The 52686-nt window shown below is 42.2% G+C and overlaps 2 protein-coding genes, 1 long non-coding RNA gene, 4 other non-coding genes and 1 pseudogene across 15 annotated transcripts; 5 read left to right on the top strand and 3 right to left on the bottom strand.

Annotated features, from left to right (window-relative positions):
* Positions 1-1087: 1087 nt before the first annotated feature.
* Positions 1088-9958, bottom strand: LOC104051819 (pantetheinase-like; annotated as a pseudogene).
* A 1405-nt stretch (positions 9959-11363) lies between these two features.
* SLC18B1 (solute carrier family 18 member B1) lies at positions 11364-29359 on the bottom strand. Of its 5 annotated transcripts, none has more exons than XM_064447264.1 (14): positions 29289-29359; positions 28540-28679; positions 27343-27438; positions 25544-25617; positions 24505-24652; positions 21418-21574; positions 19792-19928; positions 17973-18074; positions 16915-17006; positions 15979-16074; positions 15106-15180; positions 13574-13667; positions 13405-13451; positions 11364-11908 (listed from the first exon to the last, which is right to left on the bottom strand). In XM_064447264.1, the coding sequence occupies exons 2-14, from the start codon at positions 28669-28671 to the stop codon at positions 11836-11838; spliced, it is 1323 nt and encodes a 440-aa protein (XP_064303334.1). In that variant the 5' UTR covers positions 28672-28679; positions 29289-29359; the 3' UTR covers positions 11364-11835. The 5 variants fall into 5 exon arrangements, with proteins under 5 accessions (XP_064303334.1, XP_064303333.1, XP_064303330.1 ...); XM_064447263.1 differs by having other exon boundaries at positions 29225-29300; XM_064447260.1 differs by lacking the exon at positions 29289-29359 and adding an exon at positions 28942-29101.
* An 818-nt stretch (positions 29360-30177) lies between these two features.
* On the bottom strand, positions 30178-32670 carry LOC135312593 (uncharacterized). 3 transcript variants are annotated; one of them, XR_010372203.1, is made up of 3 exons: positions 32554-32670; positions 31842-31972; positions 30178-31716 (listed from the first exon to the last, which is right to left on the bottom strand). It is a non-coding gene; the product is annotated as an uncharacterized LOC135312593 (long non-coding RNA). The 3 variants fall into 3 exon arrangements; XR_010372202.1 differs by having other exon boundaries at positions 31919-31972; XR_010372201.1 differs by having other exon boundaries at positions 30178-31972.
* Positions 32671-34573: 1903 nt separating this feature from the next.
* Positions 34574-38606, top strand: RPS12 (ribosomal protein S12). 3 transcript variants are annotated; one of them, XM_064447257.1, is made up of 6 exons: positions 34574-34648; positions 34787-34838; positions 35242-35358; positions 37064-37166; positions 37671-37772; positions 38520-38606. In XM_064447257.1, exons 2-6 carry the CDS (start codon positions 34825-34827, stop codon positions 38580-38582), a joined length of 399 nt encoding a protein of 132 aa, XP_064303327.1. In that variant the 5' UTR covers positions 34574-34648; positions 34787-34824; the 3' UTR covers positions 38583-38606. The 3 variants fall into 3 exon arrangements, with proteins under 3 accessions (XP_064303327.1, XP_064303328.1, XP_064303329.1); XM_064447258.1 differs by having other exon boundaries at positions 34616-34648; positions 34790-34838; XM_064447259.1 differs by lacking the exon at positions 34787-34838 and having other exon boundaries at positions 34624-34648.
* On the top strand, positions 36093-36167 carry LOC135312929 (small nucleolar RNA SNORD101). Its single transcript, XR_010372543.1, has one exon. It is a non-coding gene; the product is annotated as a small nucleolar RNA SNORD101 (small nucleolar RNA).
* LOC135312941 (small nucleolar RNA SNORD100) lies at positions 37517-37603 on the top strand. The gene has a single exon (XR_010372557.1). It is a non-coding gene; the product is annotated as a small nucleolar RNA SNORD100 (small nucleolar RNA).
* LOC135312939 (small nucleolar RNA SNORA33) lies at positions 38053-38187 on the top strand. Its single transcript, XR_010372555.1, has one exon. It is a non-coding gene; the product is annotated as a small nucleolar RNA SNORA33 (small nucleolar RNA).
* Positions 38607-38946: 340 nt separating the features above from the next.
* On the top strand, positions 38947-39031 carry LOC135312940 (small nucleolar RNA SNORD100). The gene has a single exon (XR_010372556.1). It is a non-coding gene; the product is annotated as a small nucleolar RNA SNORD100 (small nucleolar RNA).
* The last annotated feature ends 13655 nt before the right edge of the window (positions 39032-52686 follow it).

Genomic DNA, 52686 nt, shown 5'->3' with positions numbered 1-52686 from the left:
GAGGAAATGAGAAGCCAATCATTTTTAGCAAGAGCACACAGTCATGTTGCGTAGCTGTAACAGGACGCCATGTCTTAGGTTGCAGATGAAGTGTAGAGATACAGCACTTTTTCTCCACGAACGAGTGTTTTCCAATATTTCTGTTATTTGAGTTGTAGAGAGTTACCATTTAATACATTTAGAGACTAAAAATCTTGTTTTTACAATATTCACTTTGTTCAAAAACAATGTATTTTACATCCTGCAAGTCTGTTTTTCATTATATTGGTCAGATTAAATGTGAACAGTGTTTTTACTTCAAAACAAACCTGTGGAACAAAAAACAGAATTACCAGTACATAGAAATCTTAGTCACGCCACCCAAAGTAATCCAGTCCACTTGCTTAGAGGGTACTGTCTGCAGATCCTGCACCTGCACACATGCCGAAGCGTTCAATCTATTTATTCAAGCTGTTCGTCAGCCTTTCCCAACACCTGCCTGCACAGTCTTGACCCTCCCTCACAGCAGCATGAGTAACTATTTCACAGGAAGACAGATACTCACCTGCAAAATTGCTCATTTTGAGAATTTTTGATATGGTCCCACCTGACTGCTTGAAAAAGGTGACACAGTTATCGATAGTTTCGTGGAAAATAATTTTTTCATACCCTAAAACTGTGGCCAGAAAGATTCAGGTAGACTCATCCAACTCTAAGTTAGGGCATGGCATAATAACATATTACACTGTGTACTCAGTTGAAGTTATTGAAGCAATGGTGTTTGCAGTCTTGTTTTCAAAGTAATTGGTAACTTAAACCTTCAACCATTGGCCTTCAAAGGTTCTGTTAATCTCCAGTTTAGAAAAGAGATGGGGCAGAACAGTGTTGTGGGAATGACTTCTAAAACCCCACCAAAAATTTCAAAGAATTAAAGATGAGTTGTTAATGGGCCACAACCCACTGCTGTATGCCTGAACCCTACACCACTGAGGTCAGAGGAATTTATTTTCTATTGTCTATAGTGAGATCAAGGTCAAGCCTACGACAATCAAAAGCTATCATACAAAAATACATAAAGAACTGCCCAGCAGAGTAATTTATTTTTGCTGCAAAATCAAGTCAACAAATCAATGCACAATGACTATGCTGTTAGATAAGGCAAATTGAGAAATAGAATGCCGTTAAAATTATGGGTCTTAACATTAATTAACATTAAATAACATTATGATTAACTATGATTGATTAGCATTACAGAAAAAAAGCAGATGAGATCTTAAAGGGCCTGCAGTGAAGTCATGGTGAAGCTTGCTCTGTGTGTGGAGGGTCCTTTTCATACAACCTCCCAAAGAATGGTAGTGGGAGTACTCAAAACTGGCTTCAACGTACTAGTCTGACTTATCAGACGTCCTTCATTTAGCACCTAGCTACGGAAAAGTAAAATAAACATCAGCAAAGCAATAGAATTGTATGACAGACACAAAATGATGTCTTCATTAATGTCGACCTAGTTGAGAGGTGTCTTGAAAAAAGAGAAAGCAAAGCATGTCTGTCTGTTAATCACTTGGAGATACCACAAAGTCTGAGAAAAACTACACTTCCTCTGTCTTAAGCAAGATGTTTTTCTAGGATATTTGGGGAAGAAGGGAGTCGGGGAAATGGACCTGCTGTATGAATGCAGCCAGGGAAATCAGGCAGAAATAAAGCTGCCTTGAACTCAAGCCAGTTACTGAAATAGAGGACACTGATAACTCCCAAGTTGCTCCTGTGTCTTGTGGTGGCTTTTTGACCATTTCTGTTAAAAGTCTGACAACTCACAATGGTGTCCCATTACCTCAAACTCCCCGGGGGCCAGCTGCACCCCACTGTACAAGACTTCTGGAAAGACGTAGTTAGTGCCAAAGGTGCCGCTGAGAGAGAACATCTCAAACTTGGTCTGTGCAGTCTCCACCGGCTGCCCGCACGTGTTCGGGTCTGTGCTCTTGCACTTGAGCAGTGTGCATATCTGCGGGGAGGAGGGTACGGAAAGGCAAAATACCGCTAAGCTTTCAACAATCAAGACTGTAAGATTGATTGTAAGGAAAGCTGTCATGATGAAGAAATTATCCAATACATCTACTTATTTATTTAGGCAAGAAGACCATGAGTGCTCTTGGCACTTGAAACTTTGTAAAAAGACAATTCTTTGCCAGCACCACAGCAAAGCACTGTTGCTGTGTGTACACACATGTGTTTATAAGTTAAGTGTGCATTCATGCATAACACATATGCATGTAGTCACAGGTATGGAATAGTTTATGACCTAGGTAAGTTACTTCAGCTCTGGCTGAGATTCCTAAAAAACTGAAGCCATACTTATTTGGCCACTCTAGTGGGAACACTCTAAAGATATAGCATATTTAAAAAAGCCTAACAGTGAAATTTAAAAGAACCAATACACTGACAAGCCATGTGAATACAAAGGCTATATCCATATTGTTTCTTGATTTTGTGAGATGACTGCATGTTAGAGAATTATATCAGAATGATGGTGCAATCCACTGAGCAGAAAAGAGCTCTCTGTTGTGACAAGAGCATCCCTATGAAGATAGGGAGAACTCTGTTATCTTCTCTCCCTTTTGTACACATATATGGAAACCTTCTTGAAGTGTTACAGCATGGGGTCATCTCAGGGTCTTCACTTTCATCATTTATAACATAGACAGAAGAGCAGGATCAACACCCCTAATGAAGTCAAAATGCATCATGAAGAAAACAAATGTTTTCAGAGGGGCCTAAAGAATGCCTCCTCTTAAAACCCCTCAGTCAAAAATGAGACAAATGCAAATGGGCTGCAAGGAGAGTATTGCAGACTTCCCACCATCCAAATAAGAACAGGAAGCCTTTTCCTGCAAATATATCTCTCCTTCAAAAACGTGTAGCCCATCAAAGGCACCCAGAACATAAATGTCATCTTTCTGCTTCTCTATCATCTTGTAACTCGGTAACAGAGGTCCTGCTGGCAAATGGCACAGGTTCCCTTGGGTTCACTGAGCTCCATGAAGAAGAAGAGATCATGGAAAACAACCCCACTGAAATAGTGATCATTTGATGGAAGCTGTTCAGTACTGCTGGCATACAATTTCGAGTTAACAGCAGCAGGATAGTCAGGAGACAGACATGGGCGTGAATGCAGTTCTGTCACCAAAAAAAACAAAAGTGAGCATTTTCCATTTCTGTATTATAATAATATGCTTTCAGACCATCTAGGGCATAAATACCACTCCCTGCAAACACATAACACCAGAAAGCTTAGCTTTTAATCTGAAAGCAAGTGTATGGTACAAGTAAGCAGTCATCACTAATTAATTTGTGCCAAATTTTATTCTAATGTTTACCAGATTGTTTTGAAACTAAATTAAGCCTTCACAGACTACAACCCTAACCTAATGCTTTTTGCAATCAATGGAAAAAAGGCCAAACTCTGATCTTTCAGGTATCATAAGTGACAAGATTAGTATGCTAATTATATGCCATTACAGATTATTTAAGTAGCTGAAGCTATACATTCCTCATTGAGTTTAGCTGCATCAGAAATCAGTATTTTTGATTAAAATGAATGGTAACATTATCAAGTAAAAAAAAATTCTATAAGGAAAATATATTACCAAAAGTCACATCTTTATGCAAACTCTACACAAATACATACATCTTTAAAGCCCAGAGTAAAATCTACTCTGACTGTTGTATGACATAGGGTCATCAATGACTGAGAACTAAAGGAATGGCCCATATCTGCTTTTATTTGGAAGGCAAAGTTGAAGCCTACATTTTAGCAACACCAATAAGTTTTCTCTCACTTCTGCGAGCACATGCCCACAAAACCTGTGCTTGACTTCTAGCATCTGCTCAGGAAAAATACACAATGAAAACAGAGTCTGCAAAGAAAACCTGACACAAGGTATCCAGCCCAGAAGTAACGTTTGCAGGACTCTCAAGAACATTTCTTAGAGTTAGGTTTCCACCTAGTGGAGAAAAAATACTTTGGGCCTTCACATGACCAAAACATCGATAAATACCAGGGTCAGAAGATGAAGAATCACATGCATAAACTCTCAGGACTGACCATTTAGCAAATAACTAAAGGTGTTCCAGTCAACTTAAGCATTTCTGAGTTCTTACATAACACATTTTGACTTTTTTTTTTATCCGTACATATTCTCTTCTCCTAATCCTGTTGACACGCGCATGCATGCCTAAAGCTGACAGGAATTTCTGCTCAGGTCAACTGCACTACATAGATAAAATGTTGCCCACGGGAACAAGATCAACCACAGCAATATCACATTACCTGTCATACCTAAAGTGGATTTGCACGTATTTGCTGCAAGAAAGTTGACACCCATTCCCATAGCCCATGCTGAGTGAAACTGGACTGCCAAAAACAGCGAAAGAGTGTTACCCCAAGCAGTTGGGAACAGAATGGTGTCAACCTGAAGTGTTCTTGCCAAGACCACAGCTGGTCATGATAGAGTATGTCTGCACAAATGAAAACGCCAAAGTAGCCAAAAGATGTATTGAAAATAACAAATTCTGGATCCTTGGGGAAATCAAACTGTTTCTCTGTCATGAAAAGGTTGCACTGTTCATGGAAATGAAAGGAGGGAGGAAAAAAATATTAGAAAATAAATCAAAGTACTTAAATCACACTAGTATTGACTCTAACGCTTATTCACTTAAATAAAAGTAATGGAGAATGTTTTGTGAACATGCTATATATTAATTTCAAAAAGGAGAATTCCTACCACTGCAAGAGGGGATTTGTATTTAATTAGCAAGAGTTTAGGACATTAATGTTTTAATATCTGATGTGTCACTTCTTATTGAGAAGCAGTAAAAATAGAGGGATTACTGAGTTTTAATTAATTTCTTTTAATTACTTGCTATTAAATTCAGACTAGCAGGAATGAAGGTATCTTAGGAGAGTGGCTTTCACCTGTCCTCTGACACCTGCTCTGTAATGGCTCTATGTACGAATACATTTAAGCCTGGGAAGCAGCTTCTGTTTCACATCTTTAATCACCTGAGGATCATGCACTTCCTGAACTTTGTAAAATCCTGTTACCTTGTGATAACAAACCACCAGTTTCCCTTGAGTCAAAGGCAACGTTGGTATTGTGCTAATAGTGACCATTACTCGGGCACCTTAGATCACTGGAATTACAGGGCTTCTTTTCTCCCATATTTGCAACCACATAGATGGAGTTATTCCTCATCAGACAGCTTGGTCTTCCCAGCACTGGTGAGGGTTCAAACCTAAACAGCAGGGAAGGAAGACAGGAAACAAAACATCAAAACCAGTCAATCCATAAAAATGCCAACACTAAGACTACAGATCACAAGAATGAAAGGTTTAAATTAGTCATATGAAACTGTCATTTTCTGTATTCAACAGAAGGCAGTAGTTCTGTGCTGCAAAGCTTAGCGTGCCGAAACTCAGCTTCACCTCATGTTAAATAAGTGAGCAACACAGGGGTTTTCTCACCCTGAAAATGAATCTTTGCACCTTCGAGCCTCTCTTCTGCTGCTGGTGTGTGGTACCGCGTTGGTGTTACACCGACACGTGGGCTAATCTCAGCTTTCTGCTTCAGCTCTTGATTCAGCTGCTGTGCTGAGGTAGCTTACAATTTGTTTCTTCTATGGTGCGTTTAATTTTCTTTCACCAAATATTGCAGCTTCAAAAATGGTGCAATTTAGTAAGGAAAATAACAGCATAAAAAGGCTATGTCATGATTCAAAAACTTGAAATTGCACAGTGTATTCTTTCAGTAGTAGCTGTTATTTTATTCACAAATATTCCTAATATTCCTGCATCATAAACCTTTTCTACAACACATATGGAATACATTACTGAAATGTAGATTCTGTAAGGTTTTGTTTTTCTTTTAAATAAATCTCAGCCTTTATGAGTATACTAACTGAAATCAAAAGAATTACAGTCAGACAAAAACAACAGAGGAAATGATGAAGGAAGTTAAGTTGTCTGAAGCTATTTATGGAAACTACATGATGTCTAACTTGCTTCCATTTCACAGATTCACAGATTCACAGATCTGTAGGTGTTGGAAGGGACCTCTGGAGATCATCTCATCCAACCCCCCTGCTTGGGCAGGTACACCTACACCTAGATCAGGGTGCACAGGACCTGTTCAATATCTTCATTGATAATCTAGATGAGGGGGCTGAGCGCACCCTCAGTAAGTTTGCAGATAACACCAAGCTGGGTGGGAGCGTCGATCTGCTGGATGGCAGGAAGACCCTACAGAGGGACCTGGACAGGCTGGATCGTTGGGCCAGAGCCAACGGTATGAGTTTCAACAAGGCCAAGTGCCGAGTCCTGCACTTGGCTCAAAACAACCCCATGCAATGCTACAGGCTTGGGAGGAGTGGCTGGAGAGCTGCCTGGAGGAAAAGGACCTGGGGGCGTTGGTTGGCAGCTGGCTGAACATGAGCCAGCAGTGTGCCCAGGTGGCCAAGGCAGCCAATGGCATCCTGGCTTGTATCAGGAATAGTGTGGCCAACAGGAGCAGGGCAGTGATCGTGCCCCTGTACTCAGCACTGGTGAGGCCATACCTTGAGTACTGTATTCAGTTTTGGGCCCCTCACTACAAGAAGGACATTGAGGTGCTGGAGTGTGTCCAGAGAAGGGCAACAAAGTTGGTGAAGGGTCTGGAGAACAAGTCTTATGAGGAGTGGCTGAGGGAGCTGGGGTTGTTTAGTCTGGAGGAGGCTGAGGGAAGACCTTATTGCTCTCTACAACTACCTGAAAGGAGGTTGTAGCGAGGCAGGGGTGGGTCTCTTCTCCCTAGTAACAAGCGATAGGATGAGAGGAAATGGCCTCAAGCTGCGCCAGGGGAAGTTTAGGTTGGATATTAGGAAAAACTCCTTCACCGAAAGGGTTGTCAGGCATTGGAACAGGCTGCCCAGGGAGGTGGTGGAGTCTCCATCCCTGGAGATATTTAAAAGAAGGGTAGATGTGGTGCTTGAGGATATGATTTAGTGGTGGACTTGGCAGTGATAGGTTAGCGGTTGGACTTGATGATCTTAAGGGTCTTTTCCAACCTTAATGACTCTATGATTCTATGATTCTATGACTCCAGGGAAGGAGACTCCACAACGTCTCTGGGCAGCCTGTGACACTGCTCTGTCACCGTCACAGTAAACAAGTTTTTTCTCATATTGAGGTGGAACTTCCTGTGTTCCAACTTGTGCCCATTGCCCTTGTCCTGTCGTTGGGCACCACTGAAAACATTCCCATCCCATCCTCTTGATACCTGCCCTTCAGATACTTATAAGTATTGATAAGATCCCACCTCAGCCTTCTCCAGGCTGAACAAACCCAGGTCTCTCAGCCTTTCCTCATAAGGGAGGTGTTCCAGACCCATGATCATCTTGGTAGCTCTCCGCTGGACGTGTTCAAGCAGTTCCCTCTCCTTCTTAAACTGGGAGGCCCAAAACTGGACAGAGTACTCCAAATGTGGTCTCACTAGGGTAGAGTAGAGGGGGAGGATAACCTCCCTTGACCTGCTGGCCACACTCATTTTAATGCAGCCAGGATACCGTTGGCCTTCCTGGCCACAAGGGCACAGTGATGGCTCAGGGTCAACTTGCAGTCCACCAGCACTCCCAGGTCCTTCTCAACAGAGCAGCTTTCCAGCAGGTCAACCCCCAGCCTGTACTGGTGCACAGGGTTGTTCCTCCTGAGGTGCAGGACTTTACACTTCCTTTGTTGAATTTCATGAGGTTCCCCTGGGCCCAGCTCTCCAGCCTGTCCAGGTCTCCTTGGATGGCAGCACAGCCTTTTGGTGTATCAGCCACTCCTCCCAGCTTGGTATCATCAGCGAAATTCCTGAGGGTACACTCTGTCCCTTCGTCTGGGTCACTGATGAATATGTTGAACAGGACTGGACCCAGCACAGACCCCTAGGGAACACCACTAGTTACGGGCCTCCAACCAGACTCTGCACCATTGATCACAACTCTCTGAGTTCTGTTGTTGAGCCAGTTCTCTATCCAGCTCACTGTCCTCGCATCCAACCCACACTTCTTAAGCTTGTCTGTGAGGATGTTATGGGAGACAGTGTTGAATGCCTTGCTAAAGTCAAGATAAACAGCATCCACTGCTCTCCCTTCATCGACCCAGCCAGTCACACCATCATAGAAGGGTATCAGGTTGGTCAAGCATGATCTTCCCTTGGTGAATCCATGTTGACTACTTCTGACAACCTTCTTTTCCTCTATATGCCTGGAGATGACCTCCAGAATGAACTGTTCCATCACCTTGCCAGGGGTGGAGGTGATGCTGACTAGCCTGTAGTTTCCTGGGTCCTCCTTCTTCCCTTTTTGAAGACTCGAGTGACATTTGCTTTCCTCCAGTCCTCGGGCACCTCTCCTGTCCTCCATGACCTTTCAAAGATGATGAAGAGTGGCTTGGAAAAAACATCTGCCAGCCTCTTCAGCACTCGTGGGTGAATCCCATCGCTGCCCATGGATTTGCGAGGATCCAGTTTGCCTAGGTGATCTCTGACCCAATCTTCCCCAACTAAGGGCAAGTCTTGCTTTCTCCAGATTTTTTCCCTCACCTCTGAGGGCTGGGATGCCTGAGGGCCAGCCTTAGCAGTGAAGACTGAAGCAAAGAAGGCATTCAGTAACTCTGCCTTCTCTGCATCCTGTGTCATCAGGGCCCCTACCTTATTCATCAGCAGGCCCACTGTATCCCCAGTCTTCCTTTTACTGCTGATGTATTTGAAGAAGCCCTTCTTGTTATCCTTGACATCCCTCGCCAGATTTAGTTCCAACTGGGCCTTGGCTTTCCTCGTCGCATCTCTGCATACCCTGACAACATTCCTATATTCCTCCCAAGTGGCCAGTCCCTTTTTCCACATACTGTGAACCTCCCTCTTCCATCTGAGCATCTCTAGAAGCTCTTTGGTCATCCATGCAGTTGTTCTAAGACATTTAAGACTTTCAACAACCACTCCTAAAGGTAGCCATGTTTACCATCAAACTGTTCCCCCATGCACAGCAGGGACAATACCTTCCAGAATCAGTACATGCAATCTAGTCCACCCATGGGTCTGGGATATCCTCAAGATAAGGGTATATTGTTTCCCTTGTGAAGACCCAGCCGTAAATGCCCTCTTCAGGAGTCACAATGATATAGGCACCCTGGTACCAACATACAAATCCAAAGAACACCGTGAAGAAAACAAAGAAATAGTCAGTGTTTACCACTATGAATGTCTCTAACTCTGTCATAATACTTGCCTGGCTGCTTCTTTGATGGCATTTTCAAAACTGCCATATTTTTGTCCATCAGCATCAAGGTCTCCTCAGGAGAAACTATCACTTCAGTGCCTTCTGACAAGACCACCTCACACTCCTAGACAGCTGCGACGTAGCTGTCCAGGGCACAGGCCTCCAGAGCAGACAGCACCAAAAGCACGGCAGAGGCACAAGCTTGAGGAAGCCCCATGTCTGGAGTCGGGAAGTCGCCCAAGAGGGCGGCAGGGCCAAGCAAAGCCAGTGGGCTTTAAAAGGGAAAGTCTTGCACAAAACCTGGGAATTCCCCAGAGTGGCAGAAAGCTGACACCAGGAGATGCAGTCACCCTGCCAGGAAAGTCTCACAGCATCAAAGGCAAGAGAGCTGCCAGCATTGAGCAATTCTGCCTTACACCGACAGAGAAGTCACCGCTGTGCGGCAGCTGAAGAAACAACGTCGCTTGCCAGATGTGTGTGTGATGCGGGTGTGGCATTGCCGTAGTAACGCAGCTCACGGCAAGCCTGGGTCACAGCAGGAAAACAAGCCAGAGTTTGGGAAATCTCAGCAAAGACCAGCACGGACACATTCCTGGCCAAACTCGAGGGCACGGAGCGCAGGCAGGGCTGCAGGAGGCAGGCGGCCAGTCCCAAGCTCAGCGCTGCTGCACGGGCACTGCTGGTACCCCCCCAGCTCAGGGCTGCTCCGATCTAGCCAAGCATAATTTGTCTATACTTTGCACAGTCCTTACTTATCACAGCTTCACAGATTGCAGCAAATGGCTATTTAAACCTGCGACCACGTGAGACAGGCACAGCACTAGCCAGAGGGTTGCCGAGTTTTGCAGAGGAGATCCTGCTGCTCTGCTTTAACCATGGTTCCAGGATCCCTGTATAATAATGGCAGGAGAACATGCTTGTGAGTTGATTTGAACAAACCTGGAAACCAGGATTCCTCTTCAGATTTCTTTCACCTCCATTTTGATTGTGAAAGAATGAAGAGGGGAGAAGATGCATTGCCAGAAAGCTAGAGCGGTTAGTTAAGCCTGTCTAGTTTCCACTGGAGGTCTGGTGAAGTTCATGCATTGCAGGACAGCTCATTAATTGCAATGACACTTGTGCTCTTTCTGGTAATCCCAGCCACTTCAAGTCCTAACAGCGCAAGTCAGTTAAGTGAAGAAGTCATTCCACAAAGAGATAATTAAGTCTCATGCCTACACGTCTGCATCTTGTGCACCTTGTGCCTACCTCTAGTCTTCTCAGCAGCTTCCCACCTGCCTCACCATCAGCACCGGCAGAGTCAGGACTTCATAATAGGTCAGGGTGTACATTCCAGTTTCACTGAAGTCTAACACATGATACAAAAGGAAAGGGAGCTATTGCCTAGGAGGATGTTCCTAGGGAAGCCTGCCCTTTGATATCCCGATGCTTCACAGTTCAGCTGGCTACCAGAGCCATTCCTCTTTCTAGTGCCCCAAAAAGGCCTCTGGCAGAGAAAGAAGTATTTCTCATGTAAATTCCAGTAGCTACTCACAAGAGAAAGTGAGGGGAAATTGCTAGGATTAGACCATTTTTTTCTTATTCATGGAAAGATGGGTACCACAGAAAACCCCTTCTAGGACCCAGTTCTGGGCTCAAGGACAAGTTAAAAGACTTTTGCCACAACCAAGAGTCAGTTTCCCAGGCATGCCCTTGTCTTAGTTCCCCTTGAGTTTTTTCACCAAGCATCTGGAGAAGGTGAGGAGATTTTGGCTTTTCCCCCCATTATTAGAAAACAGTAGCCCTAGACTTTTGATAGATTTACTATTGCAGAGGCAATTAGTAAAAACATTCCAGCTGGCATTTATTAGTAAAACAGATCTCACACACATCTTCATACATACGACAAACATACATACATCTCTGTGTGTATGTATATACACACACACACGCGATGCCAAGTCTCCTCCAGGACTGAAGATCAGTTAGTTTTTTTCTAAGTCTTCTCTTCATTACCTTTGCCTCAGATTTTCAGGCACTTTCAAGATAATACAAGTACTGGTAGACACAAAGTCTTTTAGACTCTTGTTGTCTAAGAAAAATCACAAAACTTAGGAAAAAAAGTTGTTTATTGAAAACAATATTGTGCTTAATGCTTTGTCACTTCAAATTCTGTTTCAACATTATGTTATCAGTTAAAGTATTACAAGATAATGAACTTTCTTTAAAAAAAATACAGAAAATCATGGTAGCAAAATAGTAGCTTTACCCAAGAATAATGCACAGCAGGTTCAAGTATAGAAAGCAGACATCTGAAAACACACCTCTTCACATATAGTGGTGCACTGTATATGGAACACAAATGGGCTGACATCTGAGGGTTACTCATCACTTCAGCCAATAATGAGGTCTTCCAAAACAAAGGCAGTCAGTGTTTCAAAACAGTAATGCAGCTACAACTAAACCACAATTGGTTGTTCACTACAGGATCATGTATCCCAGCTCCAGGATAATGAAACACTGTTAAGACCACTGTTGTGGGTTAAACCACAACAGTAAACAAAGAATTGAAAGTATATCTGGCTATGTTTCACTGCCCATCAGATGAGTTCTTTCTTCATTATTACCCGGAGGATTTTGCAGGCTAGAACTGGAACTGTTTGCACAAGGAAAATAACAGGAGGGAAGAAACAGATTAGTAGTCTCTAGATACTTCTATTCATTACCAACATAATAGCAAAAAAGCCACACATTATGTGGAAAGAGCTACATGAATCACTGGATTTGGTTCCTTGCTATTGCATAGAATCACGTACTATTGCTTTTGCACCTATCGTTTCACAGAATCATAGAATGTTTTGGGTTGGAAGGGACCTTTAAAGGTCATCTAGTCCAACCCCCCTGCAGTGAGCAGGGACATCTTCAGCTAGATCAGGTTGCTCAGAGCCCTGTCCAACATCACCTTGAATGTTTCCAGGGATGGGGCATCTACCACCTCTCCAGGCAACCTGCACCAGTGTTTCACCACCTTCATTGTAAAAAAATTTCATTATATCCAGTCTAAATTTATCATACTTTAGCAAATAGGACAAGGGGTAATGGCTTTAAACTACAGGCCCTATTAAAAAGTCCATCCCCATCTTTCCTATAGCGCCCCTTTAAGCACTGGAAGGCTGCAATAAGGTCTCCCTGGAGCCTTCTCTTCTCTGGGCTGAACAACCCCAACTCTTTCAGTTTTTCTTCACAGGAGAGGTGTTCCAGCCCTTGGATCATTTTTGTGGCCTCCTCTGCACCTGCTCCAACAGGTCCATGTCTCCCCTGTGCTGAGGGCTCCAGAGCTGGATGCAGCATTCCAGGTGGGGTCTCACCAGAGCAGAGGGGCAGAATCACATCCCTTGAGCTGCTGGCCACACTTTTTTTGATGCAGCCCAGGTTGGCTTTTTGGGCTGTGAGCGCACTTGCCAGCTCACATACAGCTTTTCATCCACTAGTACCCTCAAGTCCTTCTCTGCAGGGCTGCTCTAAATCCCTTCACCCCCCAGCCTGTATTGATACCAGGAGTTGCCCTGACCCAGGTGCAGGTCCTTGCACTTGCCCCTGTTGAACCTCATAAGGTTCACATGGGCCCACTTCTCAAGCTTGTCTAGGTCCCTCTGGATGGCATCCCATCCTTTAGGCATGTAAACTGCACCACTCAGCTTGGTGTCACCTGCAACTTTGCTGAGGGTACACTCAATCCTGTTGTCTATGTCGTTGGTCAAGATATTAAACAGTGCTGGTCCCAATACGGGCCCCTGAGGGACACCACTTGTCACTGATCTTCATCTGAACATTGAGCCATTGACCGCTACTCTCTGGATGTGGCCATCTAGCCAATTCCAGCTCACAGACACCCTCCTGGAGTAACCATCAGTAAGGTTTGCTCATTAATGCCACAATCCTGTTGCTTGTATAGAATAGGCATTGCCTGGTTTAGGTCTCGGTTTAGGTCAGTAGGGATTTAGGAAAAAGCACACAAAGTATTTAAGCAATGTTTTTACTGCTCATCCTGTCATTCATTATTAGGTTGGTAGTGAAAAAATTGAAGCACAGCTTTCAAAGGTTTGCGTTACATGACTGCAAGTAAAATAAAGAATAAATATCTCAGCATACCTTCTCCTTGTTGCGTCAGTGATATAGAATATTCCAACTGCAATACCCTTTGAGGAAACAGTCAGTTACTATTATATTATATAATATATATAATAACAACAACAACCACCTTATGCAACAGCTTATAATTGCAATAGATATAAAAAGCAAAAAATGTGTAATTACTTACACTTAACAGTGCCCATCCTCCTTGGATGGCGGAGGCCCATTCAAACCCCAGCTTTTCATATAGAAATCCTCCCAGAGTGGGACCTGCAAACGCCCTGCAACAAATCATGACGACATATTGGCATCCCAAACAAAAAAAGACAAAGTTCTCTGAGAATATGATATGTCATGTTTTGTGGCCTCCCTCCACTGATTCTCTCCTTTGTCAAAGACACTGTCTACCACAGATTTCAATTTCCCATAACCCACAATAAGTATTAATTCTTTGTTTGACATGGCCCAAATAAACCTGTCTAGTTACCTCCTCAGCTGGAAACAGGACCCACATCAGAAAGCTGAATGCATTCTTTTTTGTATCTCGAATGGCTGAGAGGCCCCATTAAATGCCATGTTCTAACAGGACATCTACACCCCTCAATTCTATCATAGAAGAAATTTAAACTCTCATCCCTCAAAATGCAAGTCTTCCAAATTTCAAGACAAAGGACTGATGAATATAGGCAGGTGGGGAGGCATATTGGGACAGACATGGTCACTGCAAGGTTATGCTGTATGTAACTGCCCTGCACCTTCATGCCTAAGAATGCCATGAAAGGTTATGCAAGTGCTGTCACTTTATGAAAGGTCTTACATGATACAGTCTTTTACTACAGAAAGGGACAAAACTGCGTAAAACTAGACAGCCTTCCTGGAAGCAAGTCACATACTAAAATCGGGTTTGATAACAGCATAAAAGTGGGGTTTGGTAATTTTATACTAACTGTATCTGTACTGAATCCTACACCAAATAAACAGGACAGCTAGAACTTCAGCTACCTTCGAAAAAATGGTGCAAATTTGTACCACTGAAGCCCACCTGCAGCCACAGAGGACTACAAGGACAGATTAAAAAAATCCTGGAAGTGGCTGTCAATAGGGGGAGACTATCACTTCCCACTGAGTGACAACTCAGCCAGTACCACCTGCCACTCATTTCGGTGACAACCAGTGGGTAATAAACTCAGACACACTCTGCTAAGCTACGCAAAACAGACCTTAAATAACGGCTGTGGCTGAAAGAAGAAAAGATTCTACCCTAAGCTATCCCAGACAAAAGGAGGAAATGTGGAAAGTGAAAAAGGGAGAACATAATTTGTCAGGAGCAGATCCTTTCTAGCTTACTCCATATGGGTAGACTTAGCTCTGTAAAAAATTAGGGTTCACCTCTCTCTGTATTGAGCATTACATATTTCTGTGACAAGAAAAATGATGACACGGAAGTGCAAGGTAACATCCACTTAATCACTGCAGCCTTTTGATACGCAGGGCAATACACTTCAAGGAAGACAAGTTCAGACACCATTCCCTCTATTGGGTAAGAAGCTTTGTTTTAGCCTGTCCACCAGGCACCTGTTTAGCAAGAACCTTTTGAATCAAGGTCAACACAACAACTGCAGCGCAAGGCTTCTGGTTGTAATGCTACAGGCTTTCGTATGGCAACAGTGTAGACCAACTGAACGCTCATAGCTTACAAAAAGGTGACCGTATACCTACCCAAGGGACCACATGGCATTGAAAAGCCCAGACACCAATCCCAGCAGACTCAGACCTTCCTCGAATCCATTCTCACTGCAGAAAGACAGACCAGTTAGAGCAATATGTTATTGTGTCTCAGTCTATAGCCTTCCCCATAAAGTTTTTTTTTCCTCTTTTAATTTACACACAACATGAATAGTTAACAAGCAAACGCGTACAGTGGAATCATGTCTGTTTACCCAGTACTTTCTTCTTTGCTGCCCCTCTGGAGGATTGCAGTGCTACTTCTTATCTCTGACATCTTCCAAGTGAGATTCCTAACTCCACACCATCACTCATTCCCCGTGTTTCATAGGGCAAGTGTAACACACTGACAGGTGGTTTTTAAGAAGGAAAGACCTTGTTCCAAGAGGAACATATTAATAAAAGTAAATCAAGACCCTTCTAGTCACTGCTGCCAAGACACATCACAGACCTTGTACTGTGCACAAGTATGATTCCTGTAGGTGCAACTGTTAATGACAATGCAGGCTGAAAATCCAGTGAAAACTGCTTGCTATTAATCATCCTCAGAAGCTGAAATAAATCCTGTCTATATGGAACTACACACAGGTTGCCCCATACTATGAGACCCAAAGTCTGATGGCCTTCAGTGTGTTCATATTACTGATATACACATTTAAGAAATAATATTTGGAGTGTAATGACTGGGATGCTCAGTCAGAACAAACTAAGACGAGCAGTGGAAACATTTAAGGATTACTTGCTGCCTTTGTCTCAAAAAGTGGGGAAAAAGCCACAGCAAAACCCCCCTTCACATTCACTCCTGAACATTAGTTGTAGTTTCTTACTATCACTAACATGAAAGATGTATTGGACTGAGTTACTTACTATGCACAGTGCAGTATCTCTGGGAACACTGGGATAGCACTCATGCCAAGGGAAAAGCCAATCAAAACCAGCACTAGCAGAAACATCCATAGCTGACTGAAAGAGAGGCATTTCAAAGAAGTGAGCTGCTGAAGACTTTTCAAAAAGGACACCATTTGCTTTTTTATCAGCTCTCCATGACTCACCAGAAAACTGGGTTTCTTGAAGCCAAGAAGAACTCGACTTCAAATGAACACTGAGACTTGAAAATACAGCTCTATACTTAGAAAAAGACTTTGTAAGAGAATTTAAAAATCATGTGCTCAAGTTAAATACTTCCTTATCAAATGCAGTTCATTTTAAGAGGAGCACATAGAAAAGAGGTGGACAGATGAGCTTAACTTAGCAATACATATATCCAAGCTCCAGACTTGCTTTGTTGCACAAGTGAAGGATTTTCCAGGTACAATTTATAGCCTGATATATTATACCCCAATAGACTTAACTAAGGAAAAGAATATTGAAGATTTTACTGATTTCCTTTCCTCACCAGCTCAGTTTCAAATCTATTTAATCTTTTTTTTAAAAAAGTAGGAGTCTGGGAAGAAGGAGTTGACTAATTCTGTGCGTTACAGAATCACAGAATATCTATGATTGGGAGGGATCCATAAGGATCATGATAAGGATCAACTCCCTGCTCCTTGCGGGACTACCTAAAACTAAACCATAAGACTAAGAACATCAACCAGACACTCCTTGAACTCTGACAGGCTTGGTGCTGTGATCACTTCCCTGGGGAGCCTGTTTCAGAGCCTCGAGTTAAAAAAATACCCTACTTCTTGGTCAGAGGTGCTAACTATAGACCTATAGACTTGTGGACATACATGACTATGGTCATGATACCTATCACAAAAACATCACATAAGGGGACAGGTTCAAGAAGAGGCAGTTCTGTACCTTTCAATGTGCAGTACAGGAGCAGGTCCTAACATAAAAAAGCAGAGTGCTGTCATTAAGCCTCCAGATACCAGCAGCCACTTCCTGAGGTACTGTGAAAGAAAAGGAAGAGGTGTGTTATTAAAGATGTGAATTTGTAACGTGACTATTTTGTCTTTCCTAATAATCCTCTTCTAAATCTTCACCTCCTAAGAAGCACGGCTCCTGCGAAGACCATCATTACACACAAACTGGGAATTCACAATTTCTCTGCCAGTTCTGAACACCGTAGAGAACTACTGAATTCATGTTTCCTTGCCACCAATTCAGGCACTGGCAGCAGCTGCTTATACAGAGTAACAGCACTTCTCTGTTAGTGAAGTATTTTAGGTCTTACTTTTCCTTATTATAAGAAACATCCTATAGCATTGCATGTAATTTTCATGTACAAAGTCCATTATTACTTTGTGTTGGGGAAAAAACAGTGCCAGAAAACTGGCACAGTCCTTTGTGCACAGTATTCAAAGTCTAGGTTTCCTTGATCAATTAGCAGTGGCTGTCAACCAGGCAGTTTTAGGTCTATCACTGCCAAAGTCTCTTTCTATGGTGCAGTTAAGAGCTAGAGAACTGTAGTCAGTCAGTGTGCTGATCTAATTTGGATATTACAATCTTTAAGAGATAAAGTCAATACAGTTAACTAGAACATCTTTACTACTCTTCTCAAAAGCTGATAAATTACATGTAGACAAAAGCATGGAATAACTGGGACATGTTTTCACACTCTCCATTCCATACGGGCTGGAAATAGTTTGTGCTTAGTCCACTGGAAAAGGTCAACATATTTCAACTACAGCATACTTGTCCAACATCCTTCACTATTCTGGTCATTCTTGTGTTACCTGGACCTTGCAAGAGAAGCTTTCAAGTTGGCAGTGTTCAGTGCACGTGCAAGGTCCTGAAAGACAGATCCCTTTAGAGGACCAGGCCTACGTCCATTGCTTCAATATGGGAAGTCCTCCAGTTTAACTACATGCAGAGAGTGTTTTACTAACCCTGCACAAACAGCAGGTAGTACTCACTGGCAGTTTGTCACTTAGGAGTCCGAGGAGGGGAGAAGACAGGGAGTATGAGAGTGCCAAACCAAGGAATACCAAGCCAACATAACCAGCTGGGAGTTTGAACTATGGGAAGGAAGACAAATTAAAAAAAAAAAAAAACAAAAAACCAACAAACCATATGTGCTACATTCATTAAAGGACAATCCAAGAATTATATTTTAGGTTGAAATGCATGATTTTAAGTATTTTACTGATACCACAGAGAGGTTTTTCAAGTATTTGAAGTCATCAGCAGAGTTCCAGTTTCCTTCCACTTCCAAGCATGGAATGAAAATACCTGACACAACTGTACTCGGATAAAGCCTGAATAATCTCAGGAGGAAACACTATGCTATGTCCCTACACCAGCACACTGGATTCTAACATCAATATCTGCCACATTTGAAACAAACACTTCAGACACTTACATTTAGATGGATTTAGTCTTTACCTCTCCAATCTTCAGTTTTATTTCCACTTAGAAAAGCATAAATACTACAGTCATCCACTGCTGATCAGTGCATCTTAAAAAATAAGTAGTGCTATAAAACATACCTCTGGCTTTTCAACCACAGGATGATTTTTATGAGAATGAGCAAGAGGGTTTTTGCAAACACCCTGAGGTCTATGTCTTCCTAATGCAGTCACATTTCTTTATTGAAATAAAAAAATGTAGTGAACCAGAAGCATACTCAGAAAGCTCTCAAATAAGCGCTTTCACTACCAGTTAGACAGTATTCCAAGATGTTTCATGTGGCATGGAAGACATAAATATTCAGTATTTCCTTGCCATATGCAAGCACATAATAATTCTAATTCAGTGGTTAAAACACCTGCCAAGAAGGCTACAGCCCTTTCACAGAAAGTATCTGATAGCACAGAGCAGAGCAAAAGCAGAAGAGTCACACCAGTGTGCAATATTCTACAGTGGAATAATTACAGATCCCTCCTGGGTGGTGGAAGACATACATTCACATCTCCACTGATGGAAGAGGTTAGCACCAAGTCTCCTCCACCCTGGATGAGTGCTCTAAGTACTGGACGAGACAGACGAAAAGTAGGTGTACAACAACCTGTAAAATGCTATTCCCTGGAAAAACAATTAATAAACAAACCACTCAAAAAGCATTGCTTAACTTCACACAGGAACAAACTGTTTACTTCTAATTAATTACCTTAGACACCATGGGGAAAATAAATAAATAAAATTAAGTAAGAAGCAAATACATAAATATTAAAATAAATTAAAAGTAAATTAATAAAGCAGCATCTGTGTTTTTAATGAGTGACTGAAGAAGTCAGCTGGCAGGCTACATACGTACAATCAGTTTAATTTTGGCATTGCTGTAAGAGAAGGCAGGCCTGTGACATCATGTCCCCAAAAACCAAATGTCTACATCAAGAGACGTAACACTGTCAGTGACTGTTGCAGTTTTACAGAATTTGCATTCAGAAAGGAGGAGAAAGTCCCTTGTTTACAAAACCAGCTGCTATGCCCTGTTCAGAGAAGGTACTCTGCAGCTGAAAACCAATTAAGTGAAAAAAACCCACATTTTTGAAGGCCTTACATTTCCTCATTCTCAAAGTTACCAAGATCCAGCAGCAAAAGATGGTGTCAATAGAAACTTTGATTTGTCAGTACTGTGGAAATCAAGTTATTTGGAAATCATATTATTAAGAGTTAATTAAAGCAGTGTCGTTGGATGAGGCTTAATTTTGTTTAGGATATTTAAACCACATTTCAAACCAGTTATTTACTATGTAGCAAGTCAAGGCTTCCCTACATATTAACAGGACTTACCTTCTTTAGGATAAATAGAGACATTGTAGGATCCAAAAACCCCAAGCATGCACTTAAAGAAAATATAGTAAGACAGAGTAGTAAGACTTTTGGCAGAAGAACGAGCTTCCAAAAGGAGTCCTTGCTAGGGATCGAATCTGTTTCAAGAGAAAAGGGGGAAAATCACATTATTTTCAGCAGTGTAAGTTCACGATTGTTATTCTTGCTTTAGAAAAGAGATCAGTATTTCCCTTTTTGCAGTCCTATTACTCTTGATAACAACTGAAAGTCAATACTAAACTATTATGTATTATACTGTTTTATATTTAAATAAACCAAATTTGATGGGTGAAAAAAAGGAAAGTACACAATTTAGCTTCCAACTCTGCAAGTCCCCAACTTGAAAAAAACAAAAGCATGTACTATTCCCAATTATGTGAAAATATGGTTACTTCTCTGCTAGCCCTATACAATGAATATCTCATGGATACATCTCAACTTAAAACAACCTGCACACATGCATGAACCATTAATTTCCAATCAGAGAAACAAGCTTCAAAAGTCAAATAAAGTGATAACTATTTATCAGTTGAGATCTGTCCAAATTTTTAAGCAACTAGTCATTTGGGTCTCCTACATTTTCCATTTGTACTCCAGACAGGAAGACTCTTTGAGGTGTCATCGTTAGATATCACTTCTAAGTCAGGCTCCCTTCCTGATGCTGTTGGTGCTTTAATAGTTGAACGTCTCAAAGTATACAAAGAGCTAAAAGCTCATCCACTAGCATCCACCAGCTCAGAGCTAACATCTATTTAACAGAGTTTCAAATTGGCTAGTAATATCATGACTCCATACAATCTCAGAGCTCAGGGAGGTGGGGGGGGGGAGCCAACCACTTAAGTTTCTTCTAAAAGCCAATATATGTGAAGTTATTCTCCAAGGTTTTCATATTTAAGAGTAAAATAAATTTTAAAAATATTTTTCAAGTTACTAGTTTTTATTCTAGAAAAGACTAACAGAACTGTAACCCTGCAATTACGATCTTGTGTGAAGACTTATCTTTAAGTTAACTTTCTGTCCAAGCAGGACCATCTAAATTTTAATCAAATTTATATGACCCCCAACACTTCAGTTAAACACCTCCTTTATTAACTTGAACATTCTTCCATGTTAATCAAATCCTGGATCATTCAGCACAAATAAACCCTTTTTGTTCTCCCTGTAATTCTGGGGTTTTCCCCTCTGGTAACTGCTCAAACATGTCATGTTCTCTTGCTTTAGGCAAAACCTATCTGCAGCTATCCCTAGCTGCAATGACAAGCTGACGTAAAGAAGACACAACTGATTCTTTACAAGCCCTGAAGCTAAAGAGACAAAAGAAAACAGAAGTTTGCCTCAGTTCACTTCCACACAGAGTTCTCAGTGTCTGCAGAGATGGGCACAAGATGTTGGATTCATTCCAGACCATCTGCACACATTAATTTTAGTTTGCATTAAAACATGGGCCTGATCAAGATCACAAGTTAATTCAGCTGGAACTTTGTTCTCTGAGTTGTATCAGGCTCCAGAAACTGATATTTTTCTAAAACACAGTTATATACCTGAGAAATTAAGGTCAGCAAAGGAGACAGGAAGCAGGATGCTTACCACATTTTGGTAGTATGCACATATTCACAGGCACCAAGACCAACACTACGCATCCCAGTGTAATGAAAGGGACCTCATAACCAAATGATTGATACAAAAAGCCACCTAAAGGTGGGCCCAGCACCAGTCCGAGTCCTGTAAAAATTTCAAGGCTGCCCTAAAGGATGAAATAGAAAGCAAGCAAAAAAAAAAAAGTCAGAATGCTGAGAAACTCTAGTGTAACAATAAAAGCAATCCATTTTTCTGAGGAGCAGCACAACATAGGCTAGCAAAAAAGGTACTGCATCACCAAGGAGGATAACAGCTAGTAGCAACCTTCACAAACTGGGATAGCAAAAGGAAATTTACAGTCATCTGTGTGACAGCCATCACCTCTTTTGCTTCACTACGTGGAACCACCCGTACTGCAGCATTAGCCACTCTGCTGTCACCTCACACATCTCAGTCCTGACGCAAGACAAATGCTCTACTGATGGAAAGCGCTTGTAGGACAACTCAGGCTGAAGTGATCATCTCTCCCACCTGCAGTTACACTCCAGCCTGAAGGGGAGGACCCAAACAAGCCTACTGGGATGGCTCATTATCTCCTGGGAGGAGGTACACGTGCAAGTTACAGCTTTATCTCCGTAACTAGCCGTTTGGATTCACTGACTAGGGGTAGGAAATAACAGTGAAATTGCAATGGGGATAACTCAGATTATTTTGGCTACAATTTCATGCAAGATGCCAGATTATAAGATACTGATTTTCAAAAGGACAATAATACAGTTACACTTAAATCTTGTGTTATAACATCATAGCCAACACTGCCACCATCTGCCCGAATACTTGACTAATCAATGCTTAGACCACCCCCTTTTAACAAGTAACAGCTGGTAGTAATAACTGCTTACAGTTAAACTTTTGCTGACTTCTGGGACCCAGAGAGACAGTGTAGAGATTCATCCTTATCTTTGATTTTACTGATACAAGTCAGAGTGGTCAAATGGCCTGAGAGCAGGCACAGACAGCAATAGCTAGGTTCTTTACCCTAGGTCAGCCAAGGGTCCCAGCCTTTTCCCTTCTTAGGGGAGGAAATAACTAACAACAGCATATGACTAGCAAGCCCTCAAAATTAGTTCTAGACCGATTTGACACATCAGCGCATGGAATGCCCATGAGTTAACTTAACTGCATTCAAATAAAGCTTTTATTTATGTTGCTCACCAACCATAAAAAATATTTATGATTGGTGAGAATTCAGTTCAAATCAAGCTGCACATCATTTAGTCCCTCTAAGTGAATGACTTATTGGTGGAGTGGGAGCTGAGGCCTTACAGATCAGGGGAGGATAAGGTAAATCTGATACTTTAAGAACAGTGATATTGCTTGTGTTCTGATGTTCAAACCTCCTCCAACAGAGGGATCATGTTGACAGATGCTGAACTTCCCACTTCAACAAGGCTGACGTGCCTACATTTAATAACTTCGCCACATGTTCTCTAGGGTGTCCGATGGCTAAAAGGTGGGCTGAAAACTGGTGCCAAAACAGTAAGGAGAGGAAAAGTGCTTTTCAGTATCTAGCACTATCAAGAAAGGCAATGGAAAGCAAGGCTAAAAAAAAAAATCCATCATCCATTCCTTCAGGCTTTATGACTTTACTATTGGATGCACCTATGCACCTTGCTTCAACTAACCAGCTCTGCCTCTCCCACCACCATGAGCAGAGCTCACAGTAACAAAAACTCTCCATCATGTCCTTTCAAGGACAGCAAGTCTACATATATGACTTTGAAAAGCTTTTATTCTCATGCAGAAAAAGATATTAGAGTATGTAATATGGCAAGACAGACCAATATTTAAAAGTATTCTGTCTTCTGCCAGCACCCTTTTAAGATTTTAAACAAAGGTAGCCACCAAGCCACAGCTGTGTAGCGCTACTGATTGTGGTCTGTTTTCAGCTATGCATAACGATTATTATGCTGTCACCACAGAATTCCATTTATTTTTAAGTCTTATAATAAGACAAGTAACTAAGTCCCTTTAAATCAAGGTTACTTTACTTACCTATTTAAATTACATTTTAAAATTTGCCATCAGGAAACCTTAACCTTACTGACTGAATACATCCAAAACATGATTACAATGTATAACCCGCTTTCCAAAGAAATTGCCAGCTCCTCACTGTTGATGCAATTTAGTAGTTTTTTCTTAGTTAGGAAGTCATATTTTTATAGACATATATATACAGACAAAACTACACAGCTTAACAACAATATTAATAAAAGCATCAACTTTTCCTATTTTATTAGATGTTCTGAAGGACGTTCTTAACATTTGTTCACTCATTAAAATTTAACCCATTTATTTCTGCCAGTCTGTATTTGGACTGAAACCAGAATTTATCGAAAAAGGGAAAGAAAAAGCAGCATTTTATCAAATACAAAACTTGTTTTTTCCTAACACCATAAAAACCAACTAAATAATGGTAATCTCTCTGGTTGAAATTAATCCATTGATGACCAGAAATAGTGCCCTCCAGATTTCAAGTTCTAGCTCTCCTCTTCTCGTACATCACTTTCATCAATAGGTTAGAAAAATGAAATTAGAATTGTTTCCAGTTTTGCACCTTTCAGACATTTAAATATCAACACTATTTGAATGAATTAATCAAATTTCTTGAATCAATCCACATGGATTCTTACTACCCATGTAGAAGTAGTCACTAAAAGCTGTATTATAGTATTTTAATAGTCTGATTTCAATTGAAGAAATAACTACTGCCATCAGTGCTCAGCTGCCTTCAAAGCGTAAGCAACTAATACATACTGCTTAATTTCTATCTATTTGGACTTATGCTAAGGTCTAAACTTTTTCTAGGATTGCGATTCTAGATTACAAACAAATATTATGTGACAATTTCATATATGCTGGCATGAGACAGCATTTTTTTTTCCCCTCCTGATTTTAGGTCGCCTACTGGGGCAATTTATCATACTGCAGGTACTCAGCTGTAGCACTGGTTTTTTGGGTTTTATTTTTGTGGAGTTTTTTGTGGGGTGTTTTGTTTTTGGGGTGGGGTGGGTTTTTTTCCTCTTTTGCACTTACCAGGACAGTAGCTATATTATTGGGAAATGCCTTTGCAAGGATTGAAAATGATGCTGTCATTGCTGCTGCAAAACCTACTGCATCCATTGCTCTTACTAAAAAGCACAAACCGATGAACACTGGTCCACTTGGTACCTTGTCCAGCATTCTGGGGGGGGAAAGAAAAAGAGAACCACCAAAAAAAACCCACCAAAAAAACCCACACACACCAAAAACACCCCCAACCCCACAGGAGAAAAAAAAAAAAACAAAAAACAAACAAAAAAAAACAACAAACCAGTAAATGGAGATCTCTCAGGGTGCAGTAAGTCACCTACTAAAGGCCCTGGAGTATCATTTCTTACTTATTGATGGACACAGTTACAAGACACTCAATGCTTTCTATTGCCACACCTTTTAAAATCACATTGGTGAAGTCACTCAAACTCTACCGAACTATTTCTGGCAGCTTTCTCCTTTTTCCCTTTCTTTGGTGGTGAAAAGAGCACAAAAAACCTGAACTGTGAAAAAGTCCAATGCCATTTTCTGTTGTATTTCACTGCTGTTCCAAGCAACTGCATATGGAGTCTGATGCAATGAGTTACAACTACCTATTAAGAGCTTCCCTCATTGTTAATAAAACTTTTATTTTGCTAAAATGAGTGGCTTAGCCTCTCTGCCTGCCAGGCAAAGCTTCTCATTTCCACTCTCTATTTTTAAGAGAAGAATAATTAAAACATTACGCATAAATACTTCCATTATTGCTGCACTTTAACAGACTTCTTGCTGTTCATCAACTATGATAGTTACTTAAATATGTAGAACCTTCCTCCTCTGCTTTCAAAGTACTAAACAGGCTTTGAAACCTACTGAAAGGGAGAAGTGTTCATTCTGCTTTACAAGGGACAGATAAAAAGCAAAGACGCAAAAAGTTAGGTGACCTAACCAACACCTGAAAGAGGCCCAAGAGTTTCCAGTTTTGTTTTGTGTCCATCTTTTCATATGGAGGAAAATGATAATAAGACAAATGCAACAAAACCAAGCAACCAAAGTTACTCACCCAAACAAAATGGTCACACATCCTGAAACAAACATCCCTGCCACAAACATGAATTTTGCTCCAATATGTGTAAGCTGTAAATTAAATACCATTTTTACATGTTATTATCTCAAGACTAGACCAAAAAAATCTTTCTAAGTAACTTACTGTTAAGAAATCGAAACATTACGGGCACTTTACAGTGTATGTAACTAAGAGATCTGGAGACGCTGCTCCTGCTGGTGTGCCCTCATGCAATAGAGAACCTAAAAATATTCTGAACGGTTAAGTGACTTAACCCAGTTTTCAGAATGGTTAAGACAATGGTGCAGTTAACTATTTCACAGCTCCGCGCTGCAGCTTCTGCAGAGCAGCAGTTTACAGCAGTATTCCTCATTTTAAACAAACAGAAAGTAATATCCCTCCAGCACTGTCAGTGATGCAAACTCAGCAATACCTGTCACATATACAGCCCAGGAGAGTCAACAGAAGCTAATTTTAAAGCAAATTTACCACAGGCTTTAATAGCCCAAAGCTTTGGCATCGGAAGCATGGTAGCTTCAGGCTTTCCCATTCATTACCAGGGAAAGGACCCCACCTTAATTTATTTCAGACTCCATCACCAAGGTGAAGGACAAGAGCCATACCGTAAAACTAACTCAATCAGGTAACAAAGTACATCTGAGCTTCTTATTCCACACTGGAACTTCTCCTAAGGACAGCAGGCATTTCAGACTCTCTTCTTGTTCAGGCCCGGACAAGGTCCCTGTGTTTCAGCCATTATTACTAAAGCCCAGATTTTTACGAGTTTCACTGAAACCTTCAGGATTTCTGATTGCTGGACCATCCACTTCTATTGGAGCTCACTTCACCTGTTTGCAGTGAGGATGTCATGCTTACTCTCTCTCTCCCCTGCAAAGTAGTTGGTGAGGCTTGTGCCATAGTTGAACGCCAACACAGGCACCACGATTGGACTTACAATGGCACTTGTATGAAACCTTGATAAGCCACCTCACCACCAGGGAAAATCACTCACCATGGGGTCAGCAAAGAGACTGCCCAGCCAAAGAAAGAGAAGACTGTGAAACTGCTGCAGGCCCTACCTAGAGTACAACCCTGAGCAGCCCTAGCCAAAAACACATCAACAGTGGTGCTCCAGCATATAAACAAATGAACTGCTTTATAATTTATTCATAATTTCTCCAGCATGAAAAAAATCCTGAATCTGTGGGAAAACTGAAGTTGCAAGAACTGGAGACATTTATCTCATATTGCTGTATGATGAAGCAGAAGGGGAAACAGAGTTAAGCGCAGAGACTCATAACAGGAGGAAATGTTAAGAAAAAGACGACATACCAGAAAAGAGGAAGGGGTGCAGCTCACTAAGGAAAGAAAAAAAAAAAACCACCCAAACAAACCCAAACCACCAAACCCTCAAACCTTAAGAATATTGCCAAAGGTGAACAGAATATATAAGTAAGTGCAATAAATAAAATAGGGGGTAGGGGGAAAGGAGGTAATAGAAAGTAGAATAGATCAGCAGATTACTCTGAAGCAAACAGAACAGTTAACCAAAGAAACAAAACAGCTACATGCCTGCCGTCCTACGCTACCCTCAATATCTGCAGAAGAGTAATTTTTAAATTCTACTGGCAAGACTTAGATCAGATGCAGACTGACTGGCCAGGCCCTGGTTACTGCAGATACAAGGCAGCAGGAGTGCTACTGAAGAGACATCGCTTTTCTCAGCCTTAGAGAACTGTCTTCATGTACCAATCTGTGTCATCACAAAAATAAGTTATAGCTTCACTTATACTTACGTAATTTCCCAAGATTAAAGAACTCAAGAAATTGACCAAAGCAAACCATCCAAAAATCAGGCCAACAACGGTGTTACTGGCACCTTTTTTTTCTGCCTGCAAAGAAGATCACAGCTGTAAAGATGGAGGCAAATTCTTGAGGTGAATAACATTCATGCCTTGTACATTTAATTTTTTTTTTTAAATTCTGTTAGTGCAGTTACAAAACAATCTCCTTTCTCAAAGGCAGTGGGGGCTCATAAGGTAACGACACAGTGATTTAAAGACTTGTCGCACTTCTACTCAAGCTCTGTGTAATCAAGGGAAAAGCAACAGTCATTCCTCAATGAGTAGAAACACTGCTATTTGCTGAACCGGTGACCAGCCTTTATACAGGTAGCTTCAGCTGGAGTGCAACGGAGGTAGCTACAAAGCTTTGATCCCTCATATGATGAGAGGGCAGTGAACAAAGATATGTTATCTTCACTGTGTCATGCCTCCCAATAACAAGCATCAGGCAAATATTTTACTTATGCAACTGGAAAAATACATTTCCTTGGGTACAAGCAGTACATTCATAACAAAGACAATCTTAATGGGTTTTTTTTGTTAATACTTGGCAACAACTTGGTCATGAGAGAAATTAAATTCTGCTGCAAAGCCACCACGACCTTTCTTTTTTCAATCTTGTATTTAAACATTATATTCACTCAGTGTAAACAGACATCATTTTTTCCCACTCTGGTTACTATATCAGGAGTTTTAACACAGCGAATGATGGCCCAGCATAAGTTAAAAGAGAGGTAGCTATAAATAAAAAGTCATTGAGTGGCTAAGGCACTGAAATGCAACTCAGGACACGGGCAGAGTTTTCATCCCAGCTCTACTACCAAACTGCTATACAACACTAGGCAAAAAACTATTTAACTTCTCCAAGCACCCATTTCAACTTCTATCTCGTATAATTAGTTTCCCACCTTCTCTGCAGCCACAGGGAAGATGAAATTAGTCCATGGGCAGGATCCAGGTCACCATTATATACACGCCAATCTATTTGAGCCAGCATCAGGCTATCACTAGGAATTCCCACAGCTGAAATACCTAACTCGGAGCTCAGAGACAGCCATAAAGGTCGCACGGTGTTCGAAATCCATTTAAAAGTTTAAACATGAAAAAAAAAAAAAGCCTAAAGAGCAGTGGGCTAAATTGTTTGTTTACCTCCGAAGGGAAAAAAGGTCCCAGGATCGAATAGCATATCATTGAACTGAAGTTTATAGAAGCTGTCGCGGCCATCGTAAATAGCTGCTCCCTCGTCAGCCTTCTTGATTCCTCACCGACGGCCTCTGGCATGCTGTCTTCTTCAAATACAAAACAAGAAAAAAAAAAAAGTTTTATAAACTGATAAGAGGGGAAACACAGTTTGAAAACTAAAACCTTCACAAGACTTCCACCGTCCCGGCTCCGGGGAGTTACATCACACCGCGCTACTTTTTTGCCCCATGGAGGAGCGCAGACCCCGCCGTGAGGCAGCGCCTTCCCCCCGCGGTGCCGGCCCGCCGCCGCCCCGAAAGCCCACCCCGAAACCCGCCGCGCCCCCGGCCCCGCCGCGCCTCCCCCGACCTGGGGGCTGCTCGCCCCCCGCCGCCCGGCTGCCCATCGGGAAGGCAAGGCGCGGAGCGGAGCTGTGCGGTGCCGTGCCGCCCCGCTGGCACCGGCCGCGGCCTCTCGGCGCGGCGGGGCCAAAGCCAGCCCCGCCGCGCCGGCCGCCACCACTGAGCATGCCCGGCCTGAGGGGCGGCCCGCCGCCACCCACGCCCCGCCGGAGCGCGGCCGAGGGGTGCCCCGGGGGCGGCCGCGGGGTGTCGGGCGCAACGTGGGTTGCTAGCCCGGGCGGGGAGAGCACCGAGGGCGGCAGCAGGCGCTGGGCTTCGGACGGTCTGGCAGCCGCCCGCCGGCTCCCCGGGTACCTGCGTGTCCGGCTCGGGGGAAGCGCTTCTGTATTGGACCTGGTAAAGCACGAAGTGCAGCCTGTGCTCTCGGTGCAGCGGCTTCCACAGGGGAAGGAAACCGAGGAGGCAGCGGGCAAAGCTGCCGCGAGAGGAAGCGGGCTTTTATACCTGCCTGGGTACGTCTGTATCTCATCTGTATCTCACCTGGACGTTAGAAGGGTGTCTCCGACAAGCAGAACAATACAAATGATAGAAAAGCCTCACAATAGAAGTGTAAATCCCAAGTGTATCAAAACAGGACCTCAAATTGTTTGTGACCGTGGTGTTACTGTGACTGCTAGGGGCTGGGGGGGCTGGGGTCGGGGACCCAAGAGGTACATCCCACTTCGTGCAGCTAAGGGAAGTTTGGATGGTAAAGAAGGGATGGGCTGTCGGGGAACTCTCGGCCTTGCTACAGCTGACTAACCCGACTGCTTTCCTGAAAACTTAACGCCTTCGGCCAGGCTTTGCTCTCCAAGATTCCTTGGGGGTGGCTGGCAGTTACTGTAGGACTGACGGACTGACTGACTGCTGGTTTGCCTTGTAAGCACAAGCATTCATCTGTTTTAAAAGAGCTGTAACGTCTCTGCCTTCCATACCAAAGGGAGATTCAGGATGGCTTCTTAGGACTCAGACTTACTTAGACTGAGTAAGATCAACGATCATCTACACAGCCCGTAGCAAGTTGCAGGAACCATGAACAGTAACAGAAGAGCTGCATGACAAAGTTGTCACAAGAATCAATAACTATAAACCAGCCAGGAGTAAATTCAGGCCAGAGATGAGGAAGAGGTGATATAATCAATCCATTTGGCACAAGTTCCTGGGGGGGGGGGTGGGGGAATAAGTGAGGAAGATGAGGCATGAGCAGGGGACCTCCTCAAAATTTAATAAAAGACAGACCACCTGTTGCTTGAAGAGAAAAAACAGTAATTACTTCTTAAAAGCAGTCTTTTAACAAGGCCATCCGTATTCCATCTAGTCACCAGTTATAACATTAAGATGCATAATAAGGCATTTCAGAGCAAATGTTGCCATGTACCTAACTTTAGAATTGCCCACTCCATGTGACTGGAAAAAACAGAATTAGTTTCTTATCACAAGATTAGGAAGTTTTAAAACTGTTTAAGAAGCCACAAAGAACAACAGACATGCATTCCCTTGGCGAAGTCTATTTTGGCAATATATCGTGTGTGGCATATATTATGCCTGTGAAGTTAAAAAATCCTGAAGAACTACTTTGATCTTTTCCTGTCTGCCTCCAGAAAAACACAGAAATGTAAATCCTTTTCATAGATACTGCCCCTTGAACAGCCTTACCCCCCCAGAAAAAAGAGGAAAAGCACTTGCAAGTCATCCTGAGTTTGGCAAAAAGATAATAAGGTCATATATGTAAAGCGTGACACACAAACAGAGCAAGTAAGAGAAAATTGTAGACAGAGGTTAAAATCGTGGTGAGAGAATAAAGTTTTCATTTTGTGGCTAGAGACTGACAGTCAATTATGTTCAGGAGGTGAAACAGGTTTCACTCCAACCCTTTGCAGCCTGGACTCTCACTCAGCAGAACCCAACTACTTTCAAAACCCAGTCCTCCTCTCAGTGATAATTACATGTGAGTAATGAGTACCAATAAAGCCTATGGAGTCAGATTTCCACAAAGTCAACGCGTGCAGTAGAAGGCTGCGGTGTTGGAAGAGGCAGCGATGCGCTGTGATCAGCAGGAGCTATGGCTCCAATAATGAAACGGGGCTATGAACTCCCTATGCGCCCACACAGTTTACTTATGCACTGCTCATTATTGCCAGAAGAAACTGGTTGAGGGAACATGTTTGTTAATTCTTCATGTATTCTTTTAAGCTATAAATAACTGTTAGCCTTTGAACTGGGACTTGCTACCCGCCTGTCATGGTTTTTCAAATCTAACAAAAATAATTTTTTGAAAAGCATACAAGTCTTTCTTGTTTATGTCATGTCTTCAGAAGCGTTTAAAAAATTTACCTTTCCTTTCAGATCCCAAATCATGTGTAGAATTCAAGCCTTAGAGCACCAGCCCTCTATAAATACTACAAATAGAGTCTACAACCATTGCATATGTCCACAAGATAAAAACATGTTAAGAAAAATTGCTTTAAGAGCAGCTTCCTTCATGGACATCCAGGACATTCTGAAATGCTAAGGACATTTGGTAATGCATATGCCTTATTATTGCTCTATATATTTGTAGAGATCTTAGAAATACATTTGCATTACAATCCGGAAATCGGTTAGCCAGTGCTTATTTGCATCATATTGCTATTTCTTTTGCCAGAAGTCATAGAAGCTGCACAGAAATAATTTGGAAAGTGTTTAAAATGGCTCTAATGTAACCATGTGATAGCCGCATCCTTTTGAAAGTCCAGTGCAGAATCTGTGGAAGACAATGAAAAACGGCAAATCATTTAGTTCGGTTATCATGACACCAAGTTCTTCTTTTCAATTCAGTGTTGAAATGCCATAGCTTGTCGTCTTTCTGAGACCCCAGAATGGTCTCACCAGGTGCTTGAAAGTCAACGCAGACACCTCCTGCGCTCCTGAGTAGCAGCATGTGGTTGGCTGTTATGAACCGTTACCTGGAGGTGCTTGGAAATACACGACTCTCCTCTCTGGGATGGGAAGCAGGACTTCTGTGGATATAGGGCAAGAAAATCAGTAAAAATAGCCTGGACTCCCAACTTTATGATGCAGAACATTTTTTTCGACAGTGTTACCAGGAAATGCATAAGATAATTGTTTAGGAAGAGTAAGGTGAGATGTGCACTGGTGTTATTTGCAAGGAGGCTTCCAACTCGATGTTCCACAAGGCTAAGAAATCTTGTCTTTTTTGGAAGGAAAATGACAGCATTCTATCTTGTCACATTAGAATGTAATCATAACACAAGCCTGTGCTTTGTATTTCTAGAAAGACATGTCAGAGGGAGGTAAGTTTTGCAAGGATTGTTCAGAATTGAAATTCAGAACTGATCTTTTAGAGTTTAGCAGTGTCGTGGACCTCTCTAGAGCCCAGGCAGACTCTTGCACTGCAACTGGCAGCTCCTCGTTTTCTAGTGCTCTACTTGTTACCCCGCTCACCCACCCCTGAGTGCATTTGAAGTATTCTCTTAGTCTCTTAGAACTGCAATCCTTGGCTTTAACGTGTTGTGCCCCATGGCTGCTAAGTGGACATCATAACTCTAAGAGAAAATACAGAGGTTAAGAAACTACTTACTCCTTGTAGGAATCTGGACAGAAAGGTGGAGCAGGTGGAGCAGTGCCAACAGTGTGCAGAGCGCTCCCATGATCGCTGATCTCACATTTACACACTGTGCAGTGGAGTGGACTTTCAGACAGGATCACACACTTCTGTTAATTATCACACACAAATATGTACACCTACTTTGCTATACCAATATTTCAACAAAGAGTTCAGTGCCAATGCAAACCTCCTCTCTACACGTACATAACTTTTATCTTGGCGCAGCTTTGTTTTCGTGCAACTGTGCTAGGAAGCTATTTTTGTATATCCTACTTCTAGAATATTATAATTTGACTGTGATTATCACTTTTGCTCTAAAACAAATCTTTCAGATGTACATACTTCCATCTCCTGGACAGAATATATATTGCGCTTATCTGACAATACTGACATGTCTTACGGCTGGCTACGGACTTCTTGTTATCCTTTGATGACCTTGGGGGAAAGAATGGTTTATTGTGCCACTCAGTACAAAAACTCCTCCATAGATTCAATGTCTCTGGGGCTTTTTAAGGGGCACAGGAAGATTAAATGACAGATGGATATAGGGAAGAACGTTCTCCGTGGGGAGAGGGAAAGGAGATGGGCATTATAATTTGTGTGTGTTTGCGTGCTTTCTGGGGTCTGAACAGCATGAAGGAAATTATAGGTTCCCACTTCTTGTGGAGGAAGGAGGGAAGTCATGGCCAAACGTCCCATAGGAGCTGCTAAATGAGAATACCTGTCTTGGGGTTGCAGTGGTTGCAACCCACTGAGGTATTGAAACTGGGGTTGCAGTTCAGAGTTTCAGGCAATACATGGCAGTAGTTGGAGGTGGCCATATGCACCTTGGAGGCTGTCAGCGTGAGTAATGGGCAGTGTTGTTCCTACTGGGTTTGCCCTTGGTAGGTCAGAGTGCAGAGCGGGGAGTGCCCCCACACTACACTTCTGTCTCCGCGACTGTTCTTCAGAGGACTCCGGTTAGCTTCTGCCCCCTCTACATCTCTGTAATATAAAGGGTATGTACCTGGCTGACCTGGAGTTAGCATTAGCAGGGGGAGAGACAGCTGGAGACTGGAGTGCTGCAGCCACAGCCCCCCAGAGCCAGGCCTTTCCCCCGTGCAGGCTCAGAAAGCTTGTGCGGCCTGAGCTGGAGGCCTGCGGCGCAGCGCTGAGCTAGTGAGCTGTTTCCACTTTCCCTCTCTGCCCTCATGAGCCCCGGTGGGTCCCTGTGCGGATGGTATCTCCTCACTGCCTGGATTTAGCCTACAGCCTGCCGTCTGACGATACCAGGGAGATCAAAGAAGGACATATTGTAGAAAAGGTGACGCATGTGTTTTGATTGCATTAGCCACAAACCATGGCTGGCAATGTTTATTGCTTTTTTTTGTTACGTTTTGTCACTACGTATTTTTTACAAAGACGCCAACACGTAGACCGGTCAACGGCTCAAACTGAGGCGGATAGGATGGACAACGTCCCACCTCAGGCTGGCAGCACCTCAGCAAGCAGCCTGTGCGAACCGCGGTGGCCGCGCTGAGCCGAACCGCCTGCGCTGCCCTCGCACACGCCGCACGTAACCCCTGCGAGCGCCCGGCGGGAACACGCGGCTGCCCTTCTCAGGTCTCTCGAGTTACAGCTGAGCCCTGTCACCACCGCCGAAAGGCAGCAGAGACTGAAGTACGGCGTGTTCCCCACCTTCCTCCGGGCTCCCAGGTGCCGAGGAAGGGTGCCACGTGAGGCCAGCCCGCTTCGGCGGCAACAGGTGCACCTACTGCCCTAGGGAAGGTGAGAGCGCCCCTCGCCCCGGACGGCGCCTCGCCGGCTTGCTGCAGCTGGCTTTCCCCTCAGGAGGCCGCGCTCCCCGCCGGCCGAGCCGGGCCTGCTCTGGCTCCGAGGGCGGGCAGGACGGAGGGAGGTCCCGTGCCCCGCTGCCGCCGCCATGTCGGGCCCTGTGCGAGCGAGGCGTGGGATCAGGCAGCGCCACGGACAGCCTCGGCGCCCGCACGAGCCGGGGTCCTCGCGCACTTAAGAGGGTGAGGCGGAAGCCCCGCCTTCCTTTTGGCTGGCGGCTGGCGGCGGCGCCGGGGTGAGTAGCCGTGATGGCGCCGGGGCCTGCTGGGCCGAATCCGCGCCGCCGGCGGGGCATCGCGGCGGGAGCGGGCCGGGCGGGGGCCGTGGGCCGGCCGGCGCCACTCACCGGGGCGGCCTGTGTCTGTATTTGCAGCAGGAAGCCGGGCGGGGACAGCACCCACCGAGAGCGCCATGGCCGAGGAAGGGTGAGCGGGGCCGCGGGGGCGGCGGGGCGGGGGGGGGCCGCGGCTGTCTTTGCCGCGCCGTTTCGTGCCGCTCCGCGTCGGGCCTTTGCGGCTTAGCTTAACTCGGCTCGGCCCGGGCAGGCCCTGGCGCGGAGCCGTCGCCGGCTTCCTGCGGGCGGAGGCGGGTGCGTGGCCGGGCCGGGCGGGCGGCGGGTGCGGGGCTGCCTCGGCGCCGCAGGGGAGCGTGGGGAGGTGTCAGCTCTCCTAGTTTCTCTCAGTTTCTCCTTCGGCTTAGTTCTCCCGCTCGCCTTTTTTTCCTGTATTTTTTTATCACGATTGGATGCTTGCAGGTGAACGGGAAGCTTTTGCTTACAGCAGAAAGATATTGGCATGCTCAGACCAATAACACGTGTCTTCTCTTTAGCATTACTGCTGGAGGTGTAATGGATGTTAACACCGCCCTGCAAGAAGTGCTGAAGACCGCACTTATCCATGATGGCCTAGCTCGTGGTATTCGTGAAGCGGCCAAAGCCTTGGACAAGTAAGTGCTGTTGCCATTTTGTCTATGGTGAATAGCAAAACCGGTGAGGTATGTTGTGTTGTGAGGTACATTGAATCCACTCGGTGGTCACTTTGTCCAGATGTTTAGCTGAAAGCTTTTGCAAGAACATGTTTTTCTGCCACAGAGTTTTGTCTTCTGCTACTTCTGTTTTGGGGTCTTTAATTGTGATATTAAACCACAGATGCTAAACTCAGTAACTCAAGAATAACAGCATCTAGTGTATTAGGTTCTGTCTTTTTGTGACCCCAGCGCCATCGAGTTTTCACATGGATTGTTTTTGTGAAGAAAACAGAATGGTGCTTGCAGTATGTAGCTATGGAAATCTGGGGCTCAAGAGCCTTGTGTTTTAAGAAATGATAAACCCTTCTCAAAACTTCCTAAGAATTTTGATTGGGAGCGTTAGTATGTATGTCAGACTTCGTTTAGAAGAGTTGGTTAGTTTTTATGACGAAGACATCGAATTTATAGCTTGGCTTTACTTTCTTGCTAGCTTCATTCTTATGTGTTGCAGCTATAAATAAATAATCACTTTGGTGCAATATCAAAACAATATTAAACTTGTAGTACATGTGCCAACCATGGTAATTAGTTAGGGTTTCTTGGTAGGGTGAAGTACTATATGTATGTGTATATATATGCATACATACACACCTGTGCATGTCTACATATAGGCACATACTTTTAAGAATAGTGCTTAAGTGTAATGCTACAGTGTTTGGGTGATGACTTAACAATTTGTCGGATACCCCTTCACTCTTCTTATGAGTGAAAACATCAGTCTGACAAACCTGTACATGAAAGACAAGGTAGCACACTGTGGAAGATGTACAACTTAGGTGACTGGCAGGTAGTTTGTAAGAGTACTTCTGAGTTCAGCTACAAGTTTGTATGCTGTGTGTTAAGAGGCTGATGTATGTACAAGGTTTATATGCATTTGTGTGTGATGGTTCTTGCGTGGAAATGTATCTGAAACATTCTGCTGAAACTTGTGATGAAGAAGGCCGTAGAGAAAACTGACTTTGTTTGCAGTGGTCAAATCACATTAGGTTAAGCATAGAAGACCTACACAGCTCTCTCTGTTGTCAGGTATCCCTTTGGTATTCTTAACATTGTACCAGAGTATACAAAGAGCCTAATTAGAATTGGGGCCCTGTCATAACAGCTTCTTTGAACGTAAGTAGAAAAGATTGTTCTGAAGAGCTTATAACAACTTGAGATGGAAACTCAAGCTTTTAATAACTATAATTCTAATTCTAATTTTAAATTATTGTAATCCGAGGTAAACGAGAAGAAGCAACTTGTAATTTGGTTGCTTTCTAACAGTGACGCCAGTTCTTTATGGGACATGGTGTTTATCCCGTCTTTACAATTTTTTCCAAAGGCTGAGAATTTATTTAGTGGGATTTTTAGGAGCTGCTGAAACTGGGTTAGAATCTGATAAGAAAGCTTACAATGTATGAATAGTAGTCTGTTATATATAGATGGAAAACATAAAAAGTAGTAGATGATATTAAAAGTCTATTTAGTATTCTAAAAAGCATATGGTGTCTCAAAACCAAAAATTAAATTTAGGAAGTGTTTGTCTAGAAATGCATGTGCTGAATTTTGATCTTTGTGGCTTTGATTATTAAAGACAGCTTAAGCAGCATCTGAAGTTACATTTGTCAGTTTTCATTTTTTTTAGACGCCAAGCCCATCTTTGTGTTCTGGCTTCAAATTGTGACGAACCCACGTACGTGAAGTTAGTTGAAGCACTTTGTGCAGAACATCAGATCAACTTAATAAAGGTGAGTGTCGGAAGTTGAGACACAAGTTTGGAACAGTTACCCTGCTTGCAGTGTAAGCTGCTTGTTTCAGCATACAGAGAGCCGTACCTTTGAAACACTCTGCTGTAATTCTGTGTATGGCTTATCTAGGCAAAATTTCTGTTAGTAGAGATTGTGCTACTTCTATAATTGTCATGTACGCAGTACAAAAACTGGATGTAAATGGCAAAGGGTGTGTATCAGGTATTTTACAGTGGTGACATGAATTTTTGTGTCCTGTATAATAAGAAATAGAATTATTGCAGCGAGTGGCCAAAGAGCATGGCAGAAGTCTTAATGTGACATTTTTCTTCAAATAAAAATACTTACGAGCTGTACAATGATGATACTTTGGCTCCCTCTACTGATAACTTGTGAGGAAAGTGCCATCCGTTACCCAGTGCTTCTGAGAGTACAGCGGCTTGTTTATTGAACCTAGTTATGTTAGAAATGACTAGTTCTAACGTGATGCAATGTTTTACACAGGTTGATGACAACAAGAAACTGGGTGAATGGGTAGGTCTCTGCAAGATTGACAGAGAAGGAAAACCTCGCAAAGTAGTGGGCTGCAGCTGTGTGGTTGTCAAAGTAAGATGATGCTAATTCTGGCTTATTTCTTGACTTCTGAAAATAAGCAGTAAAGATAAGGATGCTTTAAATAGAGCTCTTAAATTATTTTTTTAAAACAATTGCGTCCCATTGTTGGTAGTGAAAGTAAACTGCTTCCCTGTTCTATATTCCCTTCCGTGTTTATGTAAAACAGCCATTAATTTTGTGAGTTAGTGGTTGTGTCCTTAAAGTATCTAGACTCACTTGCCAGTAAACATTAAAGGAAAGGCTTTTTAACTAGAAGAGATGAAGTAAAAAAATACCAGTTAAATGTGTCTGCTCAACTTGAAAATGTTTTGCAGAGCATATTTTAAAATAAAGCTGGTAAAGTAAAGCCACAGTACGAGCCTTGAAGACTTTGTTGTCTTTGAGGTCCCAAGAGATGGCTACATCTGCACAAAAGACTAATGCCTTCTGCATGTGTTTTCGTACTTTTGTTACTGTGTCACATACTTTACTTGGCTTGCTTTAAGCAGAAATGAGGAATTTGCTTGAATCCATACCAATGGGTGTTACACTTGAATGAAACAGAGGAGTCCTGTATTAGAATACTCGTTTATTAGAGAACGAAGGGAAAGCAGCTGGCGTATTGCTTGAGGTTCTCATTTGTATGGAATTTTGGGAGTGCCTTGAGAAAACATGTCAATCTCAGCTGCCCGTTTTTAAAACAGGTTATGAAATCCTGAACGGGTCTGTATGTTATTAACGGGTTATCTTGTGTTACAGGACTATGGCAAGGAATCTCAGGCCAAAGATGTCATCGAAGAGTACTTCAAGTGCAAGAAATGAATGGAAAATAAATTTTGAACCTGACTAGTGTGTGTGTGATTAATGGGTGGGTATTTGTGGAATAGTTCTTTGTGTTGCAAAGAATAACAACAGAAGATGAAAGGACTTTGCAGGCCTTGGTGTAGTTCGTTAGTATGTTAGCTCTGCCAGCGTGTTAAAAAGGTAATGGTAATCCCTGCCACTCCTATTCTAGGGTGCTTCTGTTTCCTGTTCCTGCCCCAGAGGTTACCAACTTACAGAACTGTGCATGGCTTCTCAGTTGCAAAAATGCTGACAGTTGATTACTACCTTTGCTTGGCCATGCTTCTGCCTGAGCTCTGGAGGGCTTCTGAGTAACCTGTTAGGGAAAGTCCAAAGTACTGCTTGCATCTGTGATGAAAACTTGGCTCCCTCTGCTGAAACAAATGAGGAGAATGGCCTTAACCGTTACCCAAATCTTCTGAGATGCTGCAGGGACTTCTTTAAATGCTGTCTTAATTTATTCAGGGAACTTAATTGACACAGGGTGTGTTTTGCTGGGTTCCCTCCCCCCCCCCCAGTTTAAAGCAAATTATGGGTAGAATTAGCTTCTTATAAGCAGCATTGTCGGGTACTTCCAGATTTGATTCTGTAGGAGTTCTCAGTAGTCAAAGTGGCCAAGCAGCTGAGATCTTACCGCTCAAACACGGCAGTATTGAACTCTGACTTGCCCAGCATCTTGGTTTCCTAATTGGATGATGTACAGAACTTGTTTATTTGTCAGGTTTTTTTTGCTTTTTGACTATAGGGTGAGATTGGGACTGGAAATCAAGGTTACTTTTCTCTCTCCTGCAAGTTGTTTTGTCTTATATTTTCTGTGCAGCAGCTCTCAGTGGAGTCATAAGGAATTGCTCCATTATGCTGATCAGGGGGATGTGAATGTGACTATGTGGAGCTGGGTACCTGTAGACTGCAACAGGAGTGCCTACCTCCATTTACCTCTCGGGCTCTTGAGTTTGAATTTTTTTTATAGTTTGTAACCCTTTTTTTTGACATCCCCAGTCATTCAAGTAGTGTAGAGGCAGGCATCTTCTCCAGATGCTGGGCTCAGGTGCACTTTCTTACAGCTCTCATTAGAGCCCTTGAAGTGTTTTGTGTTATTTTCCCTGTCACAGCTTTCTAGTAGCTATGCCTGGGTGACTGATGTTTTTGAGAGGTTCCTGTGGTAGCCTTTTCAGGTGTACTTAATAATGGAGTCACCTGTTCCAAGTCTGGTTAAAACCAAGAAATGTATCCTTGTGCTGAACTTAAATGTGTTCAGTCTTGTCTGTGAATTTCTCAGTCAAGGAGTTGAACAACAGCTTTTAACATTGTTGAGTTTGGCTAATAATGTTGAGTACCTGACTCCTGCATACAGAAGCACACAAAAGCACGCTTCATCTTTTGTCCTGTCTTAAGCTGCATCTTCCAAGAGTTTTGGATAAAATAAACTTACGCTGTTTATCTTTGTAATGTTTGCAGCTGCATTCTATAGAAGAATTGTCTGAAAATGGTGGTAGGCTTGGCAGTCTTAATAGGATCCATGGTTCGCTTCTCCTTGTTTGGCTGTTTTATCAGAGTTAAATTCACAAAGGGAATTGGGATCCAAAACTGGAGCTCAGTACCTGGATTTGGTGGCCTGTGTGTTGCTGGGGTTGAAAGTTCTTTCTTAATTGAACATGATTCTGTACAGGAGCGTTTACCTGCTAGGAGTAGTGAAGTCATCGTAATTCCTTAAATCTCTGGGTGCAGAGTAACAAATGAGCAATTCAGTAAGCTCCTTCAGGGTAGTGGGTGAAGACTTTTATAAGATGAAATCCATAGCCTTACATTCTCAAATTTGAGGAAGTCTTTGCTAAGCCTGTGTGAGCAAACTGAGCTTTTCCAGGTGTTGAGCTCTGGCTAAACTACAGCTTTTCATTTTGGTTTTTAACACAAAGTGACCCAGGAGAATGGAGAAGAGCATTGTCCCTAGTTCAGATACTTCACTGACTACAAAGGGAGTTTAGGCAAGTAAATTACGTGTAATGGTTTTCTGGATGCATATGATTGTGAAGTTAATCTTAAGGTTTTAGGGCTGTTTGATAAAATTTTGGTTGCTTTAGAATGGGCAAACAATAGATCTTAGAATTTTTTTAAACTGGATTTGCCCTTCTAAGTGAAACTGAAGTTACCTTGAGGTCAACTCAACATGGAAAATTTCTGCTGATACAACTTAATGTCCCATAAATCTAATGGCATCTTGTGAGGTGAAGCGCCAATACAACATACTGAAGTTCCAGAGGGGACTATTCTCTACTTTGCTATTGGAGGGAGAAAAGGGAGAGGAAATGGGTAAAAGAAGAAATGTTTGTGTCCAGGTGAATTATAATTGAGAATCTTGAAAGGAAAAGAAACTGACTGAAAAGAATGAGTAAGCATGGAGTTGATAACCTGTTGCTTAATAAAATTCTGAAGAAGTCTGGCTGTTACTACTTTACCTCTATAGAGGATGTGGAAAAGTGTTCACCTCGTGCTGTGCATTTAATATCTGAAGTTGTTCCCCTTTGCACTTAATATTTTTGGAGAAAGCTGATTCAAAGTAACATGCTGCATTGTGGTATCATTGCTGGATTTCCTGTCCAACACTAGAAAAGTAAGATATGCCGAGAAAGAAAGATGTTCTGTGAATGTTCACAACCCACAAGAAGGCTGAAGTAAGATGACATTAATTTGGTTAGGCCAGAACAGTACAACAGCACCACTTTCAGATTCACACTAAAGGTGGGCAAGATGTCTGTTTCATGGATTTCGAGTTAGGATGCAGCTTTTTACTTCAGACGGGAGCAGTGAAATTCCTTGTAACAACTTGCGGTTTCGTTTTGGCGATTTTTTTTTTTAAAGCCATATATGGGGAAGATGCACGCTGTCTCTGTAGTTGGATAAGACTGAAGAGTTGTTAACAGCTTGTGAATTTATAAGTTTAGTGGAGTTAATAGTCTTCATTGTAAATAAGTCCGTAGGGAGTTCTACATGTTTTAAACCTGCAAGCAATTGGAGAAAAGTCCAGCACACCCTATTCAACTTTACAGAATAGCGTACTTCATCTCACACAGTTTATTTTCAGCATGAGAAAAATAACATCTTCAGTATCAAAATGGTTTCTGTACTTTTATACCATGGGATACTGGAATTGCTACTTCAGGAGTAGCTGGGTTATGCATTTCCTCTTGATCAACATATCAAGTATGGTCAGTTACCTCTTAGGAAGAGGGGTTCAAGTAAGGAAAGCTGTAGTCCATGGGCAATTTTTAGCTTTTGTTTTTGCACCAATAGAATGATACCTCAGTGTAACTTCAGGACTGTGATTTTTTTTTTTAAATAAGTCACTTGATCATTTTACATGGCAATGAATATTAATACTAGGGGATGACAGCTCTCTTCATGCCAAGCCCTTTTCATTGGAGCAGAACCAACACTTCCTAAATATTTTTGCCAAAAGGAATTGGGTTGAGATCTTAACTTTCTTAAATTCATTCAAAATGCTTAGGTATCAAGTTAGGGTTTTTTCTGTAGTGCTTTGTTTCCTGGAGGTGACCTTAGGACCTATGCAGTGTTAGTGCTGGAGAACTGATTAAGACTCAGTTTACTTTCTGCTTATTGCACTTTTTACTTTATACTTAAGATTATCCCTAGTGCTTGATTTATTTTCAAAAACTTCCTCAGGACTAAATTCCACCCACTTTCTGGTTCACCTTCACCTTTTACAAAAGTTGTGGGGTTTTTTATATGTTTTTAATTTAAATTGGGTAAGGAAGACAAGTGATTGCTAGTCCTTCATGCTGGAAGACTTAGCATGTGCTTCTCTGAGACCTCTGCTTTGTAGACTGAAGAGACAGTGTTTCTTCACACTTCCTTGAGATTGTGTTTTTGTTTTGCCATAGAAGATGTTCTGATCTTGATAAGCCCTGCAGGATTTCAGATAAGGTTTCAGAGTAGTCGTCTTTGGATGACTTCTTAAATTACAGCCATCTGTTGTCATCATGCTAAAGGTATCCATTACCTGTCGCCTTAAAGAATGTGGTTAGACAGTGTTAAACATGAGACTGGGAATTAAAGACTTGTGAGGTAGGGTTCTAGGACTGAGCCTGACTTTTCCTCTGTTGCTGGTCATATTTAATGTCCCTTGCATGTTTTCCTTGCTGTGAAACAGAGATAATGCAGAATGGTTTGCTCAATGATGCATGTTTTGTGGCATTTGGTTGGCAGAAGAGGCCACATGAAATCTTTTTCCAGACTAAAATATCCGTTTTTAGTGGTTCTGCATGGATTGGTAATCCTGTCCAGGCCTAAATACCTACGTTTCCACGTGAAGTGGAAAGCTAGCAAAGCACTTTGAAAAAATGTTGGTAAGTCACTGTGAAGTTGCCAAGTACAGACTTCTAGATACTATTGGAAGATCATCCTATGTGAGATTCAAAGTATCTTGAGAACAGTTACAGTCATTTTGTTTTGGAGTTGTGGCCCTGACTGTGGCTCCCATAGTGGGGTTGGTCATACCTGCCCTCCATGCTTTCCCATGACAGTGCCTGTTTTACTGTTTCAATCCCTTGGAGTCTGGGATAACGGTGGTGCTACTCCATGCTAAGCCTGGTTAAGGAAGTATGCGTGCTTGTAATTTGTAGTGGGAGCCTGGATGCTCACTTGAAGGTAACTTCTTATCAGGACAGCTCATTCATATCAGCATCTCCCATTTGTAATATGCTGATATGTTTTGCAGTAGCACAAATGTCAGGGGAGCGGGCTTGTCAGCAGCAAATTGCCATGATGTGCAAGCGCTTCCATGGGCTCCAGCCATTCCTTTGGAGAGCATTGTTAGTTCTGCCTGCTTTGCCAAGAGAAAAGTATGTCTTTTAGTCTTAATGCATAAAGTATTTTATGGAGGGTGAGCACTAATCCCAGATGAAGAAAAAATGTATTTAGTATTAAAGCACAGAATATCCTTAATGATTTCCGTTACAAATAAGAATAAACCTCAGTATTTTCTGACTAATCTTCCTGATTTAGAATTGCATCCACCTGTTTGCTTTTGTTCCTTGTGTGTTCTACAGAACCTGGATATCCCAGCAGTCAGCCAAAGCTCCTCTGATGTCCATGTTACTGAAGCTGGTGGAAACATGGTCCCTCAAACATGGTCCCTTTCCGGGAGACCTCACAAAGGTCTCATCCAGTGTTGTAAAGGAACTCTGAACATAAATCCATTTGTCAGCCTTGCCTTCTCCTTTAGAGAAGACGTGTTTGGGATTTGAAGCTTCAGTAGGCTTTTTAACTTTGTGTTAGGCCATTGAACTGGTTACTGGATGTTCAATGAGCACAGTTGTGGCTTAATTTTATGTAGCCACATAAAAAAGAAATGGCAAATTATTTTCTCAACAGTCTTAAACTGTTAATTTTAGACAGTTAAATACACGGGATTTTTCTTTTTTTTCAGCCATTGGTCAGCAAGCAAATGTTTATTTTGAGAGTCTTTTTAACAAATTGAGCAGATGAAGTGGCTAGGATGCTGTTGGATATAATAATCCTACACACAATCAAATTTCCTCATGCATTGGCATTATTTTTGAATGATGGTTCACCTACAAAATACCCTAAATCTACATCAACTGCTTCATGTAGCTGACCTGTTGTAAATGATGGTATAATGTTTTATGGAAGTAAAACACTATACAAATATCTGAACTTTATGCCATTGGTAACTGTGCTTCCTTCATTCAATTCCAAAAGTGTCTGGGTCACATAATACTATATGAATGAGTAAAAACTAATTTGAAAGTCACTGACTTACAGGAGCTTTCCTCCTCTTCCAATTCAAAAGCAATTGGGGTGACTTTATAGTACTTAAGCAGAAGTATTTAAAATATTTTCACTGAGACCTGTGCGAGCAATATGATATTATATAAAATGGGGATACTTTCTATGAGCAAAGTAACAATTTCAAAAAATCTACAAACTGATATAATATTTTTTGTACAGGGTTGGTTAGTTTAAAAAATAAAAACTTCTAATAATAACTTGGTATTTCATATTGCTGAAAGATTATGAAGCAGAGTTATATGAAAATATATATCCACAAGGGGAAGCATGTTTGTACAAATCAACCTGGCTGTTGTTTTGCTTATCTCATTGGAGGTTTGTTACCTCTCAGTAGTCCTATAGCTCAGTAAATCCAGAAATCTGTTCATCTTTGCTGTAGCCTGACTGAAGTTAGTGTCTGTAAGGTAAGTGTTACTGTTAGAAGCACAACAGTAGAGTTTGTATGTCAATACTCTACAAAAATATCAATGCATAAGAGGTCAGATATTCTTTACTAAAAGCAATGAAATAATAGGCATTTAGGTCAGTGCCTGGCATGCCAAGTTCCTGCCCCGTAAAATTTTACAATCAAGTTATGAAACTGAAAAAATATATTTTAGGCTGACATGCAGAAAAATGTTTATTAAAGCAAATTTCCTGTTTTCATACTCAAAAATTGTAATTCCAGTATGCTTCATTTTTTTCCATTTTTTTTCCAAATGGTGCTAAGACATTTTCCACAGTGAAAGAGTTCAATTCCCTGTTAAAAATAAGCTTTGTATTTTGAGGACAGAAAAAAGCCATGCCCCCTAAGTAACCTTTTATATTGATTGTATTGTTAGCAGCCAGTGTGTTGGATAACATAATACAGATGCTTAGGGACAGGTTTAAGAAGGCAAACGGGGGGGGGGGGGGGAGAAAAAACCTGAAATGTTTCTAGTTTTCAGAGTATGTGTTTAAGGGAATGGAGGTTATGTTTTGTAGAACCCCTCCACAAAAAAAAAAATGAAACACCCTCAAATATCCATATATATAGAAGTGTTTGTATGTCAATACAAGCTATGGTATACATTCTCTTTTTCGTCTATTTATTTGAATGGACAATATTCAAGTATCACCCTTTGGCTTTGCTTTTTTCAGGGTAGCAAAATACAACGTTTGTCAGCACATGTACAAGAAATGCCTTTATGTGCATGGAATTTAGCAAGCTTCTGTACTTTTAAAGACACTTAAATTAAGTTCCCGTTTCTGTAGAGACTGACTTTCACCCTTCTGTTCCTTCCATGGATGTTTTATATTCAAATCAAAATCTCAGCTGGTTCTGACTCTTCCCTCATGGCTATCTAACCATCTGTTTTAAACTCAGCATGATAGCTTTTAACATTTCCTCTTAAGACTAGCATGTCTTGATCCTTTTCTGATCATTGTGAACAGCATCATTGTTCTGTCCGGCCCTCAAGCCTATTTATGTGTCCTCTTCAAATGAAAGTTGATTGGAACATATGTGACTCTTCTACTTGCAATTGTGTGAAAACACCCCCTAAAAATGCTGTTTGGACATGAGCTATGAGTGATTTTGCATATATTCAGAAAAGAAGAAAAACTTTTAGCCAAACTGGCCTGCAGCCAAGAAACAGGGATAGGATTGAAATGCCCGTTGTACGTCTGTCTCCATTATCTTATGATAAATTCCATCATGATATTATTGACTGAGCTAGTCCTTCCCATAAGATCCTAACTACATTGTTTTATTACCTATTTTCCATGGCATGGAATTATTCCTAGAAGAGGGTCCACATCAAATATATTTTTTTTAACTTAAAGCAACATAGCTGTTTCTGAGACTTCTGTTGTGTATACATCGTTTGACAGGGGGTAGTTTACTTTTTTCCTTTAATGCCAGCTAACAACTTAAAATCTTTTCCATGGGAAGTTCAAGTGTTTCCATTCATGGACTTGAGATGTAACAGGGAAGCGGGGGGAGAGGAGGAGCACTTCCAGATGATGGATGAAAGGGGAGGATTAGCTGTGTAGGAAAGAAAAAATGATGGGTAGTTAGGCAGACTGGTCAACATAATTAAAAGTAGGTGGGAGCAGAGCAGGAATTGCAAGAGGCTGAGTCAATGAGAGACAGGAGAATCTGGTATTGAGCCTCAAGAGACCCCTGCCTCACTACTGGTGTCTTGCCAAGAATTATCCATGAAAGAAGCAGCAAAGTATGTTTCTCATTGTCCTCTAGCAGTGGTCCATAGGGAGGATGACTGTCAAGGGACAGAAGTACTCGGTGGAGAAGCGAAGATGCATGCACATGTACACATGCGTATGCCATCTCAAAGGCAGATTACAAAGCTCCAGGTAATATTAGAGGGAAAACGGCTGCATGTGCAACCCTGTTCAAGTCTCTTGGCATGTATATATTCTTTAAGTACACAGTCATATGCTTTTGTTTCTACAGTTGTCTTACATAATTTGAAGACAAAGCAGACACTGACAATCAGCTAGAGCTCTACTGTGAAGAAGGCTGCTGTGTATAAAAAAAAAAAGGAAAAAAAGACTGAGGTTTTGTCATTAAAAATGGTGATGTAGGTTCTACCTTTGCCACTGAGTTCCTATGTGGCTGTCACCAATGCACTTAGTAATCTTCACAAAGGGTGACTGATGGTGATATTTCATTTTCTGGATGCACCATCTTGCCTGTGCCCTGTTCTGTAGGAATGCCAAACATTCAGAGCTATTGAAATTTTAGTTTAAGCATAGAAAGCTACCAGGCATGCTTTCTTCCTGAAAAATATAGTTTACAAGAATCTCAGATGGGCTAGTCTACATGGATGGGTGCCTGTAGGTTGCAGATTATTGTTATCCTGAAAAGCTGGTTCATTTGCCCGGTGTGCAAAACATCAAACTAGACACAGAGAGGAGGTATTTTATTAATTTCATTTTTGCACAAAGATGGGTGCTAGGTGGTAACTCCACACAGCTAGCACACCGCACTGAGAAACTACAAGGCATTTATACAGTTAAATGTGTCAGTCACAGCTAATATTTACACCCCTTAGATAATGGTTAGTTTCTTTCTCATTTTGACTTAAAGTTACAACACCCTTTAAATTTATCATGTGTGCTCGGAGAGTAAGGGGCTTATTTGAGTGGGGGTTTTTCTGGCCTATGGGTGTGATTTTTAGTATCATGAGCATAGTTCTCCTAAATGACACTTAGTTTTAGTTCTTATCAACATGCCAATTAGTTGTTCCCCTTGACTATATACTTTATCACCCAGTTCTCAGCATATTCTGAGGCAGGATGTTCCCTTCCATCAGTCTCTCAGCATTCTTCATGGATATAGTCACAGGGAATCATTTGTTTTCTCTCTCCACTTTCTTTGCTGGCCGCCAAATTCTGTTTTGCCAAGCTCAAGTGGTGCGCTGTTATTGTCTGGAAGAAAATTATCTTCTCTTTGGGATATCATTATGATTTCCCAAAGTGTAGCATGGGGAAATGATCCCCTTCGGGGGGAGAGTGAAGACCACTTCTGCCTCTCAAGCGCTTCCCCTGGCGGCATTTGGGGATTTGGCTGGTGCCACCGGTTGCAGGCTGCATGCAGCGCACCCCCTACCGACAGCAAAACCGAGGGGCGGCCAGGCCCTGGCAGGCGGGCAGCTGCCAGACCCTGGCCGGCGCAGCCGGCTCTCGGCATGGGCTGGGCCTGGCTGGGCCTGGCTGGGCCGCGGAGCGCCGTGCGCCGGCCCGCCGGTCCCCGGCAGCGCTTCCCCAGCCCGGCGGGAGGTGGCACCCGTGCTACAGTCGACGGGCCGCGGCCAAAAGCAGGGAGCAGGCCTGCAAGTGCCGGGCTCCCCGGGACCCGGGTTACAGGAGCAGGTGCGGCGGTGATCCCGGCAAGCTGGCGACATAGGAAACAAATGTGAAATGAAACTCTTTAATGCCTTTGAATGTTGTCGATTTCTATGCGTATTTTCCAGTATTGTAGGCTTGTAAAATCCAAGTCAGTCAGATGTTTAGACTTTTACAGCGTGTAGAAATGTGTTTGCATAAACCAAAGGACTTTGTTGTACAGCTGTGACTCCTTTAATCTGTTCTTCTTAGAGTTGTACCGCACAGGGCAAGCAGTCTTGTCTGCTTTCTTTCACAGAGATATTTCATGAACAAGGTATGAACGTAGAGAGGGTTGCAGGAGATGTTTAAGTAGTCAGCCGTTTGGAACTTCGCTTTGTATGTTGTAAGTAACACAGTCTATGAGACTAGAGAACGCCAGTGTCAAATCAAGCACTTAAAGGACAATATAGTCTTAAGATAAGAGCCAAGGTAGGTGAAGACTTTTTTTTTCCCTGCTGCCTCAAGTGTCTGATGTTTTACAGTGTTCAAAGCATTTCAGTGTGCTTATATTGTATTCACACATATGCAATGTATTTGAAACATTCCTACCAAGGAGATTGTGGTAAAAACTGTAATGTGCAGCTTGCTGGGTTTCATTGTAAAGTAATATAATCTCCACATGTGCGAAGGCCAGTGCAATATTTTATTTTTTGCTTACCCCAGGGAATGTGATATTAAATTTATCAGCTGAAGTATTTGAATGAGAACTCATAAATATTTTTTGAGGTGCATCAGTGGTGTACGTGGGGAGGGAGAAGACGTGCAGCACTGGGTGAAGAGGAAGTAGTTCATACTTTTCATCCTCCTCTGACACGTAACAGCTATGCCTTGCCCCTCAGATGGGATACTGGTAAATTTCCTCAGTGACTGAAAACAAGTTTTAAATTAGGAAGAATTTGTTAGTCACTGATTTTTATTGATAATTATTAACTCTATAGAACCTGGACTTCAGATGTTGCTCACATTGGATACAGAGCTCCAGGTGCCTTGGGGAGAGGTGACGGGTTCCCAAAAGAGAGGTATCATTCTGAAGACATTTCAAATGCACAGGAGGGACTTTTGGCCTGTCCATTTTACCTGATGCACTGTGGTTGTAGGCACCCTAGGTAGGCTAGGTATTGCCAAAGGTAGGAGGAGTCTGTGCACTATGTTAATGTTGTTATAAATCTTCCAGGGCTTAAGCAAGTATCTCTGCATGGCATTGTTCTGTGCTGTTGTGTGATCTAGTCTCTTGTCTGGAGTTAATTTGGGTGTCTCCAAAACAACTCTGTGGTGCTTTAGAATAATCCAGGCCATGCTGAGTTAGCAGTTCTTTGTCATCGTTGGCTCAGAGTTCAGCTGCAGCCAAAATTGCCCGTATCAGGAATGGTACTAAGAACATGACTAAAGATGACATTTTGCCACTGTAGAAAATCTTCATGCCTCCACATCTTGAGTACTGCATACGATTGGTCTCCACATCTCGAAGATAGCATAGGTTTTCGTTTTAAAAAAAGGAAAAAAGATATGGGAAAGCACATCTAAAATTATTAAGGGGAACCAGTAGCAGGCTCGTGGTCTCACTTCAGTTTGGAGAGAAGGCTGAGTGAGGATGAAGCTGATTTACAAAATCAAGAAGGCAGTGCAGAAGATGAGTGCTGAACTTATTTACTAAATCCTTTAACAGTAGATCAGGGAACATGCATTGAAACTGATAGGACATAATTTAAAACAGGTTTTTAAAAGTGTCTTTTTTCAAAGCATGCGATAAACTTCTACAACTTGCAAGAAAGTGTGGAGTCAGAACACATCAAGAGGTTCAAAATGGATTAGATGAATTAATGGATAAAAGGTGCAAACCAGATACTATTGGGAATAGGAAGCAACGTTCTCTCTGACATCTGAAGTCTAACAGCCAGATGCAGGAGAACGATTATTGGACCTTGGATAGTGGCTTGTTTCATATACTCTCCCGTAGCAACTTCTGCAACAGCCAGCAGGGGAGACAGAAAACTGGGCGATGGGCATGGGTGTCAACCTGTGGGGCATTTCTGATAGGAAAAAAATGTGATGGATAGCTTCCACAAGTGCTAAAAGAGTGCAAATTGATGCCTAAAACCTCCAGTTTCATGGTTAGAACCATAAAAAGGCACAAAAGGAATCATTAGCACTTACAGAGAAGACAGGCAAAGAGGAGGTAGTTACTTTAATCCTGTGGAACTCAAGGAGATAGACTTTTTCAGGAATCTGCTTGATTAGCGGCTGGCTCAAAACTGAAGGCTTGCAGAGACTTAAGGTGGCTCAGGGTGGTAGATTATAGAAGGGAAGGAAGCAGTAAGACTTTTTACTATCATTTAAGTTGAGGAGTTTAGGACTGTAAACATACCTAATTCAGTTATCTTTCCAGATACTCTTAGGTAATCTTACTTAAAAGTTCTTGGTTTTTTTTTTCCCTCTGAGATTGCTCTGGTTTTGCAGTGGACATACCTTCTGTGCCTTTGTCATCTTGGGAATGACATTGCTGTGATGCACGTTGCTTGGAACTACTTATTGAGCCAGCTCAGAAACTGAAGTGAGTCCAGGGCTGAATTTGGCACACCCCAGCTGTTGCCCTGCAAGTACATTGCTTTCTGCACCAGGACGGGTTATTTCCAAAAGGAGTTGAATGTTGGGGTTTTTTTTCCACTCCATAGAGTCTTTAATGACCCAGGCCTGCCTATACTAGACACCAGCTCTTCCCTCTCCATGATATTTCATCCAGCAGAAAAGGTGAGCTGGCACTTTTTTGGTATAATAGTGAGGGAGCTCTTGGAACTTCAGAAGGCATTTCTCCCTTTGATCTAAAATAGCCCATGTGCACCGGCTTCTCTGTCACACCACAAAGTTCACCAGTTCTCTTAAGTTTTTCTGAGAGGAACAGAGCCATGAAGGTGGTGAAAGGGTGAGTGGGGCAAGGATTTATTTGTTTTTTTCTTTCTCTTAGCTGTGGTTGGCCTGAGATCTGAGGAGTGAAGCTAAATTTGTAATTTGTAAGGACTGTATTTTAAAATATTTGCCAGTTGCTCCAGATAATAAAACAGGGATTTTTGTCCAGAGGAGAAGAAATGAAAATAAATAAACATGGATCTTTTTCACCTAATTTACAATCTGCAAATATGGTTCCTCCTCAACCTGCACAATTAACTCTCTTCAGTCAAGAGTGACCATCTTGATTACATCTAACAATAAAAAGCTATGAAACCTTTTTGTCATAAGAAAAAAGAAATCCAACATTATCAGATGACTGCAGTGTAGATTGTTTTGCCATTTTTTACCAGCATTTTAACCAAATTACAATACCTCACCCTTAACACCACTGTCAGATTTAGTATAGCCAGTTTAATGGAAAATACCCTTACTCATACCAACTTTAAACCCAGTAGAGCTGGAAAGCTTTTTTTGTATGGGCATGATACTACTTGTTCCAACAGGTGCTGATTATGACATAGCTTTGGTTTTTGACCATGTGGATATATCGAGGTATTAAAAAGATTTGTTTAAAATGTTGCATTTGACTAATATTTTTGAAGCCCAATTTTCTTCTTTTAGAAATGCTTTGTGGCTTAAATGCTTATAGAAGATAGTTGATTCCTGAAGGAAAAGGTGCAGCAGTTCTGTGTTAAGCTCTCTGTTCAAGCTTATTATTCCAGCCTCAGAAATGTGTTTTCACTAACCTAAGAGTGTGATAAGCTGAAGGAGGGGGTGCACAGCTTGGGCATTTGGCAGTGCTTCCACTGGAGCTGCTGTGCTGGGGTAGTGGTGGAGGTTCATGAACTGAGGTGTTCTTTCGAGTCTATCATGTCTCAGCTACTTTACAATCTCTGGAGGGTCTAGGGAGGAGTTTCTATGAGCTGTGCATTGGTGTTCACCAGATAGTACATGTGCTGCAGATGTTTTAGGCTGATCACCTGAAGTTTGTGATAACTACAACACGTGCTATATTTCGGATGATCTCAGTAGTATGTCTGGTATCTTATTTCTGAGGCATTTTTGCTGCATGAAGCAATAAATTCAATTCTGTCATCATTAGGCAGGTGTTTATATGTACTGCAAGACTTTAATCTCTCTCCAGGGAACAAAATACTTTAGGGGCCCATTCTACAACTTGGCTTTTGCTTTGCATCTCTGGCATGTTCCTGTTTCTCTCTATGCCAGGAAAGCAAGCATGGTTTTATGGTTAGGACATGGGTCTTGGATTATTTCCCAGCTTTGCTAGTGATTGCTGTGAAACCTAGAGCAAATCTGTCCCTCAGCTCACCAACTACAAAGAGTGAGGGTAGTGTGGCTTTTTATTTCTGCTGTGTTTCATCTACTTGGCTTGGAAACCCTTTAGGACATAAGACTACTTTGTGTTAGATGTATGTAT

This window comes from Phalacrocorax carbo, chromosome 3 (assembly GCF_963921805.1).
Source record: "Phalacrocorax carbo chromosome 3, bPhaCar2.1, whole genome shotgun sequence".
Lineage (NCBI taxonomy): Eukaryota > Metazoa > Chordata > Aves > Suliformes > Phalacrocoracidae > Phalacrocorax > Phalacrocorax carbo.
Note: the sequence above shows the minus strand (reverse complement) of the source record. Positions and strands in the feature narration are given on the sequence as shown.

Coding starts and splice junctions, on each gene's coding strand:
- SLC18B1 (XM_064447260.1), bottom strand. CDS start 29,101: ATGCTCAGTGGTGGCGGCCGGCGCGGCGGGGCTGGCTTTGGCCCCGCC. Junction 27,439..28,539: donor GACCTTTTTTCCCTTCGGAG/GTAAACAAACAA, acceptor TCTTCTTTGCAG/GCAGAAAAAAAAGGTGCCAG. Junction 13,452..13,573: donor GAGGATGGGCACTGTTAAGT/GTAAGTAATTAC, acceptor GTTTCCTCAAAG/GGTATTGCAGTTGGAATATT.
- RPS12 (XM_064447257.1), top strand. Junction 35,359..37,063: donor GCGGCCAAAGCCTTGGACAA/GTAAGTGCTGTT, acceptor CATTTTTTTTAG/ACGCCAAGCCCATCTTTGTG. Junction 37,773..38,519: donor GCAGCTGTGTGGTTGTCAAA/GTAAGATGATGC, acceptor CTTGTGTTACAG/GACTATGGCAAGGAATCTCA.